The sequence below is a fragment of the Achroia grisella genome, unplaced genomic scaffold, assembly GCF_030625045.1.
Source record: "Achroia grisella isolate CSIRO2021 unplaced genomic scaffold, CSIRO_AGI_Agris_v1 utg1462, whole genome shotgun sequence".
NCBI classification, from domain to species: domain Eukaryota; kingdom Metazoa; phylum Arthropoda; class Insecta; order Lepidoptera; family Pyralidae; genus Achroia; species Achroia grisella.
In genome coordinates this window covers 696500-768307 of record NW_026712637.1, presented here as the reverse complement: position 1 = coordinate 768307, position 71808 = coordinate 696500, and the positions used below count along the sequence as shown (strand labels likewise).

At 33.7% G+C, this 71808-nt stretch overlaps 1 protein-coding gene across 1 annotated transcript; it reads right to left on the bottom strand.

The window, feature by feature from the left end:
• Nucleotides 1–16085: 16085 nt before the first annotated feature.
• On the bottom strand, nt 16086–37575 carry LOC131855690 (facilitated trehalose transporter Tret1-like). Its single transcript, XM_059206990.1, has 7 exons — nt 37478–37575; nt 31212–31394; nt 30045–30127; nt 21414–21464; nt 20292–20452; nt 18594–18769; nt 16086–17016 (listed from the first exon to the last, which is right to left on the bottom strand). Coding segments are annotated over exons 1-7 (1572 nt in total). The 5' UTR covers nt 37479–37575; the 3' UTR covers nt 16086–16099.
• Nucleotides 37576–71808: the final 34233 nt, after the last annotated feature.

Below are 71808 nucleotides of genomic sequence, written 5' to 3'. Positions count from 1 at the left end.
ATAAGTCGAGTCACAACGCGAGTTTCAAAGCGTTTGTGGCCCTGGTCCCCACCGACTTGCTGCCCACCTTCATGAAAGAGGACTACTGGCCGAAAGGTGTGGTATATCGGCGCTACCGTAGCAGATTGCCGTCTTCAGTGCCGTGATCATACAGACAATATCATTGTATTAGTTTTTAAATATTATATTATATGTATGTTAGTCTATAAGGTATCCTTACTAATATTATAAATGCGAAAGTAACTCTGTCTGTCTGTCTGTCTGTCTGTCTGTCTGTCTCGCTTTCACGCCAAAACTACTGAACTGATTTAAATGAAATTTGGTACCCATATAGTCTAGACGCCGAGGAAGGACATAGGCTACTTTTTAATGCGAAAAAAGGGTTGTAAAGGGTTGAAAATGGTAATGCAAGGTTATCTTTATGCGGTTGAATACACACTTATTATAATAATGGCTTAACTAAAAAATTAGATATTTTGGAAAGTCTACTTTATAATTGTGTTATTAAGTCTATTTTCAAAAATTTTTAATTTCTGAATTACACCAGTATTGTACTAAATATGAGTCTTATTAACGCTCATATGTCATAAATAAACATATATTATGTCATTTGTATAAGCAGCGCGCATGCGTTGCGTTGCGCGCGCAACTGATTATTGTCAATCCGTTGTCTCCTTATGAATTTAAATGAATAAACGTTTGCTCTGCAATTTTATTTTATAAATACATAAATATAATCCTGGTATAGCCTATAACTGATGACCCTGCTCTTGGACAAGAGCGTAAGAACATATTATTAATATTTTTGAAGAATAAAACAACATATAATATTAAAAATGTTGTCAATACATATGAACAACATTTCCTTGGAAGAAACAACATCTACCGTTCCATCCGAGCTATTCAGGTTCGGAATACGCGTTTCTCCATTCTGGCCAGTAGAGTCAGAGATATAGTTCGCGCAAGTAGAGGGATAGTTTGCAATTTAGAATATCACATCTATTATTTTGATTTAACAAAATTTTATTATGTTATTGGCCAACTGGACCACCAATTTTCAAAAGAATTTAAAGAAATGTTTAAACTGTTTATTAAATATAAATAAATATGACATTTAAATTTGTAAATATCATATTGTCACCATTCAAGGGGTAAAATAAAATAGCAGATAAAAGTTTTTATGGAAATTCGTCATATTTGAAGCTAGAACGATGAAGCTTTTTTCTTACGCTTTTTTGGGTCAGTTTATTTAATAAATACCTTACTAATATTATGAAAGTGAAAGTGACTCTGTCTGTCTGTCTTAAAAGCCAAAACTTCTGAACTGATTTAAATGAAATTTAAAGTCTAGATCTTGAGATAGGACATAGGTTACTTTTTAATGCTAAAAAGGGTTATAAGAGACTGAAAGAGGAATTTTTTAAAAGTTTAAGCTTCAATTGTATTGATTAAATATAATTAACGAAAATGGGTTGTAAGGGGAAAGGTCAAAAGGGGAGTTAAAATGTTGTATGCATGTATTGTCATTTTTTAAAGCTAGAAACTTGAAACCCATTTTTAGGCTGTTGAGAAAATATCAGTACCTACCGCCACAGGACTCGGCCATAAATGGTTACAGTATAGCGACATCTTATCATTGGTACATGATGACACTAATATAAGTAGCATTAAAAAAAACAAGAAAAAGGGTTATAAGGGGTTGAAAAGGGAGATGTAATGTATGTATGGTATGTATGGAAGGATCTTCATTTTAAAGATAGTAGTTTGAAACTTAGTTTTTGGCTGTTGATTAAATTATATGGAATTATGTATGGAAATTTCATTTTTGAAGCTAGAACGATGAAACTTTTTTATTGGGTTAGATTATTAATATATATTTTTTATTATTTGCTCAAGGTCACTATTTTACGCGGACGAAGTCGCGGGTACAGCTAGTTTATAATATGGGACTAGTTGCCTGAAATAAATGAATAAATAAAAAAACAAAATAGTTTCCGAGTGAAGGTAAATCTGGCATGGTACGTTGCAAGCAATTTATTAGTCCACATTCGCTTCCTACCTATCATTCCCAGTTACCAGTCTGCACTTATCGAATCTTTGTAATCGTACTGGGTAACTCGAATAACCATTGATCCCGGCTATTCCGCTGGAGGTGGCTGTAGGCGCGTCTATGATACAACCCTATTCTGAATAAATCCAGTAAACAGTGAAATAAACAGAATTCCTTATAAGTGGTTCAAGTGGGACATTGAGGTTGGATTACGTCTGAAGGTTGAAGTTTTCAATATCAACCTGCGAAGTAAATTAGACTTTACACTGTAATAGATGTATAGATTTCGATTACAATTTATTTGATTTACATCTCACATAGTACATCACTGGTGTTATATAAGGCGTTTATAGGCTATGGTAACCATTTACCATCAGATGTGCCGTATGTTTGTATGCTACCATAGGAGTATAAAAAAATATAATAAGAATAAGAACATAAGATATATGATACTCAGTAACACACAATTCAAAATATCATTATTCACGTAGGTCTATTACAGACTCTTATGATATGTCAAATCTACCGTCAGTTCGGAATGATTTCGAGATGAGAAGAACTGAAAAGAAACTCAGCTCGTATTCTTTTCAAATAAATGTTGTACATGTTTACATTAATGCAGATACATTTAAAATCAAATTTGGGAGAATAGAGTGACCACCAGCATATGCTATTGCAAAAAACAAATAGTCTAATCAGTGTTCATAACCCAAATCACACTGTTATAACTACAGTTATATTATTAGCGCCAACTTTGACGACCTCGGTGGTTTAGTGGTTTAGCACACCGCTTTACTTCCGATGGTCGCGGGCTCGATTCCCCGCACAGTGCAAACATTTGTATTGATAAGATTCTTTGTATCGGTCTGAGTGTTTTCTATGTATATATTTCGTATGTATTTAAAAGAAATCTAAGTATTTATATCACTATTGATGGTAGATTTGACATATCATAAGAGTCTGTAATAGACCTACATGAATAAAGATATTTTGAATTTGAATTTGAATTTGAAAGATATTTCGAATTTGAATTATTACTTAGAGTACATCTTAACTTAATAGTTAATACTAGATGGTAGCTTTGATTTTGTTTCATACGAAAATCGAACCCACAACAATAGAAGTAAGATCTCTTGTACACTACTATTGCGTTACGAATCAGAAAACATGACTATTCAAAAATGTTTTATTAAGTTTATTAGAATAATTCAACTACGACGGGCTCGATGGTGTAGCGGTCAGCACATCACTTTACTTCCGATGATCGCTGGTTCGATTCCTTGCACGGTGCAAACATTTGTATTTACGAGTATGATGGTTTGTATCTGTCTGGGTGTTTTCTATGTATATTTGCATGTATTCACAAAAAAAAAATGTCTATGTATTAATATCAGTTGTCTAGTACCCATAACTCAAGTTTTAGCTAGCTTAACTTGGGTCTAGATGGCGCTGTGTGAATTGTCCTGAGATTATTATTATTGTTATGTTTTCTTTTCACAGCTTTTGGTGAGTTTTTACGCTTTCCGGCATATTGCGTGTGCGTGAGTGCGCGCGTGTGTGTGAATGTGCGAATGTGTGTGTACTTATTATGTGACTGTATGTGTGAATTGATGTGTACTCATTGTGTGACTGGTGTGACTAGTTTTATTATTATTATGTTTCGCTTTCTCAGCCTTTTTGCTCGGTTTTTACGCTTTGTGGCGTAAACCAAGTAAGTGCATTGTGTGTGTGTATGCGCGTGGGCGCGTGTGAGTGCGTATGTGTGTATATATATTGTGAACCTTTTACTTTATTATTATTAAAAATTATTTCTATTCTATTCTATTAAAGAAGAATATTGTCATAGTATCTGTTTAAAGGCATATAGAATAAGACCTCAACTAGATGAAATGGAAAACTATCAAATGAACGCTGAAAAGTGAATGTATTATGGTAACCAGGAAAACTAGGGTGTAACATTGTTACAGGATGCTATTTGTCTCGCAGTCTATACATATGAAAATGTTTCCAGCGCGGGAATAGAGAATCATAGACACCGTCGCAATGCAGTGGCGTATGTTTATGTGTTATTGGAAAAGTGTTCATATTGTTAGTTAGTAAGGTTTAAGATAAAGTATATAATAATAAAATAAAAAATCATTTATTAATGTTGGACATTTTAAACGCTTATGAACGTCAAGTTTTTGTACTAACACTTTTTCTCTACCGTCCAGTAGGTATACAGGTTCAATTGGGAACTGGCAAAAAAATATTCAATTTTTTTAAAAGCCAGTTTATTCATAGACTCCAATTCATAGACCCTTATATATACGTTTTTGTAATATCAATATGTTTTTAATATCAGCCGCTTTTCACCATAATCATCTAAATATATATAACTCAAAGGTAACTGTCATAGTGATCTATCAACGCACAGCCCACACATAGACACCTATATAAACGTACATTGTAAATTATCTGGCTTTTAAAAAAAAATCAATTGAGTTTCTTGCCAGTTCTTCTCAATTGGATATATATACTGAACTGGACGGTAGGGAAAAATATATAGTATAAATATTTAACGTTCATAACCGGTTAGACAGTACACTGATACTGATACTGCTAGATTAGTTTATTTTAGTTATTTTCATAGTTTACTCTCTTATGGAATACTAGCTTTTGCTCGCGGCTTCGCTCGCGTTAATTTATCCCCTTAGGGGTGGAATTTATCAAAATCTTTCTATGTGATGCCTACGTCAAAGTAGCTTTATGCATGCAAAGTACAGTCCGATCGGTTTAAAATTGACAAAGTTTCATCCCCTATTTAATCCCCTTGGGGGTAGAATTAATCAAAATCCTTTCTTAGCGGATGCCTACGTCATAACATCTACCTGCATGCCAAATTTCAGCCCGATCCGTCCAGTGGTTTGGGCTGTGCGTTGATAGATCACTATGTCAGTCACCTTTGAGTTATATATATTTAGATAGAAAACTGAAGAAATTAAATCCACTTTACGAGCAAGTATGTTGAAGTTACGACTTTACTATATTAAGTATTTTTTTCTAATAATAAGAAAGAAAGAAAAACATTTATTGACAACCATTATTATATTAGATAGATCACTACGTCAGTCACCTTTGAGTTATATATATTTAGATACATGTACACCCGGGCGAAGTTGGGGCGTACTCGCTAGTATTATATATAGTAGGAATATAATAGGATTCATTATTCCAAAACTTTCCCAGTATTTATACTCTTCGCTCATTGTGGCGGTAATGTAGTGTTTCTTCCGGGTTCCGGTTCCGGTGATAAGCCGGTTGTTTCAACTGTGACGTCATTATCCGGACAGAAATAAGGTTCAGTAAATATATTTACATTTGGCAATTGTAGGTCGCGCCGTATGGCATGATTCGTAGCGTAAAATAATCTATACATCTATACATATAAATAAAATTGGAGTGTCTGTTTGTAATATTGAAATAACCGTTTTTTACTACATGCATATGAATATAAATACGGTACATACACTGAAATAACATTTTTAAAAATTTTTGACAGTCTGTCTGTTTGTTCCGGGTAATCTCTGGAATGGCTGGACCGATTTCGACGGGACTTTTTTTGGTAGGTAGCCGATGTAATAAGGAGTAACTTAGGCTACTTTTATTTTAGAAAATTAAAGTATTTTCCACGGGGACGAAATCGCAAATACAGCTAGTTGAGGTATATAATTCGAAATTAAATTAAAATATGTCGAAATTTACATTTGATTTCTCTCATCCTCGTTATTGTTGACGGCGTCGGTGGTTTAGCGGTTTAACACACCGCTTTACTTCCGATGGTCGTGGGTTCGATTCCTCGCACGATACAAACATTTGTATTCATGAGCATGATTGTTTGTATCAGTCTGGGTGTATGCCACGTATTATGTATGTATTTACAAAAATATATCTAAGTATTTATATCAGTTGTCTAGTATGTCCAAATACTGTCCAACAGTTGGTAACTCAAAAGTTTAAGATTTAGTAGCGAACGCGAATAGGTTAATGTAGTTATAAGTCGAGTCAATCATAAGTAAGTTAACTGAACTTTCTTTGTCTTTTAAAAAACCCATCACCGATCATCAGAACGTAATTTATGGGTAAACAACTGATATAAATACTTACTTTGTTTTGTAAATACATACATAATGTAGATAGAAAACACCCAAACCAATAATACAAATGTCTGCACCGTGCGAGGAATCGAACCCGCGACCATCGAATGTAAATCTGTGTGATAAACCACATGACTATCGAGGCCGTCGCCTTTTTTTTTAACGTCAGGAACATCTTCATAGAGGCCCGGCTTAGGGGCCACATGGAGACTGCCGGATTCATACCGGCCAAAAACCTGACGACTATTCCTCCTCGAACACATCGTAGCCATGGGATCGCATATGCATTCTCCAAGACCCCCGTACGGTTCCCATCGAAGGGACCTTTCATCTAGGCATGCAGGGAATGGCCTCTGAACGCCACTGGACCCTAACCCCTCCTTGGTGAGCTTCGGATCGAAGGCCGTAGCCCTGTTATAATTTTTTTTTCCCACGAAACTACAGCATGGGGTTTTTCAAGATGGGTATATTAAGGTTTCTTAAGGGTCGGCAACGCGCACGTGATACGGGATACCCCTGTTCAAAGGGGGGAAATGGGATTGTTAGTAATGTGGTCTCTCTGACCTCCACGCGGTTCCCCCTGGAAACCATCATGATAAATTCCAGATGAATTTATCACGATGGGCTAACTAACCTGACCTCATTCTCATCTTATCATCTTCCACTGGTGCCCCGCCAGCATAAACCGTTAGCGCAGGCGGGTGCACCATTTCATTATCATATAAAAAAACCCCTGTTCATAGGCTACGGTAACCATTCACCATCAGATGGGCCGTATGCTTGATTGCCACCATTGGTGTAAAAAAAACATGAATATGAAAATTCTATTTTATTTATTTTTGAATAAATCTCGCGTTCACATCGTAACTTGGTCCTGTTATCAGATAACAAATTATCACATTTAATGATTGATGGCCCCGCTCGTAGTCGGGTCAATTCCAGCGCACACCCTCCGGCCCGGTTAATTTGGACTACCCTCTTCCCATCGCATTAAAATACAATTTAAACCCTCATTCTGGGTAATTTAAATGTAACTTCGCAATGATTGCTACAGCGACTACTGATGGGGATATTTGAAATCAGACCAGTTATTTTTATATGTAAATAAATAAGATTAAATCATTACAAGAATTTTTCCTCACTATGCAAATTTGTATTCGTGATTATTTTATTTTAATTCCGATTACATCCATATTGTGTTATTAAACAACTTATAAAACTATGTTAGTAACTTATAATGTACAGATACAGAGATACACTTCATTCATATTATGAAAAATAAGTCTGTATTATTGTAAACATGTAGAACATTTATTTGAAAAGAATACGAGCTGAGTTTCTTGTCAGTTCTTCTCATCTCGAGATCATTCCGAACTGACGGTAGATTTGATATATCATAAGGTCTGTATTAGACCTACATGAATAAAGGTATTTGGAATTTTGAATTTTCGTCAGTCACGATATATATGACCGTTAGATATAAAAAAATTGACAGTTTTTCGATTGAAAGTATTTTCTGACCTGACAATTCAAATCAAATCAAAATATCTTTATTCATGTATGTCTAATAAAGACACGTTTTCCTATAAAACGGATATCATATACTATGCTATAGTTTACTGAATCACTGTATATTTGACGGCCTCGGTGGTCTAGCGGTTTAGTACACCGTCTTACTTCCGATGGTCTCGGGTTCGATTCCTCGCACGGCACAAACATTTGTATTCATGAGTATGATTTTTTGTGTCGGTCTGGGTGTTTTCTATTTATATTATGTATTTACGACAAAAAAAAATGATGTATTTATATCAGTTATCTAATACCTATAACACAAGATTTAGCTAGCTTAAGTTTGGTCTAGATGACGCTGTGTGAATTGTTTTGAGATTATTATTATTATTAAGTATATAGGTTTAGCACGTTGCTATACTATCCTATGGTCGCGGGTTCGATTCCTCGCACGGCACAAACATCTGTATTCATGAGTACGATTGTTTGTATTTTGTTTGGCCTAAAATTTATGTATTTGTATCTGTTATCTAGTACCCATAACACAAAATTTAGCTAGCATAACTGTAGTCTAGATGGCGCTGTGTGAATTGTCCTGAGATTCATATTTTTTTATATGCTGTGAATTTTTTTCTTTAATTTAGATGGCGCTGTGTTAATTGTCCTGAGATCATGAGATTATTATTGTTTTTTTTTATATTCTGTAAATTTTTTGTAGTATAGAGGGAGCAAAGAACATTTAATGAAATAATTAAAATTAATGCTAAGTGCTTATATTGGAGACGTTGTTTGGGGCTTAAACGCTTCCAGTTTCGTGTCTCGTACCCAAACACCCCGTGATCCCTTCTGATGCCCCTCTGTATTAACTAACCAAACTTAACTATATTCTTAAGCACTTCGCTTTATACTTGTAATTGTATTAGATACTTGTATTATTTTAATAATAACACTAACTGAATAACAATCTACACAGCGCCAGCGCGGACGGAGAAGTATGAAAATTTGCACATTTATAGTTTGCTTGTGTTACTAGTAGTGCCCGCGGTTTTATCGGCGTGAAACTTATAAGCTTTTAATAGATATTGATATACTTATATTTAATTAACAACAAGGATTAGGCATGCGACAATCAACATAGAAACCGCTACGCACTTAATCTCTGTTCAATCAGATAACATTGTCAGCGCTATGAATTTTAAGTTAGATATTTTCTACAAAAACATTATTATCATTTATAAATTCTTCAATTATGTAATAAGCTTTCTTACAAAGAAAATATTTTATAACACATTTGAATTTTTTTTCTGGCAGATTGATTACGACTCTGGGTGTTTATATGTATATAAATATATTTATAATAATGTATATAAATTTTGCACGCCTGTGAGCGGGCTGAATACATTAAACGAATATTCATATTGTAAGACCTACTTGTAACATTGTATTCTGCAAATAAATAAATAAAATTAATAAAAAAAAACAATAAAAAAAAAAGAGGAGTTAACGGGTTCAGCTAGTGAATTTATAAAAATGGATGTCGAAAGCGCGGTAAGTAGCTAGTATTCAGTATATTGATCCCGTACCTGAACTCACGCCATACACGATCTCCCCGTAACTAATCGTTTGCGATGTAAAACGGTTTACTCAACAAGTATTTCTTAATGGCACTGAGTACCCGCTTTTTGGGATTATCATCACGTATCTTTAATGTGACCATATATCCCGTTTTGAATGGGACAGTCCCTTTTTATAAATACGAGTATGATTTGGCTCATCCGCCACACTCGTGAACGAGGGCTGCTTGTAGGGACTGGTCTGCTCTTATCACTACGACTGATTTAATCTTATTGTGTATTTATATTTGACCCTAATAAGTTAGTGCTGGTTGGTAGTTTGTATTCACACGTTTCGACTTATGTGAACTTATAAGGACTATTTAAAAGAGTAACACACAAGTTTCTTGTAATTCAATTGAGTTTCTTGCCAGTTCTTCTCAATTGGATCTATATACCGAACTGGACGGTAGGGAAAAAAATTTTAATGTAAAAACTTGACGTTCATAAGCGGCTAAAATGTACATGAATAAATGATTTTTGAAAATGAATTTGAATTTGAACTTGCTCATTGTTCTTGTGATGATACAGCATTCCGAATGAGCGGTAGATAAAAAAAAAATTGTTATGACTATTCAAAAGTACTTAAATTAAGTTTATTTGAATAAATGATTCTATTCTATTCTACGAGACCCAGTGTCCCCGAAATTAATTTATTTATTTTATTTTAATTTTAATTCGGATTACATCCATATTGTGTTAGTAAAAAAACTTATAAAACTATGTTAGTAACTTATAATATATATATATACGTAGATATATTTAATTCATATATCAGTGTCCACGTCCAGAAGCACTGGGTCCACAATGCAACGTTATCCAGTGCCTCTGGAGCGGACAATCAGGTATATTCGCAACAGTTTTTAGAATTTAGATCAGTTTTTAGAAAAGTTTTTAATTTAGCGTCCCAGACGCAGAATTGTCCCGTTTTCCGTAACTGTGCGAAATTTTGAGTAGATGAGCCGGTTGACCCCTCCGATCCCCTATCCAATTCAAACAGGGATCGAAATTACGACGGCCTGAGCATGAGCGGCTGAAGGCCAACTCCCGCCTGACGGATACGACTTTAGTCTGAGGGCACCCCGCTAGGGGTTCGAAACTCGGCTCAGGCCGTCGTAACATCGGTCCCCGTTTGAATTGGACGGGGGATCGATCGGAGGGGTGGATTATTGAACTACCGACCTCCGTATTTATAGACCGCAGTCAGTGTAGTAAAGTAGAAGCGGGGGTAACGGTTATCATATGATAAACTTAGTTTGGACTATAAATACTAGATGGCGCTATTTACAACATTTGTAATAATCTTTATATTGAGTACTGGACCACCGAAGCCGACTTCCGGTCGCCGCTCCGATCGATCCTACATCCAATTCAAACGGGGATCGAAATTACGACGGCCTGAGCCGAGGTTCGAACCCCTAGCGGTGCCCTCAGACTAAAGATACGCCAGGCGGGAGTTGGCCTTAAGCTGCTCCATAAGTCCTTCCTTTGGTTTGGAGCGCCATCTACACTCGCCCCCTATCATCCGGTGAAGCTGTAAAGACCAGTAGTCAATAGCATTAAAGTAGTCCGAAAAAAGAGCCGGTTCTTGGTTGTTGGTAATTAAGGTGCATATAAAAAAACGTGCCAAAAGTGTCATTTTTGATTCAAATCTTCTTAAAAAGCAAATATGTTCCTCCGATAAATATATAAATATACATATAAACTAAACATTTTATTTTTATCAGATATATATGAATATGACTAAACAAAATGTAACTTTTCTGAATAGATTTTTTTTTATAACAGAGGGGACAAACGAACATTTTTTTTTAATTTTTTTTATTTTATTTCATTTATTAGAAGCCAAGGGTATTACAATTTAATTTTAATTAATATATGTTGTAATATTAAAGCTACTGTAGGTTTCACTTAATTAACACAAAGTATATTGTATTGTCTTGCGCTATGCTATGCTAGAGCATGCAGCTCACCTGATGGTAAGTGATTACCGCCGCCCATAAGCACCCGCAACACCAAGGGAATTGCAAGTACGTTGTCGGCCTTTTAAAAAGGAATAGACTGACGGAATGACGGTAAAGAAGGAATGACGGTAGATTTGACATATCATAAGAGTCTGTAACATACCTACATGAATAAAGATATTTTGAATTTGAATTTGAATTTGAATAAGCTCTTTTCTTGAAGGTTTCAATATCGTATCGATTCGGAAATACCATTGCTGGAAGGTGATTCCACAATGTGGTTGCGCGTGGCAAAAATGTTCTAGAAAACCGCACTGTAGAGGACCAAAATTCATCCAGATGATCAGGATGGTATTTTAAATATGATATAATAATTTTAGTTTTTTTCATTGACTATCTGTTAATTGGACCTTAATAAGTCGATGTCCCGTTTTGAGTCGAAGAATATACGGTCACGTTACGTATCCTACACCGGCTCGTCCTTGTTATTACTCTGCTTATCCCAAAAGATGGAGGCGTGATGGTTGTTTCTGCCGTTACTTTTAGTAATTTCCATATATATACGCTCGCAACCAGATTGCCGAGTGTTCTCTTCAAGTGTACGAAAAAATAACGATGCTTTTCCGGATATTGTTCGTTGTCACTTTATACAAGTTAAACGGTTCTATGAATCCTATAACGATAGTAATATAATTATATCTTATATATAAAATTCTCGTGTCACAGTTTTCGTTCCCATACTCCTCCGAAACGGCTTGAGCGATTCTCATGAAATTTTGTGAGCGTATTAAGTAGGTCTGAGAATCGGCCAACATCTATTTTTCATCCACTTAAATGTTAGGGGTAGTCCACCCCTAAATATTTATTTTTATTATTTAGACAAAATTTTTAGTTTCTATTTTTTTATGATACAACATACAAAAATACATACAATCCTAAATTTTCACCCTTCTATCATCAACCCCTATTTTTTAAAAACAACGTTTGCCGGGACATATATTTTCATATTTTTTACCGTTATCGAGTTATTTCGTAGGCGTTTTTCAACCCTTTTTTTAATTTTTTCATCCCTGTCAAACTAAATCAATATTTCTTTCTGAATATTATTATTTTTAATTATTTATTTATTTTCGAAAAATCAGCTATTTACAAGTATAGTTAAAAACATAATTAAATCAGAACGGCCACTTACAGGCTTCACGGATAGAAACGTAATATACAATAAATTACAGTCACTTGGGGACTTATTTTTATATGTTGCGCCAAAACTGGTCACATAATTGTTTAAATCAAAATGTTCATGAACTAATAGCGTTCTTACACTTTTCATTTAATGTCAGACATAGACACCTATATGAGTATATAATGTAAAGGAACAGCCATTAAAAAAAACGAAATTTAGTTGAGTTTCTAGTAGTTCTTATTGGACGGCAGGAAAAAATATTAATACAAAAAACTTCACGTCCATAAGCGGCTAAAATGTTCTATAAGAATAAATAGCAAATAAATATAAAACGTGGTAAGATTCTGTGATTTTTACTAATTATATATATTTTCATATTTCTTACCGTTATCGAGTTATTTTGTAAGAGACGTTTTTCAACCCTTTTTTTAATTTTTTCATCCCTTTCGCATCAACTTAAATCAAAATTTCTCTCTGAATATTATTATTCACGTATTTGCGGATTTATTTTTATATGTTGCCCCAAAACTGGTCACATCATGGTTTAAATAAAATTTTACTGAGCTAATAGCGTTCTTGATCAGATCGTCGGTCCACCTTGCTGGAGGCCTTCCCACGCTGCGTCTTCCGGTTCGTGACACTTGAAGACTTTACTGCCCCAACGACCATCTGTGAAGATCGCTGGAAGGCAATGGATGCGAGCAGCGCAGGACCGATCGTCGTGGAGATCTTTGGGGGAGGCCTATTTCCAGCAGTGGACGTCTTCCGGGCTGCGACAATGATGATGATGATGAATAGCGTCTCTGCACGTTTCATTTAATGTCAGACATAGACACCTATATGATTATACAATGTAAAGGAACAGATATTAAAAAAAACGAAATTCAGTTGAGTTTCTAGTAGTTATTATTGGACGGTAGGAAAAATATTAATACAAAATACTTCACGTTCATAAGAGACTAAAATGTTCTATATGAAGAAATAATTTTTAATTTGATTTGATTTACGTATATGTACGTATGATGGGGTGATCAGAGGTATTTATTTATTTATTCAATAAACACAATATAAACTTACAGCTTGCCAACACGTTTATATTTTAAACTATTAAACTTAACTATACACTACTTAACTATATTTACTTAGGAGCTCCCTTTTCTACAGAGCTTTATTACCAGCTGCTTACCCAACTTAGCCCGCAAGCATTGTCTTGCATCATCTTCGTCAGCATCAGCCTCGCGGAGCCTTTCACCATATCAATATATGTGCAATCCTTGTTACAGTATTTATGTAGTATAAGTAGTTTTATAACCTAATTCATCACTTTATTTACAGTTTATTCATACTTAATATATTTTGATAAAGAGCTCGAAGCTTAATATTTATGTATTATTTAGAAATAAATATAGTATAAGTAAGGAGCTAATAGAATATCAGCGCTGCAGAGTTATCTGTAGCATTATGCTGAGTTGGCTGCCTTTTCACTTTTGCGGCACATAAAGTCACCTACATTTCTTTTATTAATTTTTGTTGTTTCTGTATTTTATGTATGTTATGTATCTGTAATTGATAATAAAGAATTTATCTATCTATCTATATAACGACAACAATATTTTTATTTTATTTATTATAGAATTCAAGAGGTCTGTGGGTACGTGGGTACTTGGACCTTACTCGCATAGTGGGACAATTACTAGCGTAGTTTGTTTTGCAAACAATCAGACACGACAACGAGTGACACTTCTCAAACTTGTCAAACTTGTCAAACTTCAATAATTCTTTAGTCATCTGTTACAATATTCATTAGGAAAAAGCAATAAGATCATGACAACGACCAAACGAAAAAGGTAATGAAAGAAATACGTCAATATTTTGTAATTTTTATTAAATTCATCATAAATAGTAAATTTTATTAATTTAATAATATAAAAATAAATATCTACATAATCACACTTTCTTTTAAATATACAGTACAATGTAAAATATATGCTTTTTTAGAATAATTTAATCACAAATTTTGCGTAGCCGCGACTTAGCTCGCGCTTACTTCTTGTTTCCTGTTTCCATGGGATTTTCAGGATATTAATGTTTTAATGGATAAGACTACTTAATTAAAAGAAGCTATATTAAAAAAATAAGCTTTCTACATAGGCTATGTGTTGAATAAGTCACTTATCTAAATATATATAACTCAAAGGTGACTGACGTAGTGATCTATCAACGTACAGCTCAAACCACTGGACGGATCGGGCTGAAATTTGGCATGCAGGTAGATGTTATAACGTAGGCATCCGCTAAGAAAGGGTTTTGATTAATTCTACCCCCAAAGGGATAAAATAGGGGATGAAAGTTTTTGTATGAAACTTTGTCAATTTAAACCGATCGGGCAGAAACTTTGCATGCATATATCTACTATGACGTAGGCGTCCCCTAAGAAAGGATTTTGAATTCCACCCCTAAGGGGATAAATTAACGCGAGCGAAGCCGCGGGCAAAAGCTAGTTAAACCTAAGTATGTACAGTTACTTTTACACGTATTCTCTCATCCATGAAATGTTTGATTGTGAATATTTTTATAAATATATTTTTTTGGTATAATAATTACGTATTAATTAACATGATTTACAATTAATATGAAGATAAATATAATATTAACGTAACTAATAACTTAATTATATGTAAATAACTTATTCCGTATTCGACAACGATTAGAATCAAAATTTCTGTAACTCTATAAGCGTGTTTATAGTGATGAAATATAACGAGATACGTTATTAATATATCTGCTATGTTTTCACACGGACAGAATAATGTTAATTATTATATAGAAGTGGGATAGTGGGTGCAAAACCCAAAAAAAGATTAGTAAAGAAAGATTCATAGATTATCAAGCAACAAACTGATTTTCAGGAACTGCCCAGAGACATACGCGGGGACGTTATGTAACAAGACCGCCACATCTAATCAGCCCTATTACATTGGCATTAATAGTAATCTATACATATAAATAAAATTGGAATGTCCGTTTGTAATATTCAAATAACAGTTTTTTACTACATGCATATGAATATAAATACGGTACCTATAACAAAATAACATTTTTACAATTTTTGTCTGTCTGCCTATCTTGTTTGTTCCGGCTAATCTCTGAAATAGCTGGACCGATTTTGATGGGACTTTTTTGGCAGGTAGCTGATGTAATAGGGAATAACTTAGGCTATTTTTATTTTAGAAAAAAATTTTTATTTTATAGATGAAGTCGCGGGTGTAGCTAGTAATAAATAAAACCATTGATAGAAAGAGTATAGGTAAAACATAAAATATATAGAAAATTATTATCAAGGTAGTAAAGCAAACTGTCACCTTTCTACATTGACATCGCTGTTACTCCAGTCAGCTCGTGACCACGGCTAGTGCAACCTAGTCGAAACGTCGAGAGAGGTAAATACCTCAAATTAAATGTTAGAACCTTTATTAACAAGACAAATAAATCTGTTATATTTTATCACTGTAAACACTACACTAGAATACACAAGTATACATCTGTTTCCAAAACTAAATTGAAGAAAAAATTTACAGTCGCTGAATGAAGAAAATACTGATCTCAAAATTTTGACTCGAATCTCTCACTCGCAACTATACTTATCAAGTGGCAGTAACACTTTTTAATTCAATGATATGTATATGAGTTTTCTGACCATCGAGCTCTTTATGGATTTCCTCTACCGTCCTACCCTTTGTCTCTGGTACGAACACATACACAAATATGGCACCGATAATGCAAATTATTGCAAAGTACCACAGAGTCCACCCAGGCTTGACCTGGTCTACTAGATTTTGGTACAGTTTTGTAGCCCCAAAAGCTAAGAACCAGTGTACGCCTGCCGTAATTGCTGTAGCTCGTCTCGTTACATTCTTGGGGAATATCTCCCTGAGCATTAACCAGGGTATGGGACCAACACCAGTAGCGTAAACACTCACAAATAGACAGAGACAGAATAACGGTAACGTGTTGCCAGAACAAATATTTGACGCTTTCAAATGATAGTAAGTTGCTAGTAACCCTAAACTAATAGACATAAAGACAAATGAGAAAACAAGCAAAATGCGTCGTCTGATCAGTTTTAGCAGCATAGTTGAGAAATATGTTGAGGATACCAAGCAGAAGCCAAGAATAATTGCAGCGCTTGGTAACTCACTTGTAATGGAGAAAGTCTTGAATATTTTGCTAGCGTAGAAGAGGATCGGGTATATACCGCTGACTTGTTGGAAGAACATCAAACCGAATGATACAATCAGAGCTTTAACGGTAGCTTTCGTACTGAACAACTCCTTGAACGTAACTTTTACAAGGTTCCTGAAATTTTCTTTGAGCGCTTTAAATTCTGATTCGATATCGTTGTCGATGCCTCGGTAGTATCTTAAAGCTGTTTTGGCTTCGTTGTATTTGCCTTGGGATATTAGATAAACTGGCGATTCCGGAAGGAAAATGAAGCCGACGAAAAATCCAACGGGCACACTGGCGCATAGGAAGGACAGCCATGATGGATTTAGTATCATACCTGAAACAAGATATAGCAAAGATATAAATTTACAAATGTGTATACACGAGCATTTTTTATCTAATCGGCTAGTATTAATTAAGTGCCGTATAAAAACATGTCCCAAAAATCTAAATATTAATCTAAAATATCCGTATCCAAATTTCCGTTGAATATCTATACAGATCCAATTGATTTCCCGTCTAAATCAAACGGGTATCGAAATTACAACGACCTGAGCCAAAAGCAGTCGGTTCGGTTTATTATATAAATAATACATATATTAATATTAATTTTACATTAAAATATGAATCCCTACCGGCCTTAGACTAAATAAAAATTTAAAAGAGCAACACACAAGTTTCTTGCTCGTTTTTCTTGCGATGAGACAGCTTTCTAATAAAAAAAATTGTTATGACTATTCAAAATTGCTTAAATTAAGTTTATTTGAATAAATGATTTTCTATTCTATTCTATTCTATTCTATTCTATTCTACATGAAAATATACGTATATATTTGCTATTAAAGTTTTTCGTATTCAACAGAGTATATTGAAATTTTATTATCAGAAAGTCTTCCATTTAATTTTATTCTCTTCATTGAAATTTTTTTAATAAAATGCAAACCACCGCAGTTAAGTTCTGGCGCAGTAATTACCGTTTTTATACTTTTTGCTTATGAAATCTAGCCAACTTGTTATATACTGCAAGTAAAGGTATATTTTACTCCCCTGTTAAGGACTTCTCCTTATATATTAATACTAGCCTTCGCCTGCGATTTCGTCTGCTTTTGTCTAAATATATATAACTCAAAGGTGACTGACATAGTGATCTATCAACGCACAGCCCAAACCACTGGACGGATCGGGCTGAAATTTGGCATGCAGGTAGATGTTATGACGTAGGCATCCGCTAAGAAAGGATTTTGATTAATTCTACCCTCAAGGGGATAAAATAGGGGACGAAAGTTAGTATGACATTTCGTCAATTTTAAACCGATCGGGCTGAGACTTTGCATGCACGCTACTATGACGTAGGCATCCCCCAAGAAAGGATTTTGATAAATTCCACCCCTAAGGGGATAAATTAACGCCGAGCGAAGCCGCGGACAAAAGCTAGTATTATTATAAATAATGTTCTGATGCGCAATTTTGTAAAATATATATTTTTTAAATCGTCATAGAATTCTTTGTCTCCTGACTGATCAGTGATCGTGTGTTTGTGAGGACATTTACGAAGAAGGTAGTTTGTGGGTATGACTGTTACGAAGAAGGGAGTTTGTGGGTATGACTGTTACGAAGAAGGGAGATTGTGAGTATGACGATGGTCGCAGGTTTTAGTGCAAACATTTGCATTCATAAGTATGAATGTATTTTGTCGGGGTTTTTTCTATGTATGTTATGTATGTCTTTATAAAAAATGTATTTAAGTATTTATATCACTTGTCTAGTATCTATAGTCCCAAGCAGTTTTAGCAGTCGCAAGTTAGTCCCAAACTAGACGCCGCTGTGTGAATTCTCCAGGGTTATTATTATTACTTATTGCACAGGTAGTAGTTAATTATTTATAGTTTGTCATAATATATATATGTAACTCACCAACAATATATCCAAAAAGGACCCCACAAGTGAAGTGGACATGGTAGAAATTGGCCAGTGTTGCCAGCAGTTGCTTTTCTGCGATGTCTTCCACGTAGGGCGGAATGCCCACACTGAAAGCGCCCACAGCCACGCCGCCAACAAACCGACCGACGTATAGACCGTATACGTTAGGCCTGGAAATTATTAGAATAGAATAGAATAGAATAGAATAGAATAGAAAATCATTTATTCAAATAAACTTTTACTTTCTTTACTTTTACAAGTTTCTACTTGTACAGTTTTTTAAGTTTCTTGAAACGATCTAAGTTTTTCCTTGTATACATAATATTTTCATAAATGTACTTTTTAAGTTTCTTGAAACTGTCTAAGTTTTTCCCTGTATACATAATATTTTCATAAATGTACTGTGAGGCAACTGTGAGGATATTTGATTGTTTAAAGCATTGACGTAATGACTCTCTAGAATCCATACCAATAGAATTTAAAAATTACGATATACATTAGGTACATATAACTACCTGTACTCGCGACTTCGTCCGCGTGGAATAGTGACCTTGATTAAATAAATGGTAACGAAAACAGATTCGTTATTCTAGCTTCAAAAATAACGATTTCCCATACAAACTTTCATCCCCTTTTGTTTTTTGAGGGTAAATTTTTTACAAACTTTAATTGTCATATTTATTATTTAATCAAAAGCCAAAAAAATATTTATTCTAGCTTCTAGCTTTAAAAAACGGACTGTATGGAATTGACGCGCGCGCGCATTGTGTTGTATGGAAGGATAAAATAAATACAACTTTTAACCTTTCAACACGTTACAACCTCTTTTTTACTGAATAACATATAAGCTAAAAAATTCACGATAGTAAAACTGCGGGTACAGCTAGATATAAACATATAAGTTTGTTATTTTTCAATGGTGTTTCCATACTGAATGGATTTTAATGAAACTTTACAATAATATAGCTTATAGTTAATTTTAAACTTTCGTGTTTAATATACATTATTTAAATTATTAACCGGGTCTTAAAACGTCGAGAGAGGTAAATACCTTTATTTGCCATAAAATTATTCGTGTTAAGACCCGGTTAATAATTTAAATAATATAGCTTATAATTTATATATTACAATAACACATATAATATTTGCGTTCCTATCAAATGTCGTACAGACTTTGCAAGACGCCAACATTTTTTCATGTGTGTATATATATATAATAAAATTAACAAAAAAATAAATTTTCATTGTCAAACACACCATATAGCCAAAAACAACCATAAGAAATGGTTATTAACACTAGATGACACATGACAATCAGACAGAATTATTGATACGGTAATAGCACTTCTATAGGCGTTTCTAGATTATCACCAATTTCTCAAGACATACACACATACACTCACACACACACACACACATACACTCACACTCACACACACACATACACACACACACACACACACACACACACACACACTCCTATGATTACACCAACCTGACAAGAGGACACTGACTTTTGAAACACAGGTATTTTCTATACCTACCTCAGAATTCAGGGACTTCTTAATTATTTGTATTATATGTATTTGTAAAAAAAAAATATTACATATTAGACAATAAAGATATTATATTACATAAGATATAAATTTCACGTGCGTGAAACCACGATGTGCACATTATATTATAACGTACGTTGATGCAATGAGAGTCCAGGACACGACCAGGGGCAACGCGAGGTACAGCAAGGTTTTCTTCCTGCCGAAGTTCTCCGATATGAGACCAGTTGGCACTGCCCCGAAAAGTGCTCCCAAACATAACAGCGATGCAGTCCAGGACGCTTCTGACTCTGTCAACTGAACAATCAACCGTTTCAGAGATTAGCAAGAATGGACAGACGGACAGAAAATTAAATTTTGATATAAGTACCGTATAATGAAAATTGAAGAGTAATCGTCTATCATGGTATGGACATGTAATGCGTAGGAACGTGGATAATATTTTAAGAAAGGTGTTACATATGAATGTGGATGGTTATAAGGGCAGAGGAAGGCCGAAAAAGAGATGGATGGACTGTGTGAAAGATGATATGGTAAGAAAGGAAGTAAATAACGCGATGACTGCGAACAGAGATGAATGGAAGCGAAAAACATATTACGCCGACCATAAATAAATGGGATAAGAAAGAAGCAGATGATGATGATGATGATGATGAAGATAATGTTTTTTTTCTACTCTAATGCTGTTATGAACTTTTAAGATAGTTTGAGGGCTTAGAAGTGCAAAAAAAATATCTGCCTATTATTTTATGAACTTTTAAGAGACTTACTACAAATCTATGTGTAATGTTGGTCGGTACCTCCAAGTTTATGAACTTTTAAGAGACTTACTGCAAATCTATGTGTAATGTTGCTCGGCACCTCCAAGTTTATGAACTTTTAAGAGACTTACTGCAAATCTATGTGTAATGTTGCTCGGTATCTCCAAGTTTATGAACTTTTAAGAGACTTACTGCAAATCTATGTGTAATATTGCTCGGTACCTCCAAGTTTATGAACTTTTAAGAGACTTACTGCAAATCTATGTGTAATGTTGCTCGGTACCTCCAAGTTTATGAACTTTTAAGAGACTTACTGCAAATCTATGTGTAATGTTGCTCGGTACCTCCAAGTTTATGAACTTTTAAGAGACTTACTGCAAATCTATGTGTAATGTTGCTCGGTACCTCCAAGTTTATGAACTTTTAAGAGACTTACTGCAAATCTATGTGTAATGTTGCTTAGTACCTCCAAGTTTATGAACTTTTAAGAGACTTACTGCAAATCTATGTGTAATGTTGCTCGGTACCTCCAAGCCGATGTTATCGTTCTGTAACAGAAATACAACATATTAAGTTTATGCATAATTATCCGGCGTTTATATATATTAGCGATTTTTAAATTCACTATATGTTTTAAATAAATTCGCTATTAATAATATATATAAGTGTAATCTAGAATAGAATAGAAAATCATTTATTCAAATAAACTTAATTTAAGCACTTTTGAATAGTCAAATTTTTTTTTAAATTACCGCTTATTCGGATAGCTGTCTTATCACAAGAAGAATAAGCAAGAAACTTGTGTGTTGCTCTCTTAAATAATCCTTGTAAGTTTACATTTTACAAGTCGAAACGTGTGAATACAAACTACCAACCAGCACTAATTTATTTAGGCTCAAATATAAAAACACAATAAGATTAAATCAGTCGTAGTGATAAGAGCAGACCAGTCCCTACAAGCAGCACTCGTTCACGAGTATGACGAATGAGTCAGCCATCACTGCGCTCGACCATATTTTAGGGAGCCCAATGACCCGGCCCACCACGCCGCCACATGTCTGGACATTTTTATGAGCATGACTACTCATTCCACTCGACCACGTCACAGCTACAAAAATTACTATATGGTAGTTACAGTATTCGCACTTTACATGAGGATGCATGCGGCAATCAATACAAAAGCCGCTACGCTATCATATATCAAGAAAGCAGTATGAAAAATAAATTATAACGTTGTCCGCAAATAAACTTATACTTGCTATATATTGCTATCATCTATAAATTCATCTATCCTATATATAATCAATATAAAAAAGAATAATAAACTAGTTTTGCCCTCGACTTCGTCCGCGTAGAATAGTGATCTCGGATAGCATTTTTAATTACTTAGGCTAATTATTTTGCAAATAAAAAACGTTTCATCGTTTTAATTGTTGACGACCTCGGTAGTCTAGCGGTCTAGCACACCGCTTTAAGATCGATGGTCGCGGGTTCGATTCCTCGCACGGCACAAACATTTGTATTCATGAGTATGATTGTTTGTATCGGTCTGGGTGTATTCTATGTATATTATGTATGTATTTACAAAAAAAAAATCTATGTATTTGTATCAGTAATATAGTACCCATAACACAAGCTTTAACTAGCTTAACTTGAGTCTAGATGGCGCTGTGTGAATTGTCCTAACATTATTATTATTATTAATTGTTCAATTTTAATTTCCTATTTTATACGCTCTTTCATACCATACCCTCTTAAGGGTGAAATGTTTAGAAAAATTTTGAATGTTATATTTATTTATCTTTAATCAAGAGCATAAGTTTCAAGTCTCTGTTTTTAAAAATAATGATACTTTCATACAACCTTTAATAAAAAATGTTTCATCTTTTAAGTTTACTGTCACAAAATAAATAATGTATTCACCATATCATAATAATAATAATAATAATAATTATAATAATAATAATAATAATAATAATATCATAATAATAATAATAATAAATTGTAGGTACAATTAATGTTTAATGAAATAAAATTACTGTACTACGTCATCATACCGATAGTCATTAATCAATTGTCTTTACGTCAATGTATCAGTCAGGAAATCACCAACCGTGTAGTAAGTTTTACCAATCAGTATATTTCTAAGAGCAGTTTTAAATTGATGGATACTACCAATAGATTTTAATGCCCTTGGAAGATTATTATATATTCTAGGTCCCATTCCTAAAATACTATTACACGACATAGCAATTATCATTATTATTACATAGTATAAAACAAAGTCGCTGTCGCTGTCTGTCCGTCTCTATATATTTATTTATTTATTTATATATTTAACTTCAATGCACACAATATACAAAATATAGTAAAGTACATATGGCGGACTTAACACCATGCGGCATTTTCTACCAGTCGACCATTGGTGGTGCAGAGAATAAATATTGGCGGTGCAAATATAATAAATGATAAATAAAATGCAACAAGATGTAAACAGAATGATAAATACAATATATATCTAAGGAATATACATGCAATACAAATATATGCTTAAATTTTTAAAGGTTATTTTTAATAGATAGAGTGATTCAAGAGGAATATTTATGTATAATACATGTACATCCGTGCGAAGCCGGGGCGAGTAGCTAGCATTATATAATTATATAGTATTATATATTATATATATCCGTCATACTCGTGAACGGGTGCTGCTTGTGTGGACTGGTCTGCTCTAATCACTATGACTTATTTCCTCTTATTAATTGTTTAACCAGTTGTTGTATATTGAATGTTTTTTCTATTTTATTATTTCATTGAATTAGTGCTAATCGGTGGTTTGTATTCACACACTTAAACTTAAATTGTAAGTAAGAATAAATTATTTAAAAGAGCAACACACAAGTTTCTTGCTTGTTCTTCTTGTGATGAGATAACATTCCGAATGAGCGGTAGATTAAAAAAAAAAAATTATGACTATTCAAAAGTTTATTTGAATAAATCATTTTCTATTCTATTCTATTCTATAGGTTAAATTTCTTTAAAGAGAAAATAAATGTTCCCCTACATTCTGAAGTAAAATATATTTAAAGAGCAATAGGGTAATAAATGAAGCCCTTGCATTGTAATTACACGGTATTCCGTGACACATGTCATTGTCACATGTCACGTTTCGGGACGCAACTTTGTCACAAATGTTGGAATTCGTATGCTATGTATTGTGATAATAATGAGTACAGCACAAGTTCTGACATTCGCTGTTTCTTAAAGTTTTTATTTAAATCCGCTTCAAAATCCGTTACATAGTTTTAAAGATTTAAGCATACATAGGGATAGACAGACAGCGACAGCGACTTTGTTTTATACTATGTAATGATTTATTTTATTTGCCGAGGTTTTCCCATGAGACTACAGCATTTCAGTTTCTGGCGGGTGGTACGGTGGTGAAACTCAGCAGCTGGTATTAATCCGAACAATTCCTCAGAACACTCCCCGTGATATATGCGGTAGAAAATGCACAGAGATACAATATCTGGCCGCAAAGCCAATGGGTCGAGTCTGTCACATAGACGTTGATTACCAATGATTCTGGCTGCTCGGTTCTGAAGCAGATCTAGATGCTAAGCAGATCTTGTGTTATGGCTACAAGACAACTTATATAAATGATAACATTTTCTTCAAAATACCAGATGATATAAAGACACTTCCACGAGGACGATTGACATATAAATTAAATAGTTGGTTACTCGACAAATGTTTTTACTCCGTAAACGAGTTTTTAAATTAATAATAATGTAATAATAATAATATGTATTTATAATTCTCTGATGACAATTGATTTAATAATTAAATAATATTTAAAATTTATATATTTTGCATGCCTAATGAGGCAAAACATAATGGGACATTATATTACAATAACAACCAATGTAAACCTATGTTTAGTGCAAATAAATTTGATTTGATTTGATTTGATTTATAAATACATACATAATATAAATAAACAATACACAGACCGATAAAAATAATTATACTCATACGAGGAATCGAACCCGCGACCACCGTGTGCTAAACCGCTAAACCACCGAGGGCGTCGTGACGTCAATAACTGCGTAAATCCTTTAAATGACTGCAACGTTTGAGCACAATAAAATAAACGTTTTCGAGAAACAAACAGCTAAATATATCAAGACAATTGAAGCAACATCTCCCCCCGTCTTGAACAGTGTTTATGTTGATTCAACGGATAGACTATAGTAACACGGATAACTTAATCGAACGCATCCGTTGAACGCCCGGTTACGATTTAGCTGGGTTTAGCTACATTGACATTAAGGCCGGGTTTCACTAAAGAAACTAATCGCATTTAGTTCGAACTAAACTCGATTAAAACGTCTAAACGAGCTTAAATCTTCATTTTGCATTTCACCGCTACAATCTGAACTAAACGCTAAACTTGTTACAAATTCTTTATGTATACATTATGTATATATGTATATGTGTGTGTATATAATATATTCATATAAATAATGGTTGTCAATAAATGGTTTTTCTTCTCCTTCTTCTTTATTGTATATCTTTAAACTAGTTTACGCTGAACTCGGTTTCCTTGAACTAGTTTATACTACGAATGGTGAAATCCAGCCTGAATCTCTTCGCCTATTTGTGTGATTATGTAAATTACATAGGGTTTATTTCAGTTCAACCTCGATTGAGCTGTTCAGAATATTATTTAACTTTCTGATGGTAGTGGATTCATTGCAGTTTGGTACAGTTATTAATATACATACATATGGTTAGTTTATAGTATAGAATAGAAAATCATTTATTCAAATAAACTTACATTGAAGCACTTTTGAATAGTCATTACATTTTTTTAATCTACCGCTCGTTCGGAAAGCTGTCTCATCACAAGAAGAACGAGCAAGAAACTTGCGTGTTGCTCTTTTAAATAATTTTATTATTACTTTACATTTTTAAGTTTAAGTGTGTGAATACAAACCACCAATTAGCACTAATTCAATTAAATACTCAAATAGAAAAAATATTGAATATATAACCAACTGGTTAAACAATTAATAAGAGGAAATCAGGCATAGTGATTAGAGCAGACCAGTCCCTACAAGCAGCACCCGTTCACGAGTATGACGGAGGATCACTGCGCTCGACCATATTTGTGTGATCTGGACATTTTAGTAGCATTACATAGGGTTTATTGCCATCAGTTCAGTATAAAAATAGGAAGTCTGTTCAAATTACATGAACACTATATAAATGTACTAGTGTAAGAAAGAAATGTAAGATTAAATCAGTCGTAGTAATAAGAGCAGACTAAAATGTAATTTGTTTCTGTTCAGAATATTATTTAACTTTCTGATGGTAGTGGATTCATTGCAGTTTGGTACAGCTATTAATATACATACATATGGTTAATTTATAGAATAGAATAGAAAATCATTTATTCTAATATACATTACATTTTTTTCTTGAAGGTTTTAATCTATCCGCAAGTACGTTCAGAAAAGCTCTTTTCTTGAAGGTTTCAACATCGTATCGGTTCGGAAATACCATTGCTGGAAGGTGATTCCACAATGTGGTTGTGTGGAGGACCGCCATTCATCCAGATGATCAGGATGGTATTTTAGTTTCTGGCGGGTGGTACGGTGGTGAAATTCAGCGGCTAAATAACCAGATCTGATATGTGAATTTAGCAAGTTCTGTTCTAGAAAAGAAATCGATAACAAATCAATTCAAAAATCATTTATTCATGTAGTACATATTAGCCGCTTATGAACGTTATTTTTTTTACATTAAATTTTATTCCTTACTGTCAAGTTCAGTATATAGATCCAATTGAGAAGTGGCAAGAGACCCAATTGAATTACTTTTTTTTTAAAAGCCAGTTTATTTACAATGTATATTTATATAGGTGTCTATGTCTAACATTAAATGAAAATCCAGTGCATGAACAACTATTGCCACGCACGCTCGTCATTCAAGTAATCGTTTAATGACTAATAGGCTTTGCTCAATTTAATGCAATTAAGTTTATTTAAACAAAGGATTTTCTATTCTATTCTATTGTTATAACAAAAGGTTGTATAAACATGTACGTATTTACACAAATATATTGTACAAGCGATGCCTGCGATTTCGCTCGCGTTAAATTTCAATATAAAATTACAGCCTGTATGTTATTCTGATTCATAAGCTATAGTACTGTAAAGTTTCATCAAAATCTGTTGAAAGAGTAACAAAGATTCATAGTTACAAACTTTCGCATTTATAATATTAATAATAAGATACCCATAAGAAGATCTATTTATCTTGGGAGAAAAAATCGCTGTGTGAATAATCAAAGAAATTTTCAATCTTCTTAGCCGTCATACTCGTGAACGAGTGCTGCTTGTTGGGACTGGTCTGTTCTTATCACTACGACTGATTTAAAAATTGTAGATACGAATATGATTTATTGTATTTCTATTCAAATTCAAATTCAAAATCATGTATATGTAGGACATTTTAGCCGCTTATGAACGTCAAATTTTTACATTATAATTTTATTTTTTCCCTACCGTCCAGTTCGGTATATAGATCCAATTGAGAAGAACTAGCAAGAAACTCAATTGAATTACTTTTTTTTTATTGGAGTATTTCTATCAGTTGCCTAGTACTCATAACACGAGCTCTGCTTACCGTGGGACTAGATGTGTGGAAATTGTCCTGAGATATTATTATTATTAATATATATGACGCTATATGTGACGTGGTCGAGTGGAATGAGTAGTCATGCTCACTAAAATGTCCAGAAATGTGGCGGCGTGGTGGGACGGGTCATTGGGCTCCCTAAAATATGGTCAAGCGCAGTGATAGCTTGCTGTGTAGGGACCGGTCTGCTCTTATAACTACGACTGATTTAATCTTATTGTGTTATATTTGAGCCTAAATAAATTAGTGCTGGTTGGTAGTTTGTATTCACACGTTTCGACTTGTAAAATGTGATATTACTAGGACTGTTTAAAAGAGCAACACACAAGTTACTTGCTTATTCTACTTGTGATGTGACGGCATTCCGAATAAGCGGTAGATTTAAAAAATAATTGTAGACTATTCAAAAGTGCTTAAATTAAGTTTATTTATTTATTTATTTTATTACATCACACATCTCAACACAATAAAAAAAACGATGCCGACAGCTGCATATAAATTATTATATAAGAAAACCGTAAATAAAAATAATTCATTAAATTAGGGATGAAATCATTATATACAAAGAAAAAAAAAAATAATAATAATAAATAAAAGAACAACATAGTAACAAACCAATAATAATAATAAAGTAAAAAATGCATTTCCTATCCACCACTGCGAAGCATCGCCACCGCGTCACTGTGTACTGATGTGTGTGTAAGGGGCCCATCTCAGCATTATGCCATGACAAAAGCCACGACGCTGATTTTCAGTGGAACCCTGAATATGTGATTCACGGACAAATGTGCATATAATATAATTAATTTAATACAATATCATATATAATAGACTACATACATAGTTTAAAGGGTATTTATAAATAAATATAATATGCTGTGTGGATTACATGATTCAATAGCTTATTTCATAGTGAGTGAACGAGTAACCAAAATATTAAATGAAGAAACTGTATAATTAGAGGTATGCAGGCACAAATAAAGGGGGTGTAAATGCGAGGTATGTCTAGCAGTTACTACTATATAGGACATATAATTATATTGGATATTATTGACTATTATCAACTTGTGTTAAAACTATAATTCCTGACTCAATAATATCAATTTATACTTAGTTTTAAAAGTGTACAATGTCTATTACAAGTTTATCTATTTTATTCTATTCTTATCAAACCTATACCTACCTAGGTTGATTAAAACAATGTTTACAACCAAGTAAGCACTATAAATCCTTATTTAGAACTAACTAACACAGAACAAATAACTTTAATTGCCGAACAGAAGCATAGTTCAAGTTAACTTCGCAACCGAGCCGGTCCAAAGTTTTTCCCCAGTTCCAAACTCCGTCGAAGTGACATACACTGCGACTGAGTTATTGCCTGCTATTAATTATGTTTGTTACGCTGTTTTCGACTTTAACACTATAAACTATAAAGTTTAGTATTGTGGTAGAGTGGTTGCGTGTATGTAGCGCAATGCAGGTGCTATATTCTGTGGTGCAACAGATTAAAAGTATAAATTTGAATTTATTATGCACTATGCAATTTTGTTCATGTTGTACATTAAATTTATTCTTGAACTAGCTTTTGCCCGCGGCTCCGCTCGCGTTAGTTTATCCCCTTAGGGGTGGAATTTATAAAAATCCTTTCTTAGGGGACGGATAGGGACGGACAGACAGCGACTGCGACTTTCTTTTATAATATGTCCCTATGTATGCTTAAATCTTTAAAACTACGCAACGGATTTTGAAGCGGTTTTTTTTAATAAATAGAGTGATTCAAGAGGAAGATTTATATGTATAATACATGTACACCCGTGTAAAGCCGGGGCGAGTAGCTAGTACTTACTAAACAATTACTTGAATGACGAGCGTGCATGGCAATAGTTGATCATGCACGGGATTTTCATTTAATGTTAGACATAGACACATAGGTATTGCAAAAAATTAGTAACTATTGCAAATCAATTAGCATTGAAAAAATTCAATTGAGTTTCTTGCCAGTTCTTCTCAATTGGATCTATATACTGAACTGGAAGGTAGGGAAAAAATTATAATATTAAAAAAATTACGTTCATAATTGAATTAAAATTAAATTTAAAAATCCTTTATTCATCCTACATGAATAAATGATTTTTAAATTTGAATTATCTGTATGTGTAATCTTTGTAATAGTTGGACCGATTTTGATGGTACTTTCACTCGCGGATAAATAAAGTTATATGGAGTAACTTGGACAATTTTTCTATAATAATCGATTTCAATAGATCTATGTAGGTCGCAGAGATACATGTCTAAGCACCCCACAATAGTCCAAAAGCCTCAATAAAAAAATAGGTTATTATAATTTTCGTCCTTTTTTTATTTAAAAAAAAGTTTACGGACAATGTCGCTGGTAGTAACTAGTTAAATATATGTTTACTGACCTCAAATGGTTCTGATATCAACAGTGGAAGCGCTGCTGAAGACCAGGCGACGCATGCACCAGCCGCAAATGCTCCTAAGTTCACTGGACAAGAAATGTGGTAATAACTATATAATCTTAAGTCTGTTAATTCCAGCTAATCTCTGAAATGACTGGACCGATTTTGACGGGTCTTTTATTGGCAGGTAGCTGATGTAATAAGGAGTAAGTTAGGCTACTTTTATTTTATCAAAAATTAAGTTAAATTCCACGCGGACGAAGTCGCGGGAACAGATAGTACTTAAATATATTTGAGACTTTGAGATGTGACGTCATAAAATTACGGACCCCTCCCATCCCTCGGTTCACCACCTCACACCCCTCAACGTTACCTAAGGATGGGATGTAATTTATGAATGAGACCGAAGTCCCTACAAGCAGAACCCGTTCACGAGTATAACGGCTGAGTCAACCATGATTAACTCAACTAATTGTAGGTTAAAGAAATTATTTTTATTCAAATAAACTTAATATTAAGCACTTTAGAATAGCCATTCGTTTATTCTATCACTCATTCGTTCCAATAGCACTTTTGAATAGTCATATTTCTTTTATTCTACCACTCATATTGAATACTAACTCATTACAAGAAGAATGAGGAAGAAACTTGCTTGTTGCTCTTTTAAATTTGAATGACTCATTACAAGAAGAATGATCAAGAAACTTGCGTGTTGCTCTTTTAAATAATTTTATTATTACTTTACATTTTTAAGTTTAAGTGTGTGAATACAAACCAATATATCTAATATTTCGTGGAATAGAATAGAAAATCATTTATTAGCATTAATTCAATTAAATACTCAAATAGAAAAAATATTTAATATATAACCAACTGTGTGTGAAACAATTAATACTAATACAATTAAATACTCAAATAGAAAAAATATTTATTGAATATATAACCAACTGGTTAAACAATTAATAAGAGGAAATCAGTCATAGTGATTATATAACTGCCAAGCAAAGGCCTCTAATCTTTTCCATTCTGTGCTATTTTGAAAGATTCTCTATAGTTTCCTTGCTGTTTTAAATGTATTCTCTACATTTATTGGTATCAAATATAGAATGAGCCAGCTTACGATAGATGTATATATTTTATAAATACAATATAATATACGAAAAGACTCACCGATTCCGGTAGCTATGTACTGGGTTGTAATACCGGATGTATCCCGTTTGATATCCGGAACAGTTTCCATACGCTGCAGCTGTTTGGGATTTCCATTTTTTTCCGGCAACTCTGGAGCACTCGGAGTGGCTAACGAATCTTCTTCGACTTCCAGACTTGAAGAGCTGGTTGGTTGATCGGGCACTATAAAAAATTATAGGCACTTAAAATCTAAGAATAATCAGATTATTACGTTCCTTTCGAAAGTCGAGGCTTTTCTATCGACGCTGCTTGATCTTTTGACTCAGATAAGATACCTTGATGCTCTAGACTCGATTGATAGAGGAGTATTCTGGAGAGGAAGGCATTTTAATTAGACAATTAGGCATTATATCAAGGGATAGGTGATATTTTACATCTGGACAGCTTCTAACACTATACCAAGCACGTGTCCGATTGTGATGTTCATCTTGTGGGATGGATCCGCTCAGTACCAACTTGACGCTCTAGACTCAAACGACAGACGAGCTAGGAGACTCATCAGAGAGGAATCACTTGTGGCTAATAGGATTCAAAGTCTTAGCCACCGACGTAAAGTGGCATGACTATCGGTTTTCTATTATTAGTGGCTGCTTTTGGGATAATGTGCTTAGGAAATACAAATAGAAATAATCTTTATTCAAATAAACTCATTACAAGCACTTTTGAATAGTCATATTTTGATTCTACCACTCATTCGGAATGCAGATTCATCACATGAAGAATGAGCAAGAAACTTGTGTGTTGCTCTTTTTAATAGATATTTTTTATATAAATAATTACAGTATAACAAGTAAGAGGCATGCGATAATCAACATAGAAATCGCTACGCACTCATTATTAGTGTAATCAGATAATATTGTCAGTGCTATGGATTTAAAGTTTTTCTATAAAAACATTATTATCGTTAACGAATTCTTCAATTTTATAGTCAGTTTTTTTTGCAAAGGAACTGTTTTATTTGACACTTATTTCTGGCAGATTTATAACAGAACAGGAACTCCAAAACCTCATTCCTCCAGCATCGTTCCACCACCGTACAACAAGACGTAGCGAGCAGTTCCACCCATACACTGTTGACGTACCTGCTGCTTGTACCAACCGATATGCATCATCGTTCCTTATACGAACAGCTAAGTAGTGGAATTTTCATCCAACGTCATTGTTTTCTGCCTCTTACAAGATCGAGTCTTTCAAGTCTAGAGAGAATAGGCACTTGCGTATAACAGCTTAGATGGGAAAGGAGATGGTTAGTAATGTGGATTGATGATCATATTGCTAGTAATCTACCATGACAGGTGGATCTCCACGCGGTTCCCCTGGAAATCATCGAGATAAGTTCTTTGTGAATTTGTCACGATGGGGTAACTGACCTGACCTCATCCTCATCTTATCATCCTCCACTGGGGGGCCGGCGTTACTGTTAGCGCAGGCGGCTGCACCATTCCATTATCATCAACAAAAAATGAATTATCACTTAACATCAGGTGAGATTGAGGTGAAACTCTCAAATTTTGTATTAAAAACTTACCCAATACCTAATTGCAATATATGCAATATTGCAATTAGGTATTTTATAATACAAAATTTGTATTCTTTTAAAATACCTAAGTATTATCACTATTATTATTATCCGATATTTCGATATCTTACAGAACTGATTGCAATTTAAGTATTACTTTAAAATACCTATATATTACCACTATTATTATTATCCGATATTTCGATATCTTACAGAACTGATTGCAATTTAAGTATTACTTTAAAATACCTATATATTACCACTATTATTATTATCCAATATTTCGATATCTTACAGAACTGATTGCAATTTATAGTATTACTTTAAAATACCTATATATTACCACTATTATTATTATCCGATATTTCGATATGTTACAGATAAGTGCGCGTTGACCTATGAAATGAAACTATGTTGTTTTCTACGTTTATATATAAATCGTAAATATATAGTCTCGTTAAATATTGTGTAACAGTTGATAATTTAGAAGTTTACTATCGGAGCTTATGTTGTGACGTCAGTGGAATACATATATAACTATAATATGAAACTGTACTACTTACTAATATTATAAATGCGAAAGTAACTCTGTCTGTCTGTTTCGCTTTCATGCCAAAACTACGGAACCGATTTAAATGAAATTTGGTACACAGAATAGAATAGAATAGAAAATCATTTATTCAAATAAACTTACATTGAAGCACTTTTGAATAGTCATAACATTTTTTTTAATCTACCGCTCATTCGGAATGCTGTAGATAATCTAGACCCTGAAAAAGGAAGGCTACGTCCTTTTTAATGTTAAAAAAGGGTTGTAAGGGTGAAAAGCGGTGTGCTAAACAAGTGGAACACCGAGGCTGTCAAAATAAAAAACATAATATCTTTTATCTATTATGAACTCTTTATAACCTCGATACATGATCGTATTTTTTACATCAAAATAATGTACAACTAAAGGCCAGAAATGTCAATCTTATACGAGGATAATCGTACGGTTGGCATCCCTGGGGAGAAGTTATAAGTTATGTTGCTTAGTGGTGTACTTAGATATCGCTTCATCTTTCGGTAGTAAATACTAAGTCACGAGCTGTTGCTGTGCTTTGAAATATATTTATTCTGTATTAAAATAAAATAAATACAGCTTCCAGTATGCTTAAAATGATAATAGCAACATTTAATAAAAATATATTATTTGGGGAAATCCATGATGGAGCCCCGCCCGCTCCAGGGGTAACGAACTGGTACTGCCTAAAACCCCAAGGTGTACCTATACTGGTTATTGCCGGAGCTATAGAATAGAATAGAAAATCATTTATTCAAATAAACTTAATTTAAGCACTTTTGAATAGTCATAACATTTTTTTTATCTATCGCTCGTTCGGGAAGCTGTCTCATCACGAGCAAGAAACTTGTGTGTCGCTCGTTGAAATAATTGTTGTTCAGAATTACATTGTCTACAATTTTCTGCATACTTGACAACTATATGTCATCATCATCATCGCAGCCCGGAAGACGTCCACTGCTGGACATAGGCCTCCCCCAAAGATCTCCACGACGATCGGTCCTGCGCTGCTTGCATCCAATGCCTTGCAGCCATCTTGACCAGATCGTCGGTCCACCTTGCTGGAGGCCTTCCCACGCTGCGTCTTCCGGTCCGTGGTCGCCACTCGAGGCAACTATATTCTATTCTGTGTAATTTTTATATCCATATCATACAAAGTAATTTTATTTATTTATGTATATTATATTTATATATCTATTATAGTTTTTATTGTCACAGTTTTTCGCCACTACTGACCTACAACGCTCTCTATTTGTACCTAAAGGTTAGCTGCTAGAGAATGCTATATGGCACTAAGCTCGCCAATTGTACACGTGTTTTTGTACAATAAAGAATAAAAAAAAACTACATATAGTTGTCCTCGAAAAATATAATGAATGAAATATTAGTTACGAGTGTTTATTTATTATTATCACATGCAATAATAAATAAATCATAGTAATTTGTCGGTCATGTCAGAATTTTGTTACATATCTACACGATTATTATCTACTTGAATTATTGCCTATACATCTGAGTGATTGAACAGGGCTCCATTCATAAATAATTCATGCCATCCTCAAGCAGTATCTATAATTATTCCATATAACATGTGAATGAAGATATATTTGGAGAGTCATATATTATATGTATATAGAGATCCATTTCGTTTAGTTAATGTAAATCGATTTCATATTTTTTCTAATGTTATTTTAAATTCATTTACTTTAATGTTAATGTAACGACCAACCCAAGATTTAGATGATTATTAGAATAGAATAGAATATCATTTATTCAAATAAACTTAATTTAAGCACTTTTGAATAGTCATAACATTTTTTTATCTACCGCTCATTCGGTAAGTTGTCTCATCACAAGAAGAACGAGCAAGAAACTTGGTTGCTCTTTTAAATAATCCTTGTAAGTTCACATTTACAAGTCGAAACGTGTGAATACAAACTACCAACCAACAATTTATTAGGGTCAAATATAAATACACAGATATTAAAAATAACTCTCGACAATTCATACAGCGCCATCTATTCTTAAGCTAAGCAGAGCTTGATTTACATGTATAACACAACGGATGTACTTACGTATTGCGTGTTGCTCTTTTAAATGAATTCAAACGGGAACCGATGTTACGAAAGCCTGAGCCGAGGTTCGAACCCCTAACGGTGTCCTCAGTGCTAATTGGTAGTTTGCATTCGCACACTTCAACTCAAAAATGTAAAGTAACAATAAAATTATTTAAATTATTTCTTGCTCGTTCTTCTTGTGATGAGACAGCTCTCCGAATGAGCGGTAGACTAAAAAAATGTGATGACTATTCAAAAGCGCTTCAATGTAAGTTTATTCGAATAAATGATTTTCTATTCTATTCTATTCTGTTGAACAAAAATAAAGTGTATTTTAGTAGTGAGTAGAAAATCATTTATTCAAATAAATGATTTTGTATTCTATTCTATTCTGTTGAACAAGAATAAAGAGTTTCATTATCACGTTTAACGGTTTTAATTAACAAAGAAGCAACTGTTTTAACCTAGTTTTATATATATATATATAATATAAAATGTTGTTCGCTGGAAACACGCTGTAATATTAGCATAATAATCAAGTTTTGTTTTCTGTTGGTACGAAACTAAGTTGTTATTGTAGGACGGCGGGTATTACAACAACGCCCGTTAATATTTACACAGAATTATTAATTATCATTCGATATTGATGTAACAATTGTTGTAACGGATATTTTATTGGAAAGAGTTATATAAATTATTTTTGTTATCTCTTTAATTATTACTCTAGATCTAGTTTTTATTACTGTTCCAGTTTATAATAATGATGCAGAATAGTCGCTGATAGAGTAAAATAAAAAATATGACATTAAAATTTGTTTTATAAAAATTAATAAAAACATTTTTTATGTAATGAAATGTGAACAAGTTTCATTTTATAGAGAGTGTTTAAAATATGAGCTACACAATACTGCAAAAATTAAAACATCATCAATAATTGTGGATCCAGTAGCAACTCCATAACATTATTGAAGTCTACGATGTCACACCTTGTAATTCCATGAATATATTTCAACCCATCAAGTAAAGATATTGTGGTTCCAGTAGCAACTCTCATGTCCTTTTAAGGTCTACAATGTCACATCTTGTAATTTCATTACTATATCTCAACCGTTCAAGTAAAGATATTGTGGATCCAGTAGCAACTCTCGTGTTCTTTTAAGGTCTACGATGTCACACCTTGTAATTTATTTACTATATCTCAACTGTTCAAGTAAAGATATTGTGGATCCAGTTGCAACTCTCACGTTATTTTTGAGATTTACGATGTCACACCTTGTAATTTTATTACTATATCTCAACCGTTCAAGTAAAGATATTGGAGATCCAGTAGCAACTCTCATATCATTTTGAGGACGATGTCATACTCTATAATTTGGTGTATCTCACACTTCACGCAAAGATAATTTCTTAACGGCAGAAATAAGCGAAGCAGAGGTAGTCACGAGTACGTACATCATATGATACAAAACAAACTTCAGTACCTTTAACATGGTTAAACTTAAGCAATCTCTTGACAGAACAAAACGCAAAATAATACCGAGTAATAATAAAGTACTTATTACTTTGAAATTAACAAATCACAAAAAAAAACTAAACGAATTATACACTGAATATATTATATCTTAATAATATTATAAACGCGAAAGATTGTGAGTATGGATTTTTGTTATGCTTCCACGCAAAAATTACTTAAACGGATTTTGATGAAACTTACAGTAATATAGCTAATACATCAGAATAACATATAGGCTATAAAATTCACGTGGGTGAAACCGCGGGCACAGTTAGTGTTATATATTAAAAAAAACGACTAGGTTAAAGAAATTCCAAAATGAAGACTAAACCTACTTGCGAAAATCCAATTGCAGCCACAAATACATACAATTAACTAATGTATGTATAATAAAGATCTTAAAACTTGTACAATTAATATGTCAAGATATACGTCTTTTATATAAAGTAAATAACATAATCCTAACAATATAACTAGCTACCGATAGGCACAGAGTATATTCTTATGCCTATAGTAAATTGAACACTGGCAATGAAGAGACAAATTTCAAAAAAGCACTTGATGTAAACGCAGTTAATAATAAAATACACCTACTTGGTATAATCCAATTGCAGGCACAGATAAACTTAACTCGTATTGAAAATTACACTAAGACAAGTAACGTAAAGACTAATAAATATGTACTTCGTTCATTACAGACTGAATAACACAATATCGATAATGAGACGCGACGTTGGTAGGCATAGAATGTCTAGCCGGGGTTATCAAACGTGGGTCGCTTTTTTACTACATTTTTTCTTTCTTATTTGGAATAAAACTAGTAGCACTAGGTTATTGGACTCCTAAAACCATAATTGAACAAGATTGACTCATCTTTCCACATGTAACGGGTTTACTTGAACAGACCAATATTTTGAACTTAGTCATCTACTAGGCAACTAGTATAAATACTTACTCAATCCTTGTGTAGGGATTAGATGCTCTAGTCAATATGCCATCACATTATTTACACGACACCGTTCTCGCCAGCGAGGTTAAAGACCTCAAAGAGGTAGACAGCTCACAGGATCGAAATTTCTGCCCGTTCATCCATTTTTTGTTCGGCGAAGCTTTGAAGGCGAAGGTCTAGTAGTAGAAAAAATACTTACCGACCTAAGATTACCTAAAAAGTTTCTTTAACTTAAGTTACATGACTTAGTTTCCAGCATGCAATAATTCTGTGTCAATTAGATCCCTGCCAAAAAGTTATGTAAGTAATATGTTGTTTTAAATTACAATGATTTGAATGCATAAATCTGACAAAAAAAAAACAGATGAAAGAACATAAATACAATAAGAAATACAAGTGGTCAAAGGACAGATGCAAGAATACTAGTACCAGCCCGTGCATATCTAACTTAAAATTCATAGAGCTGACAATGTTATCTGATATATCTGAACAGAGATTAAGTGCGTAGCTGTTTCTATGTTGATTGTCGCATTAAATATAAGTAAATCAATATTTATTTAAAAGAACAACACACAAGTTTCTTGCTCATTCTTCTTGTGATGAGTCTGCATTCCGAATGAGCGGTAGAATAAAAAAACTTGACTATTCAAAAGTGCTTATATTAAGTTTATTTGAATAAAGATTATTTCTATTTCTATTTCATTAACATCAAGTGGTATAATTATAAGTGGTCAAAGTATAGATGTAAGAATAGTACCAGCCCGTAAATTTGTTATAGAAGTGGTCAAAGAACCAGTACAGATGTAAGTATATTAGTACCAGCCCATACTTTTGTTGGCCCTGGCTGTGATAGCCTCATTCATCTCATAACCTCTCACGTATCGGTCCGGTCTCCGAGCTTGACACCCATAACAGCTGATAACGGTTTGTCTTCGCGCCATCTTAATGATAAACAGATTTATCCAATGTACCTAATTATTTTGTCGTGTCTACGCAAATATCGAGATTTTAAACAAAATCATCAACATGTTTTTATAGTTACACCGCATTACTTCAGATGGTCCCAGGCGCTATTTCTAGCATTGTACAAATATTTGTGTTCATGCGTATAATTGTCTGTATTGATCTGCGTGTTTTTTATAGACATTATGTATGTATTTACAAATTTATGCATCTAAGTATTTATGAGTTATCCAGTACCAAAAGCACAAGCTCTGATTCGTTCAGGACTAGATGGTGTTGTGTGATGTGTCCTGAAAAACGATGTTATAAATTGTACCTACAAATCACAAACTTGTGGCTTATAGACTTCAGGTTTCAAAGAAAAAATAAATTATGTTTATGACACATGGTTTTCTTTTTGTAGAAAGTAGGAAGTGAGATGAAATTCTTAGCAATCATGAATTTAGCGTGCGGGAGCCCATTGTGAAGTAGAGAAGAATACTCCGAGCAGTTCTCGGGTCTTGCGACCCGGGTATAGGGTTAAGAGAATTAGAATTGAAATTTAGAATATAAATTAAATTTCGGTCTTGTAAATTTTTAGGTATCAAAAATTTCGATATTGGCTAATATTGTACTGCTACATCAGACAGACAGATGGACTGCTATTACAATAATCTTATTTTACCCAACATAGCAGTATTGCATTTTGTTTTCCAACTTTATCAAAATTAAATAAAGTTTCAACAGTATATCAGTCTACCTAAATAACAATATTTAAAAATAACTTAGTCTCCTCATTCTTTGGATTAACCAGTTGCTGAATTTCACCATCATACTACATGCCAGATAGTAAAATTTCATTTTGATCATCTAAATAAATGGCGGTCCTTCACCACGGATTTTTATAGAAACTTTTTGCCACGCACACCCACATTGTGGAATCACCTTCCAGCAATGGTATTTCCAAATCGATACGATATTGAAACCTTCAAGAAAAGAACTTATTCCTTCTTAAAAGGCCGGCAAAGTTTTGCAATTCCCTTGGTCTTGCGGGTGTTCATAAGCAGACGTAATCAGTTATCATCAGCTGAGCTGCAAGCTCGTTTGTCCCCTCTGCTATAAAAAAGGTAGTTTCTTAATCAGTTAAAACACTATCGGCATTTATTAATCAGTTGTTTACATGTTATGTAACGAAATCTTTAAATTGTTTGAAAGGCGCCACCTCTTGAACCTGACGGCGATATAAAATCGCAAGCAACGCAAAGAATTGACAATAACAGTACAGTATAAATAACCCGGCAGCCTCGCAGATGGTATCTCCAGTCTCCGGGTGTGTGTCCTGGGATTAGATAAACACATACAAATATATTTTGTTCTGCAAACTAATAAGTATTTTATTACTTTAGACATTGTAATACTTTAATTTAATCAAGGCAACCTCTAATAAAGAGATACCCAACCCTAAGTTAGAAATTGATTTCGTAGATTAAAATTTAATATCAAATTTCATGATAATCTATGATAATAAAGAAATATTTAATAGATTTTGTCTAATGATTTTTGTTCAAATTTTAAGTTAATAAGTTAATTCATACATGCACACGTATGGATGACTTAAAACTTTTGAAACTAGTTTAGTACTTACACAAACTGTTGTGTTTAGTGTACTTTAATATATATATATATATTTAATAAACAAATAAATACACATACATAATATAGGTATAAATATATAAAATTACATATATACGATATATTGGAAGGTATCATAAAAAAATGAATGAAAATGAAGTAGCAGAATAAGAATTCAGATCTTAGTCGATTTTTAAATGTTGCATATGCCTAGCAAATCGAATGGAGAATGATAGAGAGTTCCAAAGGCGAATGACTTGGACAGTAAAAGGGTTGAAATAATATCTGGAGGAGTGAGCAGGATCGTCACATCAACAAACAAAGACGCTACACAAAGTAGAGCCTGCTGGTATGAACTGATAGGAAGTTCTGTAACCTATTAATACTTCCGACAGCAGCAAGTTTTTTGAGATATTTCATCGAATTGAAGCTAAAAATTTTTTAAGTTAACGGGACATGACGGTATTATTGAATATCATAACTATCAGAGATGACTGTTAGAAGATTTTCAAGTCAAATTTTGATATAAAATAACTATAAACTGTATTTTATAGGATTCAACATAAGGCTATTAGCTTTATTCTAGTCTGATATATAGGTGAGACAAAGATCATATAGTATTGTATAGAGCAGCTTGTGAGCAGTTATTTGTGTGTAGAGATGGAAGGATGAATGATAATAAAGTATAAAAGAATTAATAAACAAAGCGAAGAGAAGAGGAGCTAATACTGTACCCTGAGGTACGCCTCCAGTCGTTGTCCACCAGGATGAACTGATATCATTAATAGCAATTAGCTTTATGTGTCCATTCGAACCAATTCAATCATCATTGGAGATACGTTAAGAAAACGTAGCAAACTAAGTAAGATATCGATATCTACGGTATCGAACGCATTACTAAAATCCAATAACGTTAGCATCGTCAGCTGCGATTTGTCCGCACCAAGTCAAATGGTATCCATGATCTTGATTAGAGCAGTAGTCATGATATAACAAGGATACCGAGAAAACCAGATTGAGGAGGAATTTGGAAGATTGTTGTTATTCTTATTAATATTGTGAGGAACGACCCCCAAATTTAATTAAGAGAAAGAAACTTATAGCAAAAGTATAATAAATGTTAACAAAATCAGGTAAATGGGATACTAAAATTATATAAAACAAACATGATATGATATGGAGATATGTTCGAGAGCACGTCTGTCGACCAAAGAGGCAGGATGCCAGGTTTAGCAGATTTATATTAATAATAATAATAATATCAGGACAATTCACACAGCGCCATCTGCATGACTTGTGTTATGGCTAGATAACTGATACAAATACAAATATTTTTTTTTTGTAAATTCATACATATTATACATAGAAAACACCCAGACCGATACAAACAATCATACTCGTATACAAATGTTATAAAATGTATATTGAGGTCGTCAATATGCCGCGTTGCATGACGGTGGCGCCTCAAATGGAAGCTAATATTATTATTTATAACTAATATTATTTATAAAATGTATATTGACATAAATGTATATCAAGTTTTTTGTATTAATGTTTTCTCCTACCGTCCAATAATAACTACTAGAAACTCAACTGAATTTCATTTTTTTTAATGCCCGTTCCTTTATATTGTATACTTATATAGGTGTCTATGTCTGACATTAAATGAAAACTGCAAGAACGCTATTCATCATCATCATCATCATCGCGGCCCGGAAGACGTCCACTGCTGGACATAGGCCTCCTTCAAATATCTCCACAACGATAAGTCCTGCGCTGCTCGCATCCAATGCCTTCTAGCGATCTTGACAGATGGCCGTTGGGGCAGTAAAGTCCTTGAGTGGCAACCGCGGACCAGAAGACGCGGCATGGAAAGGCCTCCAGCAAGGTGAACCGGCGATCTGGTCATGATCACTGGAAGGCAATGGGTGCGAGCAGCGCAGGACCGATCGTTGTGGAGATCTTTGGGGGAGGCAATCTTATTGTTTATGCCATTAGCTTATACAAACTACACTTGAAAAAATTTTGTTATATACAAAACTTTGTACGACAAAAATAAACAGGACACACATAGCTTGTAGGACAGATGTCCGTTGGGGCAGTAAAGTCTTCGAGTGGGGACCGAGGACCGGAAGACGCAGCGTAGGAAGACCTCCAAGCAAGGTGGACCGACGATCTGGTCAATATGGCTGGAAGGCGCTGGATGCGAGCAGAGCAGGACCAATCGTCGTGGAGATCTTTGGGACAAACCTTTGTTCATTATGATGATGATTATATCATATACTAGCTGTTACCCGCGACTTCATCCTAGAAAACTTCTAAAATAAAAGTAGCCTCAGTTACTCTAATACAACATTAGCTATCTGATAGTGAAAGTCCCTCCAAAATCGGTCAAGTAGTTTCAGAGATTAGCAAGAACAAACAGACTGCGTCTGCGAGGTGGCTGGTTGTAGACTGTTTACGTGTCTGGGTCACGTGACGTATCGTATAATCATCGTACGATTTATGACTGATGTCCAAGTTCATAAGACGTAGCGGATGTATCAACATATGTAAAACGCTGTATTCTTATGCCAAATACCATGCCATATGTTAAATATCAATACCGAAATATAATAGAAGTAATTTTTGTTCAAAGAACCTTAATATAAACACTTTTGAATAATCATTTTGATTCTACCACTCATTCGGACGCAATCTCAACACAAGAAGAATGAGCAAGAAACTTGTGTGTTGCCCTGAGTAAATAATAATAAACTTTATTGGACAATAAAACACTTTTACATTTAATACACATTACGGTGAACCACACACTAGACTTGCAAGTCTACACAAACTAGAAATACATAATAACAAGGATTAGGCATGCGACGATCAACATAGAAACCGCTACGCACAGTTTATTACTGATCCAATAAAAATTAACTTCCCAAAAAAAAAAAAGATACTTCAAGTGGATTTATTTTAAATATTATAGGGAATAATATACATATAAATAAAATTGGAGTGTCTGTTTGTAATATTTAAATAATCGTTTTTTACTGCATGCATATGAATATAAATACGGTACATTGTATACACCAAAATAACAATTTTTACAATTTTCGTCTGACTGTCTGTTTGTTTCGGCAAATCTCTGAAATGGCTAGACCTATTTTGACGGGATTTTCTTTGGCAGGTAGCTGATGTAATAAAGAATAACTTAGGCTACTTTTATTGTAGAAAAATAATGTTAATTTCCACGCGGACGAAGTCGCGGGATCAGCTAGTATAATATATATTTTACTTAAACAGCGTAACATATCAAATAAAATTAAATTAAAAATCATTTATTCATGTAGGTTTTTTTAGCCGCTATATCACAGTTGTATATATATATATATATATATTTATTTATTTATTATAATATGTCGGTCTAATGTCGGTCTATCGGACGGACGGACCGACATATTATAATTGCAGTACGACAATGTTTCATATCTACTATTAATATTCTTATTAATGCGTACAACTCATGCAACCGTCCACAAAAATGTTTCATATCTACTATTAATATTCTTATTAATGCGTACAACTCATGCAACCGTCCAGACGGCTAAAATTAGTACCAATACTTGGAAGGCAAAGTGATGTAACCAAGAAAATTATTTATTTGAAAATATAAATAAAATTTTAAAATACATCTATTAAGGACTAATGATTCTAGTACAAGTCATGCAACCGTCCAGACGGCTAACATTAGTACCAATACTTGGATGTAGAAAATTATTTATTTGAAAATATAAATAAAATTTCAAATACATCTATTAAGTAATGTAACCAAGAAAATATTAGTACCAATTTTTTTGTAACCAAGAATTTTTTTTTTTAAATATAAAAATCATGTTCAAAATATTTATTAAGGACTAATGATTCTAAAGATTTGGTTTTTAGAAATTTAGTATTAGAGGTTAAATATAGTATGAAATTACTGATTTGCACTGAAAAATTTAAACTCGTTTTTCACTCGAACGTTCCACTCGAAAATATCACACCATGAAGTTTTTATGTCAAAGTATCTATTTTATTTATTTATTTATTTGGTTTGAATAGGTTACATTGCTCTTACAAATTAATTTACAGTTGCATATTCAGATTTTGAAGATTCTTTATCTGTTAGATAGTCTAATTACCTATGTCATCACAGGACACTGCAAATTAAACAAACATATGGCAAGCCTAGGTTTATGCACGACGAAAATCAGCAGATTCTGCCAAACTGAAGAGGAAACGCCACTACACATCCTATGTGGTTGTAGCCCACTCATGCATAAACGAAATATCTCCTTTGGAAAGTTTACACTCTTTCCCGAGGAGATAAAAACCATCGCTCCTAAGGATATCCTTCAATTCTTGTCCCTGACGGGTCTAGGTAGCCAACTTTGAAAAAGGGCGAGCACAATAGATATATGAAGGTCGCAGTACTACAGGTGCTACAAACAGCTGACAATAGCTCAAACAACCCAATAAAAAAAAAAAACAATTGTCTATTTATCGAGCCAGTATATGGGCTATATAACATCACGCTACGACCAATTGGAGGGGAGCTACAATGAAAAGTGTTACAAAATCAGCTAGTGATTGTAAAAAAAGTGTATTTTCTATAATTTTTACCTTCCTTAGAGCGAAGGTAAAAATTATAGAAATTATACATAATATACATTTGTTGTAAGTAGATTTTCTTTTTCAGATTTAAATCGTATAAAAATCGATTTTTTTTCTCTGAGTACATTTGCGACCAGTTCCAGGACTGTTAGCGAATATGATTTGTGATGCTGTCATGTACAGCGGCTTGCCATTGAAAGCCTTACTCATGTGCATCCTAGAGCTACTGCCGATCTTCCAGGATATGATGGCGCTTCAGTCATCTCACAGGCTGTTCTATAATAAATTGTCAATCAAAAGTTATCGAGAAAAATTTACAATAAGATGGATATATTGGAATCGATCAAAAGTTGTCGAGAACAATGTGCAATATTGGTTTTACCCTTAAATATATTCAAAACATCAGTTAAATCATATTTACAGAGCAAAGTCTTACTCACTAAACGATTATTTGAATGACGAGCGTGCATGGCAATAGTTGTTCATGCACGGGATTTTCATTTAATGTTAGACATAGACAACTATATAAATATACATTGTAAATAAACTGGCATTTGAAAAAAGTAATTCATAGGAGTTTCTTGCCAGTTCTTCTCAATTGGATATATATACCGAACTGGATGGTAGGAAAATAAATAATTACATTATAAAAACTTTGACGTTCATAAACGGCTAAAATGTCCTACATGAATAAATGATTTTTTAATTTGAATTTGAGCAAGAAAAATCGAAAATAGTAATTCTATAAACTTACATTGAAGCACTTTTGAATAATCATCACATTTTTTTTAATTTACCGCTCATTCGGAAAGCTTTCTCATTACAAGTCAACGAGCAAGAAACTTGCGTGTTGCTCTTTTAAATAATTTCATTCTTACTTTACATTTTTAAGTTTAAATGTGTGAATTCATACTACCAATTAGCACTAATTCAATTAAATACTCAAATAGAAAAAATATTGAAAAAGAAATAGAAATAATCTTTATTTAAATAAACTTAATATAAGCACTTTTGAATAGTCAAGTTTTTTTATTCTACCGCTTATTCGGAATGCAGATTCATCACAAGAAGAATAAGCAAGAAACTTGTGTGTTGCTCTTTTAAATAAATATTGATTTACTTATATTTAATTAACAACAAGGATTAGGCATGCGACAATCAACATAGAAACCGCTACGCACTTAATCTCTGTTCAATCAGATAACATTGTCGAAAAATCGAAAATAGTAATTCTAAGGTTACATCAACCCTCTTTCTGAGGGTTGATGTAACAAATAAGATAATTAAGGCCAATTAGATATAAGGGTATCACTGTGTAACCTTACTGATATAACGACTATATATTCTATTCAACAACAATATTGTACTTGTATGCGGTGGTATACGGGTGCTGCAACTAGTATAGTTGGTCACTTAAAGGATGTATATTATTTTACTAGCTACTCGCCCTGGTTTCGCACGAGTGTACATGTATTATACATGTAAACCTGCCTCTAGCATCACTCTATCTATTAAAAGAACCGCTTCAAAATCCGTTGCGTAGTTTTAAAGTTTTAAGCATACATAGGGACGGACAGACAGCGACAGCAACTTTATTTTATACTATACTAGCTGTTCCGGCAAACGTTGTTTTGCCCTAAAATAAAAAAAAATGTTGGGGTGGACTACCCTTAACATTTAGGGTGATGAAAAATAGATGTTGGCCGATTCTCAGACCTACTCAATACGCTCACAAAATTCCATGAGAATCGGTCAAGCCGTTTCGGAGGAGTATGGGAACGAAAACTGACACGAGAATTTTATATATAAGATTAGCTACTCGCCCCGGCTTCGCATGGGTGTACCTACATGTATTATATATATAAACCTTCCTTTTGAATCACTCTATCTATTAAAAAAAACCGCTTCAAAATCCGTTGCGTAGTTTTAAAGTTTTAAGCATACATAGGGACAGACAGCGACAGCGACTTTTTTATACTATGTAATGATGAACCTTCCGTTGAGAATTTAAGTACTTTTTGTTAGAAGAGGCAAATATTCTCACCGTTGCTTCTCAATTTATATATTCAAATAAGGATATTTAGTCAAGATTTTTATGAACATATAGGAATATGTTCATAAAAATCTTGACAATATTCATAATATTAATACTAGATTTAAAGACAAACTTGCTGTCCCCAAGTATCGTTTAGAAAAAGTTAATAGGTCTTTTATGGGAATAGGTATAAAAATTTACAATAAGATACCAAAGGATATGTTGGAATTACCCTTAAATAAATTCAAAACATCTGTTAAATCATATTTACTGAGCAAAGACTATTACTCACTAAACGATTACTTGAATGACGAGCGTGCATGGCAATAGTTGTTCATGCACTGAATTTTCATTTAATGTTAGACGTAGACACCTATATAAATATACATTGTAAATAAACTGGTTTTAAAAAAAAAAGTAATTCAATTGAGTTTCTTGCCAGTTCTTCTCAATTGGATCTATATACCGAACTGGACGGTAGGGAAAAAATTTAAAATTAGAATGTAAAAATTTGACGTTCATAAGCGGCTAAAATGTCCTACATGAATAAATTATTTTTGTAAATGAATTTGAATTTGAATTTAGAGGTCATAAGCTCATATAATAATATCATTGTATTATCTGTGCATAGAATTTATACAGGGCCGCGGGTTGTAACTAGTTTTGAAAATACAATTAAAACGTAAAACAGTACGTAGTTTATAATATGTATGTAGTTTATGTAAGTGTATCTAGTTTAATATATGAATATTATTGTGTACATAAATTTTAATTCATATAATATTTATTATTATTTTTCTTTATTATCATTATATATTTGTTACCTTTTAGTTTTCTCCTGTTCATGTCATTTTACCTACCTGTTCGATGTTTCAATCCGTTTCCCTAAGGTTGCCTTGAAAAGATTTCTTTTAGCAATAAGGCCGCCTTATTGTAACGATACATGTGTCCTTTGTTATATTGTTTGTGCTTCTTCTTTACTGTACGTTGCAAATAAAGTATATTCTATCTATCTACGTTGGATGCAACCCTAAACTTTGCGTACTGCCGTTGTCACATATCCAAGGTGCCTTAGATTAGACGAAAGTTTAACGGTGATAATATATAGTAATAATATTGACATATAATGACTAAATGATAATATAGATATAATATATTTTTTTAATTGTATAATATAATAATGTAACATGCTATCTGACTTAAAATTCATAGCGCTGACAATGTTATCTGATTGAACAGAGATTAAGTGCGTAGCGGTTTCTATGTTGATTGTCGCATGCCTAATCCTTGTTGTAAATTAAATATAATTAAATCAATATTTATTCAAAAGAGCAACACACAAGTTTTTACTTATTCTTCCTGTGATGAATCTGCATTCCGAATGAGCGGTAGAATAAAATAAACTTGACTATTCAAAAGTGCTTATATTGAGTTTCTTTAAATAAAGATTATTTCTATTTCTATTTCAATATTTTTTCTATTTGAGTATTTAATTGAATTAGTGCTAATCGGTAGTTTGTATTCACACACTTAAACTTAAAAATGTAAAGTAAGAATGAAATTATTTAAAAGAGCAACACGCAAGTTTCTTCCTCGTTCTTCTTGTGATGAGACAGCTTTCTGAACGAGCGGTAGATTAAAATAAATGTGATGACTATTCAAAAGTGCTTCAATGTAAGTTTATTTCAATAAATGATTTTCTATTCTATTTTATTCTAATACCCATAACACGATCTCTGCTTAGCTGACTAGATGGCGCTGTGTGAATTGTCCTGAGCTATTTTAAAAGGGTTAAAATTTTTGCTACACGTATTAACGTAAGGGTTACCTAAAAAAATAGGTTGATATCTACGAAGAGTTTTCGGGAATTCCCTCAAGAAGTTAAGATAACAGAACATCGATGGAAGCTTCAAGAAACAGTGATGTACCAAAATATTGACCGCAAAATATGGTCGTATGTTACAGAGAATGCGAGATAACAACGCCCGTAAAACTTGAACTGGTTATCGTTACGCAATTGCGGATAAACGCTTCGGTGGGTGTGGTGTTTTTTTTTTGTCTCCATCGATAATATCACCAGGATTTTAAGATACTGGAAATACCCCCACTTTTATGATTATTTTTTACTCTTACCTCATTTAATGTTTATATTTATTAATGTTATTTTATTCTATTTTGTTATTTCTAGTATATGTAATTGGTTTGTATTTATTAGTTGTAATTTTGTTTTAATTATTATCATTAATATTTTAAATAGTGCCCTCTCTCTACCCCTTTTATATATATATATATATATATATATATATATATATATATATATATATATATATATATAAAGGAGAGAGATTTGGTTTAGTGGGTCAAAATTTGGTGCCACTGAAAACCAGCTGTATGTTCACGTAGGACATACATTAAAGCTGAGTGGAGCCATTTCAGTGCCTATATATATGTAAAAAATGATTATTTTATGTTTAATTTTAATTATCTACATGGTAAATTAAGTTTAATTATATGTACATTTTATTTCCTCTTTTTTTTTCGTTTGTTATTTATATTGTATTTTTTACATTGCACTGAATAAAATATACGCATAATAGGAAACGCAATTTCCATAAAACGACTTTCGTCAAACGGCACTTAGGTAAAACTAGTTTGTTGACATTACGTAAGCTTTTATTTAATATACAACCAATTGGTTAAACAATTAATATTATACAATACAAATATAAAAAATGTATTTAAGTAGCTACTTTTGTCAGTTTTTTTTATGGATGATAATGGAGTGGTGCACCCGCCTGTGCTAACGGTTAACACTGGCGGGGCACCAGTGGAGGATAAGATGAGCATGAGGTCAGGTTTACCTCCATTTGGTTCCTGGAAACCATCCTGATAAATTCATAGTGAATTTACCATGATGAACTAACTGCTGTACCTCGTGCTCATCTTATCGTCCTCCACTGGTGCCCCGCCAGCGTAAACCGATAGCGCAGGCGGGTGCACAATTCCATTATCATCCATAAAAAAAACTGATAGAAATATTTATATACATTTCTATAAATACATACATTATTTACATAGAGAAATACAAACAATTATACTCATAAATGCAAATATATATACCGTGCAAAGAATCGAACCCGCGACCATCGGAAGCAAGACGGTGTGCCAAACCGATAGATGCAGAAGCCGTCTGTGGCTTGTGGGCGTGTTGGACCAATGTGTCTTTTATCAGTATTAAACTGCCGAGATATTATTATTATTAATAACTAGCTGTTCCCGTGACTTCGTCCGCGTGGAATTTAACTTTATTTTCTAAAATAAAGGTAGCCTAACTTATTACATCAACTACCCGACCAAAAAAGTCCCATCAAAATCGGTACAGCCATTTCAAAGATTAGCCGGTACAAAGAGACAGACAAATATTGTAAAAAAAAAAGTATTTTGGCGTATGTACCGTATTTATATTCATATGCATGTGGTACAAAACGGTTATATCAATATTACAAACAGACACTCCAATTTTATTTATATATATAAAAATGAATTACTGTTCGTTAGTCCCGTTAAAACTCGAGTACAGATAGTATATAGATAATTTTTCGTCGGTAATTTCAGTTTGTTTTTGCGCCATTCACAGTACGACAAGATAACGTTATGTTTTAATATTATTCTAGAAGTGTGATAATTATTTCTCGATAACATCAACATATTGACTTTCCACTAGATAACGGTTATTTTGTTATTACAGATAAAGTTTTCCGTATAGCATTGAAGTTACAAAAATACCTACTATATATTTTTTTGTACTACTCTTACAAGGGATGAAAATCTATATATATAACTCAAAGGTGACTGACATAGTGATCAACGCACAGCCCAAACCACTGGACGGATCGGGCTGAAATTTGGTATGCAGGTAGATGTTATGTCGTAAGCATCCGCTAAGAAAGGATTTTTATTAATTCTACCCCCAAGGGGATAAAATAGGGGATGAAAGTTTCTATGAAACTTTGTCAATTTTAAACAGATCGGGCTGAGACTTTGCAAGCATAAAGATGCTATGACGTAGGCATCCCCTAAGAAAGGATTTTGATTAATTCTACCACCAAGGGGATAAAATAGGGGATGAATGTTTGTATGAAACTTTGTCAATTGTAAACCGATCGGGCTGAGACTTTGCAAGCATAAAGATGCTATGACGTAGGCATCCCCTAAGAAAGGATTTTGATAAATTCCACCCCTAAGGGGATAAAATAGGGGATGAAAGTTTGTATGAAACTTTGTCAATTTTAAACAGATCGGGCTGAGACTTTGCAAGCATAAAGATGCTATGACGTAGGCTTACCCTAAGAAAGGATTTTGATAAATTCCACCCCTAAGGGGATAAATTAAAAGGGCAAAAGCTAGTAAAAGATATGGCGTAGTTTTAGACTAGGACGTGCAACGAGATCGTTCGCGTTGGTTGGTGGGAAGCGTCTAAGTAATTAGGTGGGGAGGCCTGCGTACGGACAGTACTGCAGGTCATTGCACATAGCTGTACCTTTAATGCTACGTTTACATTCAGCCGCTTCCACTGCCACTCGCGCTGCCGGAAATATTGCCGCGCGACAACTGAGCGAGAGGGCTGAATGTAAAAACACGCTGCCACTCGCGCTGCCAGTCCTTTGACTCGCGCACGAGTGAGTGAGTGAGTGCAACTCCAATGGCATGGGAAGTGTTTCCACTCGTGTTTACACTCTCACGCTGCTCACTTCCCTGCCCACTCGGGCTGAGTGTCAATTGGGCATTATAATAAAAATCATACGTAGATGCGTAATACAGGTATACACACAGTTCTAAACAATAGAGCAAAACAAGAATATCTTAAAAGAAGCATGACATAAAAATATACAAAAAATTATATATAAGTAGTGTGTCGCTTACAACTCTATTTCTCTCTAAAACAACTCTAATTCAAGGTCTAATGTTGGCCGCAACTGGTCTTTACAGCTTCACCGGACGATAAGGAGCGAGTGCAGATGGCACTCCGAACCAAGGGACCTATGGAGCAGCTGAAGACTGACTCCTGTCTGACGGATACGACTTTAGTCTAGCACCGCTAGGAGTTCAGACCTCTATACAACATTTTATATTTTTTAACAACTTATTCTTACATTTTTTTCTCATTAAAGAGTAGCCTATATTCTTTCTTAGTATCTAGACTATCTGTCTATGAAATTTTATTTCTTTGTTGATTATCCTATGTTGATTATCGCATCCCTCTTACTTGTTATACTGTAATTATTTATATAAAAAAACATCTATTCAAAAGAGTTACACACAAGTTTCTTGCTCATTCTTCTTGCGATGAATTTGCATTCCGAATGAGTGGTAGAATCAAAATATGACTATTCAAAAGTGCTTGTAATGAGTTTATTTGAATAAAGATTATTTCTATTTCTATTTAAATTGGTTCAGTAGTTTTGGCGTGTATGTACAGACAGACAGACTATCTTTCGCATAATTTTGTAGTAAATTTAATGAATGACTGAATAGATGTGTAGGTATTACACTTGCATTCATTGTATTTGTTTATGCATCTGTATAAATTGTTTGGTGTGGCACAATCACACTACTTGACCTGCTGACCCCTTGTTCTTATGAGATGCTCAATGTTGCAATTCGTAGTTTCTTGTTGTCGATGATAATGTAAGTATTACGTTGTGGGGGACAAATAAAAACAATTTCAAAAATCATTTATGCATGTAGAACATTTTAGCCGCTTATGAACTTAAAATTTTTATATTACACTTTTTTCCCTACCGTCCAGTACGGACCCAATTGAGAAAAAGTATCAAGAATCTCAATTGAATTACTTCTTTTTTAAAAGCCAGTTTATTTACAATGTATATTTATATAGGTGTCTATGTTTAACATTAAATGAAAATCCCGTGCATGAACAACTATTGCCACGCACGCTCGTCATTCAAGTAATCGTTTATAAATATAGATAAAGATAGATAATACTATGGATAAAAAGACGAAAAGGTGATGATGAGGACAATAAATACTAGAGCGAGGATACCATCACTCCCCGTCCTCGCTGGCGAAGTCGACGACCTCAAACACACCGTACCGCGCAATCAATCGGGCGCCTGCTGCACACCGGAGCCCTCGGTCGCCCGATCGACCCCCGACCAATTCAAACGGGAATCGAAATTACAACAGACTGCGCCGAGGATCGAACTTAGTAGTGTCCTCAGACTAAAATCGTATCCGTCAGGCGGGAGTTGGCCTTCAGCCGCTCCATAAGTCCTTCCGCGTGTTTGGAGTGCCATCTGCACTCGCCCCTAACGTCCGGCGAAGCTGTAAAGGCCAGCTGCGGCCAACAGCATTAGAGTAGTCCGAAAAAAAACACTCCAACGGCACACGAAAGAAGTCTCCTCCAGCATCTAAGACCGTATCCAGATTTCTGCACATGTACATAAACTATTGTAATTTTTTTTATATAATACATATAAATAAAATTGGAGTGTCTGTTCGCAATTTTGAAAAAACCGTTTTCTACTACATATATATGAAAATAAATACGGTACATACACCAAAAGAACATAGTTTACAATTTTATGTCTGTCTGTTTGATCCGGCTAATCTCTGAAATGGTTGGACCGATTTTGACGGGATTTTTTTTGGCAGGTAGCTGATGTTATAAGGAGAACTTAGGCTACTTTTATTTTAGAAAATTAAAGTTAAATTCCACGCGGACTGTCTCCGGAATAGCTAGTTAAATAATAAAATAACTCAATGTAAACCATACAACGCCATCTCGGCATCTATATCATTACATAGTATAAAACAAAGTCGCTGTCGCTGTCTGTCCGTCCCTATGTATGCTTCTTTCGTCATACTCGTGAACGAGTGCTGCTTGTAGGGACTGGTCTGCTCTTATCACTACGACTGATTTAATCTTATTGTATGTTTTTTTTGTATAGTTTGTATTCACACGTTTCGACTTGTAAATGTAAACTTACAAGGATTATTTAAAAGAGCAACACACAAGTTTCTTGCTCGTTCTTCTTGTGATGAGACAGCTTTCCGAACGAGTGGTAGATAAAAAAAAATTATTATGACTATTCAAAAGTGCTTAAATTAAGTTTATTTGTATAAATGATTTTCTATTCTTTGAAATCACGCAACAGATTTTGAAGCGGTTTTTTTAATAGTCAAGAGGAAGGTTTATATATATAATACATGTACACCCGTGCGAAGCGGGGGTGAGTAGCTAGTGAGTATATAAATAACAATGGTCTCAATTAATAATTTTCACAATAGACCGTCAAAGGTTATCAGTATAATTGAAATATAACCTCTAAAATGTTTTTATAAACGATTTTGTTTATAAAAACATTTTAGAGGTGGTTAGAAAGTCATTGTCTGTTTTATCTTAAGTACAATAATTATTATATCATATACGTTAATCTGACTTCATATTCGAAATAGAAATAGAAATAGAAATAATCTTTCTTCAAATAACGTTAGAGCTTGCAAAGGGCACTATTTATTATCGGTTAAAAAAAAATTATCCTGCCGAGAAAGACGGCAGAAAGTTACCCCAAAGCAGTTTGAATTCTTAACATAACTTTTTGTTAGAAATAGAAATAGAAATAATCTTTACAAGCACTTGAATAGTTATATTTTGATTCTACCACTCATTCGGAATGCAGATTCATCACAAGAAGAATGAGCAAGAAACTCGTGTGTTGCTCTTTTGAATAGATGTTTTTTATATAATAATTACAGTATAACAAGTAAGAAGCATGCGACAATCAACATAGAAATCGCTACGCACTCATTATTAGTGTAATCAGATAATATTGTCAGTGCTATGGATTTAAAGTTTTTCTATAAAAAAATTATTATCGTTAACGAATTCTTCAATTTTATAGTAAGCTTTTTTGCAAAGGAAGTATTTTATTTGACATTTAAATCTTTTTTCATTCAGATTTATAACAGACTCTGGTATTTTGTTGCAAAACCTTACGCAATTGTCATATAACGAATTACTAACTTTAGTTAAACGACATTTAGGTAAAATTATTAGTTTCAATCGGACGATCGTTCTATACGCCCGTTTGATTGGCGCATTTGATACGCTTTCGATATGCGCCAATCAGAATAGAGTAAATTTCCGAACTGAATCGAATAATGTGAGGCCGGATTTATAGCAACTAGTTTTGTAGTTGAAATAATATTCTTTATCTGTGCAATTGAACGTTTAATGACCTATATGTATCCATGTTTCTAGTAATAACGACGTGTGATAGACACCATGTGTGTGGTATATTTTCTGTGGTAATTGTTGTGTTTTTTTTTTCGTACGATGGTACTCCAAAAAAAAAACAACACAATGTTACAACGATTATTTAAAAAAGCAACACGCAAGTTTCTTGCTCATTCTTCTTGTAAGAATAGAATAGAATAGAATAGAATAGAAAATCATTTATTCAAATAAACTTACATTGAAGCACTTTTGAATAGTCATAACATTTTTTTTTAATCTACCGCTTATTTGGAATGCTGTCTCATCACAAGAAGAACAAGCAAGAAACTTGTGTGTTGCTCTTTTAAATAATTTATTCTTACTTACAATTTAAGTTTAATTGTTGTAATTAAACAGCTTCCCGAATGAGCGGTAGATAAAAAAAATTGTAATTACTATTCAAAAATGCTTAAATTAAGTTTCTTTGAATAAAGGATTTTCTATTCTATTCTATAGAAATACCTAAATATATTTTTATAATAATACATACCACTCACTCGTGTCACACTCGTGAATACATTTTGGATTGTGCTAGAAATCAAACCGACGGCTAATCGAAGTGAAGCGGTTTGATAGACCGCTAAATCATCGAGGACTTCAAGATTGGGTTGCTCCCATACCAAAGCTGGTAGGGTCGCCATGTATTGACGGGACTTGGGGCGTGATGCACCGAGATCGAGTAGAATTTTACTCGATCTCGGTGCATCACCTTGCGTGCCTTCAATTGCGTTAAAGAGTACATTTTTTTTATACAATAAACACTTTTATTTATTTATTTAATTAACACAATATAAATTTACAGCTAATTGCCAACACGTTTATATTTTAAAACTATTTATACTACTTAAAATTATACGATGATAAAAATATTCTTATTTCATTAATTATGGAAGGCAAGGCTTCTGTATATACGTCAGCATCTTGGACCTTACCTAAAAATAAATTTAATAATTGCAATGCTCTCATAGTGGGAGAATTGATAGCGTGGCTTGTGTACCGACGCGGTGGCAAACAGTCGGACACGACAACAGGTGACACTTCTCACGTAATTCGGTGGGATATTGAATCCTATCCGTTCTACAACTGCGGGATTCTCTACTTAGTTGCGTACCAGCAAACAGTAATGGACAGCGAGTACTAGTACACATTACGAACCACACACTAGACATGCAAGTCTATATATTTGTGTATCCTAGATCTTATTTAATATATTATTTTTGTGTTTAAATTATATGTATCTGTATGTAGTAAAAAACCCGCATCTTAGTTTTTTTTTATGAGTAATGGGGGCTGCCTGAAAACCAGTGCTGTATAGGTGCACCTCATTGAGGTTGTGCTTATATCAGCAACAGCTGAGGCAGCTCCTATTGCCAACTTCCATGTTATTATTTATTTCTTGTTTTGTGTCTTATTGTAAATTATATTATTTGTGTTATGTTGGCAATAAATCAATTATCTATCTATCTATCTATCTATATCGTGTGGTTAAGAGGTACCATTAATGCTACGTTTACATTCAGCCGCTTCCCCAGTCACTCGCGCTGCCGGAAATCGCGACAACTGCCAGTCCAGTCCTTTGACTCGCACGAAAAACCATCAATCGAGGGAGCGCCGGGCAGCGCGCGTGGCAGCGCCAATGGCATGGGAAGTGTTTCCACTCGTGTTTACACTCTCGCGCTGCTCACTTCCCTGCCCACTCGGGCTGAGTGTAAATTGGGCATTAGATACGTTAGATGCTCGGCTGACTTTAATTAAATTACTTAACATGATATTGTTAACACTTAGTATAATAAATAAATAAAAATAAATGTAAAATATATTAATACATACATAGATATATATATATATATATATATATATTGATTGCTACTGAGGCTTTATGAAGTCGTTTGAAACAAATTCTCGCATTGATCCCCTATTAGTTCAGACTTATTAGAAATTTTGACTTTCTTGAGCTAGGGAAAAGTTTTTTATTTCGCATGCCTTGAATATTCTATTATATCTTACTACTACATACTCAAAGAGAAAAGGACAGACTGGAAGCTTTTGAAATTGTAGTGCTGGAGACGGATGGAAAGAATTAGCTGAAAGATAAAGTAAGAAATGAAGAAGTATTGTACAGGGTGAAAGAAAAAAGGCAGATATTGAATGCTATAGAAAGTAGAAGAGGAGAAATGTTGGGGCACTTGATACGGCACGATGATGATAGAAGGAAAGAGGGGGAGAGGAAGACCAAGGCACAGTTACATCAAACAAATTAAAGACAATATTGGAGTCGTATCGTATCAAGGCTTGAAGAGTATGATGGAAGATCGTAGAAAGTGGCAAGAGCTCCACCGACAAGAGCATTGTTCAAATTCAAAATATCTTTATTCATGTAGGTCTATTACAGACTTATGATATGTCAAATCTACCGTCAGTTCGGAATGATATCGAGATGAGAAGAACTGACAAGAAACTTAACTCGTATTTTTTCAAATAATAGTGGAACATGTTTATAATAATATACAGTCATTAAAATTCAAATTTGTTCTTAAATATATGAATGAATGAGTTACATCACAGCTTGTATAAATGTAGAATCTGGAAGAGATATGTTCCTTAATATGTTTTAATTGCGTTTAATTTTATTGTTTTGTAATTGTAGATTATTTTTGCTTTATCGCTTCTGTTTATTATGAATATCTTATCAGTTTAAGCTTGGCGTCCATTTTGTTTAATATAACACCACATTACCATGACCTTTAAATCAGAGCAGAGACACCAGACCTCCGATAAGTTGCTGTATTTGTGTAATAAATTGCACTTAATCTATTGGAATTACGAGCTGATTATATTATAGTACTAGCTACTCCCCCCGGCTTCGCACGGGTGTACATGTATACATATAAATCTTCCTTTTGAATCACTCTATCTATTAATATAAACCGCTTCAAAATCCGTTGCGTTGTTTTAAAGATTTAAGCATACATATGAACGGACAGACAGCGATTTTGTTTAATACTATGTAATGAAGTATTTTTTGTAATATTTTTTAAATTTATAAAGTCGGTCTACCACACGGCTTTACAACAGATGGTCGCGGGTTCGATTCCTCGCACGGCACAAACATTTGTATTAATGAGTATGATTGTTTGTATCGGTCTGGGTGTTTTCTATGTATAATATGTATGTATTTGCAAAAAAAAAATATCTGTATATTTGTATCAGTTGTCTAGTACTCATAACACAGTCTTTAGCTAGCTTAACTTGAGTCTAGATGGCGCTGTGTGAATTGTATTAACATTATTATTATTATTACTAGCTACTCGCCTCATATATATACATGTATTATACATATATACCATCTTCTTGCATCACTCTATCTATTAAAAAAAAACCGCTTCAAAATCCGTTGCGTAGTTTTAAAGATTTAAGCATACATAGGGACAGATAGACAGCGACGGCGACTTTGTTTTATACTATGTAATGATTATGTATGTTACTGTATTTTCTATGAGAGGAACAATAAAGAGTTTCATTCATTCATTCATTCATTCATTTATTCATTCATTCGTTGAGCTTTGATTTTAAATCAATTCAACCATAAAACTGTGGTGCACACTGTTGCTTTCCTGCCGTTTTACATTTATTAATTACCGTTACTGGCCGGCGTCGCTCGGCGGTCAGTTAGATATTTGATAAAAATAGCAAATAGTGTGATAACTTCACTATTTGCGTTTATACACACTCATGTTTATTTATTACTAGCTTTTGCTCGCGGCTTCGCTCGTGTTTATTTATCCCCTTGGGGTGGAATTTATCAAAACCCTTTTTTAGGGTATGACTACGTCCTAGTAGCTTTATGCATGCAAAGTCTCAGCCCGATCGGTTTAAAATTGACAAAGTTTCATACAAACTTTCATCCCCTATTTTATCCCCTTGGGGGTAGAATTAATCAAAATCCTTTCTTAGCGGATGCCTACGTCATAACATCTACCTGCATGCCCAATTTCAGCCCGATCCGACCAGTGGTTTTGGGCTGTGCATTGATAGATCACTATGTCAGTCACCTTTGAGTTATATATATTTAGATACAAAACTGAAGAAATTAAATCCACTTTACGAGCAAGTATGTTGAAGTTACGACTTTACTGTATTAAGTATTTTTTTCTAATAATAAGAAAGAAAGAAAAACATTTATTGACAACCATTATTACAGTTACATGTTTGACAACGGTACATTTTTCAAAGTTTAAACTTATTAACTTTTTAACATTCTTTAGTTCGTCTATCGCCATGTTCCGTAGAAGATTCCGCCACAATTCCATTCATCTTTCCACTATACTTGTCTTTTGACAAATATAGTGGAAAGACGAATGAATATAAATATATATAATGTATGTTTCCTTTTTCTTTAAAACCATAAATACAATTATAGCAAGCACAGATTAAATAACTATGTATCAAGGCTTGAAAATATGTATCATGTCAACAGATTTAGTTATTGAGTTTCTACTAATTTTTCTACAAATAATTCTCTCTAATAGCGCTTGTGAGTAATAGAAGTGATTGAACAATTACATTAATTTTTTTGTATTAGTTAATTGTTTTCGTAAAGTTAATTATTAATTGTTTTTTTAATTTTTGAAGAGTTTTATTGTACAACAACTTCTTCGAAAATTGATAATATTATGTATGTTTTTGGAGTTAGAAAATTGTTATATGGTGTACAAACATAAACAAACTATTATATGCAGCATTATGCTGCTGCAGCATTATGCTGAGCACGGACCTATTCAGTGGATGCTTCGACAGACATACACATGCACGCACACGCGCACATACGTAATTTGTGTACTGTTATTTGTATGTAATTGTTCGCACTATTTGTTATTCTATTTTTTGTTTGTTTAATGTGTGTTTTAGTTTTCTATTGAATAAATATAATTTAATTTAATTTAATTTAATTTCGTTTTGTTTCGTTTCGTTTCGTTACGTTTCGTTTCGTTTCATTTCATATGTTTTTTTTTTGTTACCCTAGATACTTTATTCTCTATGTGACATGTTTTTTTTTACATATATAAACATATTGCTACATATTTTTCTGGTTTTTATTAGTTAATTGTACTTATTAGTGTACAACAAAACTTTTCTTAAATATATCACTGTAAAGGCATTTGCGAATTGTTGAAGATATTATGTATGTTTTTGGAGTTAGTGAATTATTTTTGTGATGTACAAACATACATGTTTTTGCTGTTAGTTACCACAGATATGTTTTATAAAGTGACATGTTTTTTTTAATTAGTGCCTGTCGTGTTCTTTGATCTTAATAGAAAATCCGCATGGAAATAAAATAAGTAAATTTTCGTTTCGCTATCTGCGAGTGAAAGTCCCGCCAATATCGGTCCAGCGGTTTGAGAGATCAACAAGGACAAACAAACAGGCAAAACATTTTAACACATTTTTTATATTACATTGTTTGTTATTTCAAAGTGATAGTTTCTCGCAAGTAAACATGTATTCTCTGACTACCCTATTTGGAGAAACATCCACGGAATCCCGCATTTCTATGGTGTTGAGGCGTGACTGCACTGAACCAATAGACCTTCAAGCGACATAGTACGGAACCCTAAGCATCAATGGGGATCGATGTTGAAACGATCTTGTATCGCACAGCATTCTGGAAAAGGGCGGAATAAGGGTTTTATTTGTGCGACTCAGAATCTACCCTAATCGGCTTAACTTAGCGGAGTCTTGTAAAGAGTATTATAGAAAGTTTCTCTTTGTTATATTACTTGTGAGTAACGTCGCAGTATTTATTTTACTTAATTGAAATGGCATACAAAAAGACAAACCTCCTGAAATACGTTTCGTTTCTGAACGAGTCATAATTAGACTTTAGAACAGCAAAGTTTAACTAAACCTCGTTCAGAAACAAAATATTACAAAAGCAATCTAAAATATGAAGAAATTATTTTATATTGTTACTGCAATTGATGGCTTTAGATCTCATCTCTTTTGTCGTAGAAGTCAACAGTCAAGGTATATATCATAATATTAAACTCGGCTATCATTTCACATTTATGTTTTTGATGGGATATGTTTAACTGCAATAATGGCTGGCTCATCTGTCATACTCGTGAACGGGTGCTGTTTGTGGGGACTGGTCTGTTCATTACGAACAATGTTTTATTTTGCTTTTGGATGAAAAACTACTGTCACCTATATACATTGACATCGCTGTTACTCCAGTCAGCTCGTGACTACGGCTAGTGCAACCTAGTGGAAACGTCGAGAGAGGTAAATACCTTTATTTGCCATAAAATTAGTTCGTGTTAAGACCCGGTTAGTAATTAACTCCATGCGGACATAGTCGCGGGAACAGCTGTTTAACAGCTAGTTATATTTTTTGTAATATGTTTTATGATTGTTTTGTATGCACCAAATAAAAAAAATTCTAGCTTTCTTTCTTCTCCAATGGCTTACCATGATATCAATAAAGTAAGAAAGCCATATAAATAAGTTCATCATATATTAGAGGCATGTTGAATATCAACTACATATAAGCTTGAAGGGCCCAAGGTTCGATCCTTGGGGAAATCAATAAAGTAGGCAAAGTTCCCACTAAAACTATTTTAGCATATCAAACGGGAGAGCGCGAGTAGTGTATATCAACTAGACCAGTGATTCCCAAAGTGGTCTATATCGACCCCCAGGGGTCTATGACAAACTGCAAAGTCTGCGGCAGCGGTCATCTTGTTGTTTTTACTTTATCTTTTTAACACTAAACTTTACTATAGTTAGAAATTTACAAAAATATCAATACAAACTCTTTCTTACCTGGTATTGATCGCCATCCCAGACTATGGCCCATCTATTGACCTGCCCTTTGTGATACTGCACGAAGAAAGATCTAAGAGGTGCGACAGAATGCGCAAAAGTCGTCGCAACGTTCTGGGGAAAATATATTTAGTTACCGTTGAAACGAAATAAGAACCTGGTATTGATTTTTCGTAAATTTAGTCTTAAAAATGGTCTACCCAAAACCGTAAAATATGGGTCTACGACACAAAAGTTTGGGAACCTCTGAACTAGACATTACTGCCCGCTGCTACCATATATTTTCTTGTATTTTCTCCCACAGGAGTGTATTAAATTTCTAGTATGTTTACATTTTTTAATGCATCTGCTTTGATTTTGGTAATCTATACATATAAATAAAATGACTGTCTGTTTGAAATATTGAAATAACCGTCTTTTACTACATGCACATTAATATAAATACGGAACATACACTAAAATAATATTTTTTACAATTTTTGTCTCTCTGTTTGTTCCGACTAATCTCTGAAATGACTGAACCGATTTTGACGGGACTTATTTTGGTGGGTAGTTAATGTAATAAGGAGTAACTTAGGCTACTTTTATTTTAGAAAAATAAAGTTAAATTCGCGGACAAAGTCGCGGGAACAGCTAGTTATTAATAAACAAGCTGACGGCCCGCCTGATGCAAAATATTTCATTGCCTATATACATGAATGTTGTCGCCTAGTAAACGAAATACGATCATAAAGAATCTATACATATAAATAAAATTGGAGTGTCTGTTTGTAATATTGAAATAACCGATTTTTACTACATGCATATGAATATAAATACGGTATATACACCAAAATATCATTTTTTACATTTTTTGTCTGTTTGTTCCGGCTGAAGGAGGAAGAAAGAAGAAAGAAAGAATTCTACCCCTAAGGGGATAAAATAGGGGATGAAAGTTTGTATGAAACTTTGTCAATTTTAAATCGATCGGGCTGAGACTTTGCATGCATAAAGCTACTACGACGTAGACATCGTCTAAGAAAGGATTTTGATAAATTCTACCCCTAAGGGCATATAATAGGGGATGAATATTTGTATAAATCTTTTTAGATTATATAGGCTCTAATTTTTTGCACACGCTAAACAAAAGTAAAGCCGCAAAAACTACACCTAATTACAAATATATATTTCTAAATACATACATGTTATAGAGCCGTCAGAAAACACCATACAACATCATCATCATGTTTTTCCTTAATTTATGTGGTCGTCGTAATATGTTTTTCTCTTCCATTCATCTCTGTTCGCAGTCATCTCGTTATTTACTCCTTTTCTTACTATATCATCTTTCACACAGTCCATCCGTCTCTTTTTCGGTCTCGATTCCTCCACATTCATATGTAACAAACATTTGTTATTCATAGACGATTATTGTTTGTATCGGTGCCACTCTGGGTGTTTTCTAAATGCTATAATAAGTATGTATTTAAATCAAGAAAAAAATATAATAATAATAGTAAGAAATCTATGTACTTGTATCAACCAGTTATCTCAGACGGTTGGGATTCCATAACACAAGCTTTAGATTCTGCCCGCATTGTACGCCGGTTTCTCTCCCTGGGGCCCTGAACCCCGGGACCTAGATGGCGCTGTGTGAAAAAAAAAAATAATAATCTCTTCACACAGAGATTATTATTATTAATATTATATTATCTGTGCCCAGACCGACACAAACAATCTCATGAATACAAAATGTTTGTGTTGTGCGAGGAATCGAACTCGCGACCATCGGAAGTGAGGCGGTGTATTAAACCACTAGACCACTGAGGTCGCTAAAACATAAATTTATACAGCATAGCATCTAGATTGTGTGGATTACTGCATACTCATACAATAATAATACTTTCAAACATTGGGCCGTCAGTTTGTTTGTCAATTTACATATACAAAAATCTATTCTAATGTACATACGAACAATCATAACAATTTTCCATACGTCTCTGAAATTCAAAACTCATCAAAATTCTAGAGGATCTCCTGGGATGGAAGTTTTTTGTTCGCTTCAGGTGTTGCTCTCCTGACGCATCCTAAGTTCCCTTTCCTATGTAAATGATGGTCTCGATGGTGTAGCGGTAGATTGCGTTACTTCTGACGGGCGCAGGTTCGATTCCTGGCACGGTACAGACATTTGTATTCATGACTATGTTTGCTTGTCTGCATGTTATCTATGTATATTTTTTTTTTTTTTTTTATATTTAAATACATTTTTCCACAGACATATTCGTCCGTGCCTTTTTTAATTTACTTTAATATTATAATATTTATTTAATTTCCATTTTTGTACAACTCCAGCCGAGATGTTACAATTTGCCTAACAGTGACACCGAGGCAGACCTTATCCGTCTGGCCCAGAACCACCGCTGGCCGGCCGGGTGAGTTGACAACATGCAGTGTCACCCATCTTTATTTGGAAGATTAGATTTATCAATATGCATATACAATTATATAAATCTTACACTACTACTAATTTCACAGTTTTCATTACATTGTGCAATGTAAGAATTCATAATGTAACAATACACATTATGAATTCTTACACTGCTTATACAATTATATGAATTCTTATTTTAACACTATTTTCAAAGTTCACTATTTGTTATAGTCTTTTGTTTAATTATTGATTGTTTAATTTCACAGTTCACTTTTTGTCGTAATTCGGCAATTTTTTTTTTTTCCCCTTTTTCACGTCCCTTTCCCCTTTTTTCCTTTCTTCCTTCTTTTCTCCTTTCCTTTTTTTTTTTTTTTTTTTTTTTTTTTATTTATACTTTTAGCGAGCATGTTCCGGCCTTTCCAGTCCAAAGCGCCCCGACCATGCATCAGCTGTTCTGGTTTTCTATGTGCTGATTATTTTAGCGCAATCAGCGCATCAACAATCGCCCTGTCTCTATTTTTAATCGCCATCTGCAGTGAGTACTCACGAATGTCCGAGTGAGTCGCGCCTTCGGCCTCTTGTATAAAACGAGCAACTGCGTCTTCTCGATTTCTCGTATAATATACGCAGTCGCCTGTGTGCCTGGTGATGGCTACCACGGCATGAGAGTAGCTGCCATGCACTTCCAAGGGTTTACTTCTAGTATTGATGATAATAACCCTCTCCGATGTCAGTCCCTGGGCCTCATGAATCGTCAGCACTTTAGACTCCTCGTCCATTCCATATCCCTCGGATATTAGCTTTGCTTTCTCCGCTTGGGTATGAACCAGGTATAGAGTCCTGCTTTGGTCCGATGGTATGACTTTGCTGTCGTATTCCATGAGCCTCAGCGACCTAATCCGGAGGTTGGTCGAGTATATCCCGTTGTATACTTCTCTCAGGGCATACGCTACATCCAAGGGGTTTCTGTGAGTACATAGAAACTCCCTAGTAATACCTGCTGATTTGTTAGGTCGCTCGTAGGTAATTTCAAATAGGTTATGCCTATCTATAAAGGGGAGTTAGTATCTATGTATATTATGCTTGTTGATGTTAGGAGAAACTGATGGTATCAGGGAAGATAAGGTAAAAGACCTCGAGGCCGAAGTCCCATCCGATGGTCAGATCAAATATCACGTCAACTGAACATTACTGTCAGCGCCGCAATACATCAGGCATCTGAGCGCAGCAGATGGCGACGGCTGGTCGACAAGAAAGTATAGAGTCACGATCCTCAGCAGTGAGGGAACGATTAAGAATAAGAAGAATTATTTTTGTTTGTAAAAAAATGTTTTTACAGTATATATATGTACATATTTATATCAGTTGTCTAGTACATATCACAGATCACAGTGTTTAACTTGCGCATAACTAGGTCTGTTTAACTTGGAACTAGATGGCGCTGAGTAAATTGTCTATTCCTATATATATACTAGTATAACGAATAAAGTTATTAAAAGTTATCTTTATTGAAAGTGATGAGCCCACTAGCCCCTAGGAATTAACCAAGTGTATTCCCATGCCTAAACCGCGTGGAGGTCGACCCGACATGAGAACTAACATTCTTCTTTCCAAACACCTATCTATAGTCACTATTGGGTATCTATTAAACATTTCAAGATATTAAAAGAAGATAATTTGTGTTTAGTACTAATGAAGTACCCAATGTAAAGATTATTACAAATATTGTAAATAGCGCCATCTAGTATTTATAGTTCAAACTAAGTTTATCATATGATAACCGTTACCCCCGCTTGTACTCTACTACACTGACTTTGGTCTGACTGATAAATACGGAGGTCGGTAGTTGAATAATCCACCCCTCCGATCGATCCCTCGCCCAAATCAAACGGGGATCGATGTTACGACGGCCTGAGCCGAGATTTGGACCCAGCGGTGCCCTCAGACTAAAGTCGTATCCGTCAGGCGGGAGTTGGCCTTCAGCCGCTCCATAAGTCCTTCCTTTGGTTTGGAGTGCCATCTGCACTCGCCCCCTATCGTCCGGTGAAGCTGTAAAGGCCAGTTGCGGCCAACATTTTTTTGTCGTGTTCCTTTTAGGATATTCTTGTTTTGCTCTATTTTTAGAACTGTATGTATATATGTATATATGTACCTGTATTACGCACCTACGTATGATTTGTATTATAATGCCCAATTTACACTCAGTCCTAGTGGGCAGGGAAGTGAGCAGGGAAGTGAGCAGCGCGATTCGACAGCGATCGTACAAGTGCCTGATCTTCACGAAGCTTCAAAGTTAAATGTAAGAAGTTTTTACAAGTTCTAACTTTTCTCATTTAATTTGCGAGAGCAATATTATTATATGATTGTCTGGATTATCGTGGTTTATAACCACGAAAAGACAGTAAAATTTCTTTCATTTATATATAGAATAGAATAGAAAATCCTTTATTCAAATAAGTTTTTTTCAGTGAATATAGAAATAGAAATAGAAATAATCTTTATTCAAATAAACTTAATATATAATAGTCAAATTTTTTTTAATCTACCGCTCATTCGGAATACACACTCATCACAAGAAAAACGAGCAAAAAACTTGTGTGTTGCTCTTTTAAATAAATGTTGTTTTAATTAGATTTAGATTAACAAGGATTAGGCATGCGACAATCAACATATAAAACCGCTACGCTACAGAGATTAAGCATCTCTGTTCAATCAGATAACATTGTTAGCGCTATGAATTTTAAGTTACAATATTGTAAATAAGTTTATTTAAATGAATTTGAAATGAAAGCACTTTTGAAATTTGAAAAAGAGATCATGACCGGCATGGATGGATGCGAAGGCGGAAGATCGCACATGGTGGAAGTCTTTGGGAAAGGCCTATATCCAACAGTGGATTGACACAGACTGATGATGATGATGATGATGATTGAATTTATATAAGGGTAATTTGAGTGAATACCATTTCGGAAATGTTCGAATTATGACCTTGTTCAGTCGCCAGAAAGTCTAGGCATAATGTATTTGGAGCTACATCGATTGGAAACGAATGGCACTGGAGCCGATGATGATGAAGAACTTTTGAATGGTCATCACAATTTTTTTAATCTACCGCTCATTCGGAAAGCTGTCTCATCATAAGAAGAACGAGCAATAAGCTTGCGTGTTGCTCATTTAAATAATTGTTGTAACTTTACATTTAAGTCGAAATGTATAAATACAAACTACCAACTAGTACTGATGCACGAACGATGTTTTATATGATATTTAAATTTTATTTCAGGCCGATTTAGAATAGAATAGAAAGTAGTTTGTTTGTGAAAGTTGTGTTTTGTAAAACCTTACGCAATTACCATAAAATGAATTAATAATGCTATGAAATAAATGTGACCTATATAAATATACATTGTAAATAAACTGGCTTTAAAAAAAAAAGTAATTCAATTGAGTTTCTTGCCAGTTCTTCTCAATTGGATCTATATACCGAACTGGACGGTAGGGAAAAAATTAAAATTAGAATGTAAAAATTTGACGTTCATAAGCGGCTAAAATGTCCTACATGAATAAATGATTTTTGAATTTTAATTATTACAGAGAGTAATATAGTTCAGTTTTTACTTCGACCATAGATGAGGTAGTATTTATATATTATTGTTTGTTTATGGGGACTGGTCTGTTCGTGTGTCTAATTAGAATGTAAAAATTTAACGTTTATAAGCGGCTAATATGTCCTACATGAATAAATGATTTTTTAATTTGAATTTCAATTTGATATAATAAAAGTCTCTAAATAAATGTAAGAATAAAAAAAATTTAGATAAGCATGTAAATCCAGAGGGGGTCGCTAGTATAGCATGAAATTGTAATTTTCGATACCCATCTTCATCGCACACCAGTAACTTAACTTTATCAAAGTAACCTCTTATAGGGGCAAGTTAGAAAGTTTATATGATTTAGTGGCACTTAATCTGGGTAATATACCATAACATTATGAGACGTAGTGAAAGCCTGTTGAATTATTTTTTTAGTATCTGTAGAGTTGGGAAATAAAGTTCCTATTTTTTTTTTTTATTTCTGTTTAAAATAATATTTCAAGTTTGATAGTTATTACTAGACCACCGAGACTAAAAAAGTCGTAAAACTCGGTCAAATCACATTATTTCTCCTTATAATGTTTCTTTTCTGTTGGCATCATTGTTATATACTAGCAGGTATTATTCCTATGTATCACAGTTACTTGCTGCTTGCATTATTTTGTGTTGTGTTGTATCTATTTATTGCATGTTGTTATGTATGTATATATATGTAATATGTTATGTTATTCATTATTATTATTATGTTTTTTTTTCTCTTCTATTCTAGTGGCACCTCCCACTTTTTGTCTTTTCTCCTCTACCCAAAGGTTGCCTGGAAGCGATTGCATAAGCGATAAGGCCGCCTTTTTGTACCCTTTTATTTTAATTACTCTATTAATGTAATTTTCCTGGTGCAATAAAGAGTATATAAATAAATAAATAAAAAAGGGACTAGTCTCGGTGGACTAGTCATTTAGTACACCGCATTACGACCGATGGTCGCGGGTTCGATTCCCGCACGGTATAAACATTCATGAGTATGATTGTTTGTCTCCATCTAGGTGTTTTCTATGTGTATAGTACCCGTTGTTCAGTAGTATCAGTTGTATAGTACCCATAACACAAGATCTGCTTACCGTGGGACTAGATGGCGTTGTGTTCATTATCGGAGGTTATTTATTTGGGATGAAACATATGATATTAAGGGGCGGACTTAGACAACCCTAAGTCCTTAACAAATTTGTCATGTTTAAATATACAAAGAGGCTTAGTTAAAATCTTTATCTATAATATACTACAGGATGTTTCACACGAGTGTACATATATCTATACATCTATACATACAATAAAATTGGAGTGTCTGTTTGCAATATTGAAATAACCGTTTTTTGCTACATGCATATGAATATAAATATAACATTTTTTACAATTTTTGTCTGTCTGTTGGTCTGTTTGTTCCGGCTAATCTCTGAAATGTCTAGACCGATTTTGACGGGACTTTCTTTGGCAGGTGGCTGATGTAATAAGGAGTAACTTTTATTTTAAAAAAATAAAGTAAATTCCACGCGGACGAAGTCGCGGGAACAGCTAGTTATACATATAAAACTTCCTCATAACTCACTCTACCTCTTCCTGAAAGTTGCATTAAAATACGTTATTTAGTTTTTAAGATCTAAGTGAACAGACAGCGTAAGTGGCTTATTTTTATACTATGGAAAGATGCCTCCAGGATAGAAGTGGTATTGCTTTTTTTTATTGATTTAATGTATAATTTATGTTAATTTAAATTAACAAAACATTCTGTACTCCATCTCTGTATAACTATAAGTCTGAAAGATGTCAAAATGTTCCTTCCGCACAATTTTTGTAAAAAATCTATAAATACGTACAACAAAAGCTTTGTACTCAGTTATTGTTTTATATATGTGAAGAATTTAATGAAGAATGAAGAATACAATGAGAGTTTTTAAGAATTTCGTATTTAATAAATATATAATAATTCATTTATAGAGAAAATTCCATCTCTGAATAACTATAAGTGTGAAAGATGTCAAAATGTTCCTTCCGATGCTTGTAAAAAATCTATAAATACGTACAACAAAAGCTTTGTACTCAGTTATTGTCTCATATATGTGAAGAATTTAATGAAGAATGAAGAATACAATGAGAGTTTTTAAGAATTTCATATTTAATAAATATATAATAATTCATTTATAGAGAAAATTCCATCTCTGTATAAGTGTGAAAGATGTCAAAATGTTCCTTCCGCACAATTTTTGTAAAAAATCTATAAATACGTGTAACAAAAACTTTGAATTCAGTTTTTGTTTAATGAAGAATGAAGAATATAATGAGAGTTTTTAAGAATTTCACATTTAATAAAGATATAACAATTCATTTATAAGGAAATAAAAAAATCGAACCTAGAATGATGCAGTTGAAACTAAAAACCGTCGATTTTTAAGAATGGAATATATAATAAAAATGGTACGCTGTGAGCTTATTTTGTCGATGTATTTATGTCCCTAATCTCATGAGCAGGGCCTTACGCCAATGACTTTTTGATGACAATCATGACCGTAATATGGGGATCGGATAAAGCATCCATTCACAGCACGACGCCTGCCGATAATGTAGTAAATCACTTAGGAACTATAATACCTATATTGAAATTATTATCATTACATAGTATAAAACAAAGTCGCTGTCCCTGTCTGTCCCTATGTATGCTTAAATCTTTAAAACTACGCAACGGATTTTGAACCATTTTTTTTAATAGATAGAGTGATTCAAGAGGAAGGTTTATATATACAATATATGAACACCGGTGCGAAGCCGGGGCGAGTAGCTAGCTACATAGTATAAAACAAAGTCGCTGTCGCTGTCTATCCGTCCCTATGTATGCTTAAATCTTTAAAACTATGCAACGGATTTTGAACCATTTTTTTTAATAGATAGAGTGATTCAAAAGGAAGGTTTATATATACAATACATGAACACCGGTGCGAAGCCGGGGCAAGTAGCTAGCTACATAGTATAAAACAAAGTCGCTGTCGCTGTTTGTCTGTCCCTATGTATGCTTAAATCTTTAAAACTACGCAACGGATTTTGAACCATTTTTTTTAATAGATAGAGTGATTCAAGAGGAAGGTTTATATATATAATACATGTACACCGGTGCGAAGCCGGGGCGAGTAGCTAGCTACATAGTATAAAACAAAGTCGCTGTCGCTGTCTATCCGTCCCTATGTATGCTTAAATCTATAAAACTACGTAACGGATTTTGAAAAAGTTTCTTTAATAGATAGAGTGATTCAAGAGGAAGGTTTATATATATAATACATGTACACCCGTGTGAAGCCGGGGCGAGTAGCTAGTCATTACATAGTATAAAACAAAGTCGCTGTCGCTGTCTGTCCGTCTCTATGTATGCTTAAAACTTTAAAACTACGCAACGGAATTGGGAGCGGTTATTTTACTAGATAGTGTGATTTATGAGGAAGGTTTATATACATATATAATACATGTACACCGCTGCGAAGCCGGGGCGAGAAGCTAGCTACATAGTATAAAACAATCGCTATTGTTTGTCTGTCCCTTTGTATGCTTAAATC

Coding starts and splice junctions, on each gene's coding strand:
- LOC131855690 (XM_059206990.1), bottom strand. Junction 21,465..30,044: donor TGATATCAGAACCATTTGAG/GTCAGTAAACAT, acceptor TTTCTGTTACAG/AACGATAACATCGGCTTGGA. Junction 20,453..21,413: donor ACATTACACATAGATTTGCA/GTAAGTCTCTTA, acceptor TTGATTGTTCAG/TTGACAGAGTCAGAAGCGTC.